Source organism: Polypterus senegalus, chromosome 14 (genome assembly GCF_016835505.1).
Source record: "Polypterus senegalus isolate Bchr_013 chromosome 14, ASM1683550v1, whole genome shotgun sequence".
In the NCBI taxonomy this organism is placed as follows: Eukaryota; Metazoa; Chordata; class Cladistia; order Polypteriformes; family Polypteridae; genus Polypterus; species Polypterus senegalus.
The window spans coordinates 143,466,946-143,526,504 of NC_053167.1; the positions used below are offsets into that span (position 1 = coordinate 143,466,946).

The window sequence follows — 59,559 nt, forward strand, 5'->3', positions numbered from 1 at the left end:
GGCAGATAATTGACAAAAGAAATATTAACCTAAGTGACTCAACAAAGAACAAAAAAGCCATGAAACAAGACTTTGAACCCCCTGGCTGACATACTATATAAAAGGAGGATTGTTGGACCTTCCCAAGTAAAGAGCAGGATGGGGTCCTAGACATCTGGCCTTTTAAAAGTCAAATGTGATTGTTGAGTGGTGTGAATAGGACTCTCATCGAATGTCTTCTCTCTGCCATACATCCTCAATAGGCATCCCAGAACTTGTACTTCTGACTAAGGTGGATGAGGCCTGCCCTGCAGTGCAAGAAAAGGTCACTGAGATCTACTGGAGCAAGTCCATTTCAGAAAAGGTATCTGGTATCTTAAAGAGTTTATTTAGGCAGCAGCCACCGTGGCAATGTGAATAGGCCAGGGAGCCCATTGTTCTTACGCCATTTCAAACTCTTTTTGTTTCTTTACAGACTCAGCTGGTCGCCGAGCTGCTGGACATTCCCATCTCTCATATCCTCCCAGTCAAAAACCACCCCCGCTCAAGGTCGGATCCCAGCATTGACATCCTGGTGCTCACAGCACTTTATCGGATGCTTCATTCTGCCGACAGCTTCTTGGAAGACTTAAATTAAAGAGCAGTTCCAGTTATATAAGAACTCACATTCTTTAGAGAAGACGGAGAGCTTTCACACCTTCTTAGCCACTGGCAGCCTCTTACAGGGACATTTTCATTTTTAATTGGGTTTCAGCCTCAGTAACTTGACTGGAGAGGTTTGTTCACAAATCCCACAATCCTTTGGGTGAAGAAACCTTGGGTGTACTCAGTTGTCTCCAGTTTCCATTACTGAAATCCAGCACAGTTTTTAAAAAATGAACTGGAAGAAATCTGCTGAATTTACTTTTCATTTTTTTTTTGTATCAGATTTGAACCACTGTTCAGGTCAGGGCTGGTCCCTGGGATTCACTTATTTTGGGGGGGATAGGTTGTAGCTACGCAAGAGCTTTTAATCGGAAAATGCAAGATTGATGGGGGAACCACAGTGAACTGAAGAATGAGTGACTAAGTCTCCATGACATTTTTTGAATGAAGACTGAAGAGAACATCCTTCATTTTTGGTTGTGCCTTTTGATTTCAGGGAGGCACCTGCTATGTTTTGAAAATTTGAAATGAAAAACTTCATTAGACGTCCTCAAGTTGATTGTCAACTTATAGCAGGATTTGCCGATCTGTTTCTGAAAAGGGATGAATGGTAACATGATGGAGTAAAGTTTTTCATCCCCTGTTATCATTTTGTATATATTGTATTACTTTGGATTGAAAGTTTCCATTGTTATTTTATTTTATTGTTTATTCTGTAATATCAGATTCTTTCAAGACACCATTGCCAAGCATTGTTGTGTAAAGTTATCATGCATGCCTTATTAAGAGCTTAGCATGCTTTTGTAAATGTCCAAACTATGGATTAAAAGCTAACTGTACAAATGTTGTTTGTAAACTCTTAATTATTTAGGTAAAGGATATTTAGGTAGCCAGGAGTTTTGTTTGGTTACTTTTTGTGCTGTGCATTTGGCCCACTGACATTGAACCTTTCTGATCCTGTGACCGCAGTGAACTCTCCTCCTTACGCCCGCTACTTGTTACTTCATTACTTCATTTTCATCTCCATTTGCATCTTAACACTAGAATTACCAGAGTCTATGAAAAAACTCATAGATCCTTCTCACCTTAAATGGCTTTGCACCTCTCCATCAGCGTCTTTTGTCTTGTAAATGTGCCGATAAGCAGCAAGCAGCCTGCTATCAAATCCCCCCACCCGCACAGTTTTCTCAGCTCAAGTCTATTCACCTGCATGTCACTTGCTTAGAGTTGTATAGAGTGAGAAGTCAAGCAAAATGACACCTTTTTTAAATACTATATCGTTATTTGGAACACTTGCATTTCATGTGTATTCCGTGTCTACAACAATGTATGTAAACATATTGTTAAAACAGAAAAGTTTTTCATGGTTTAGTAATAATTGACAAAATGTAGACATGAAGTTTATAATGTGTGAAGCCTGAATTCCAGATATCAAATTAACACTTTCACAAATGATACAAATATAACAGAACAAGTGCGCTTCTATTAAAAAATATAACTGCAGAAAAAGAACCCGCGTTAGGGTGTGACATCGACACGCATTTGCTACGACCGCTTCAGTGGCGCAACGGTATCAACTGTTGACTGGTAATCAAAACTTCACAGGGTCAACCCCTGACGAGTCCGTTTTGAGAAGTGAGCTGCTCTTATTCTTACTATTTTAGAATAAAAACACACATTTGATTCCAGTCTGTAACAGCCGGTGTAATTTATGATACTTGTAAAGGTTAGCTTTGTTTTTATTCTTATTCAGTTTTATTTTCTCAGTCGTGTTCACGACGCATTCTGCAGTCTACTTGTGACTTTACACTGTAGGAAGTAAGTAAATAACTCAAGGTAAATAACATTTGATCTGGCTTTTATGTAAGTAAAATGTAAATGTTAATGTTTTGGGCACATGCACTGTCCAGATCTAAACACTAGCATGGAGAGTCGCTCACATACTGAAGAGTCTTTAGCTGAAGGCTGAAGCTGCCATGTCTGTATTTTGTATATAAGAGCCGGATCGAATGTTATTTACTTATTTACCTTCATCTATTTACTTAGTTCGTACAATGTAAAGTCACAAGTAGACTTCAGAGCTTCCGATGTACATATACGTACAAAGTACAGCGATGGCAAAAGTGCGACGTGCATTCTTGTTCCAGTGTAGAACCGTCATCATCATCTGAGTTCACTTCTGTTATAGCGCATCTTTATGTAAAAACAGCAGTGTGAATTTGCGGGTGGGGGGTTAAAGTGGGATTGTGAACGCAACTGAGAGAATAAAAAAAAAAAAAACAAAGCTAACCTTTACAAGTACCATAAATTTACACTGGCTGTTACAGACTGGAATTAAATGTATGTTTTTATTCGAAAATTGTAAGAATACGAGCAGCTCACTTCTCAAATGGACTCATCCGGGTTCAAACCCGTGAAGCTTTGATTACCAGTCAACAGTTGATACCGTTGCACCACTGAAGCGGTCGTAGCAAATGCGTGTCGATGTCGAGCCCTAAGGCGGGTTCTTTTTCTGCAGTTATATTCTTGAAGAGAAGCACACTTGTTGTGTTATATTTGTAACTTTTGTGAAAGTGTTTCTTTGATATTTGGAATTCAGGCTTCACACATTATACACTTCATGTCTACATTTTGTCAATTAATACTAAAACATGAAAAATTTTTCTGTTTTAACGATGTGTGTACATAGATCATTGTAGACACGGAAATACACATGAAATGCATGTGTTCCAAATAACGATATAATATTTATAAAAGGTGTCATTTTGCTTGACTTCTCAGTCTATACAACTCTAAGCAAGTGACACGCAGGTAAACAGACTTGAGCTGAGAAAACTGTGTGGGGTGGGGGGAAATGATAGCAGGCTGCTGGCTGCTTATCGACACATTTACAAGACAAAAGACACTGATGGAGAGGTGCAAAGCGAATTAAGGTTGGACAGACCTGCAAGTTTTTTCGCAAGTTCTGGTAATTCTAGTGTTAAAGCTTAATTTCAAAAGCACGTCTCTACCTTAGGTGGTGTCAGCGACCGAGGGAGAATCTTTTGAGGCTCTAGTGTTTGAGGCTCGTGGTGTTATTACTTGTACAACTGATTTGAGACACTTTTGAATTATTTCATTATGCATTTATGATGTATTAGTGTGGTCTGTTGTTTATTTCCATACTGTTTTATGAAGTTTTGTATGGTTGCAGCCGTACTGATCATGATGCCCATTGTTACTCAGTCAACTTTTCCCATTTTTTATAAGTTGGAGGGGCACATTACTCAGCATCTACATTTTAGGATGAACTTCAAGTTTGTTGTGGATCTCTTAGGAGAATTATCACGGTTATGGAAATGAACTATCTGAAACCATCCGCTTTGAATTCCCATTGTAATGGGTTTGAATCCTACACCCTGTCATTGACCGTGTGGAGTCGGCTCCTTCTCTGCATGTCTCTTATCCCACACTCCCCAAGATGTGAATATTAGGTTTATCAAATCCAAATTATCCCTGTATGGGTGAATGTATTTGTATGGGTGCCCTGCACTGGACTGCCATCTTGTCCTAGCCTCTTTACTGCCTTGTTGTGCCCTCTGAAATTGGAATAAATGGGTCTGAGGATGATTTTCTGTCCAGACATTTCTAATTTTGTAAACTGATGGTAAGGCTTGACCAGTAGGTAGAAAATCAGTCAGTCAGTCAGTAATTATCCAACCCGCTATATCCTAACACAGGGTCATGGGGGTCTGCTAGATGCCAATCCCAGCCAGCTCAGGGAAGGAACAAATCCGGGCAGGGTGCCAGCCCACTGCAGGGCACACACACACCAAGCACACATAATAGGGGCAATTTAGGATCTCCAATGCCCCTAACCTGCGTGTCTTTGGACTGTGGGAGGAAACTCACGCGCAAACTCCACACAGGGAGGACCCAGGAAGTAAACCCAGGTCTCCTAACTGCGAGGCAGTAGGTAGAAAATTCCAGATGAAACTAGAAAATAGTACATTAAAAAGGGGCAAAGGAAAAGAATAGCAGAAAATGAGAGTAGTTCTACATCGTGTAGAGTGTAACTCATTCATTACAAACAAAATTTCACAACCCAAAAAATCCAAACCAAAGCAAAGTAAAAGGTATCTCATTACCTTGGAATCCTTTCTCTAAATAACTGGATTGTGACAAACGTAATATAAAGTGTTTTATCAGTGTACTTGGGCACTGGTTTCTCCGCACTGCCATCTGAAATAAATAATGTAGATGTTACTAGATTTTGCAAATCCCATTCTCACAAATAAAATTACATGAGAATGAACACAAAATGTTGATGTCACAAAAATAGCGGTAAAATTTATTAACCTAAAGAAAAATTAAATAATTGAGCAAAAGTGGGACAGAAATAGATTCCTTCTCTCTTATGTTGTTCACCTCCTCTTTCATTATTTGCCGTTATGATTCTTGTGCAGCTCTTCATTCTCATTGGCCCTCCAAGACAGCAGAGTCCAGAGGCTCCTCTCACCTAAACACAGACAGGCAGAACAGGCCATGGCCACAAAGTTTCTACGATAACCGTTAGGCCTTTACCACTCATTAGTCAGGCACCACAGGATTTTCCCAGTTTCCCTGCTAGCACAGACATTGCACACTCATTGTACAGTTAGTTTCGCCACATCTTCTTTCTCTTAACACTCTGATTTATTTATACGTATTTAACAATGTGTTGTAAGCTTTAACTATTTCATTGTTTTAGTTCTTTTGGTTTTTGTACTGCTGTTTAGATTTGTGTCTAGATCAGGGGTGGCGAACTCCAGGCCTCGAGTGCCGCAGTGGCTGCAGCTTTTCATTCTTACCATCCTTTTAATTAGTGAAAAGTTTTTGCGGCTGATAACTTCTTTTAATTAACTTGACTCAGGCTTCATAGTTGTTTCTTTTTCTTTAATTAGCAGCCAAACAATAATGAGACACAAAACAAGCCACCACATGAGCAGCTGCCCTGTGCCCATCACACAATATCTGAAATTAAAGAGAGGTGATGGTCTCGGTCAGGTTGATCTCTCAGGTCACCAACACATTTTTACATTGGTGCTCTTAGAAAGAACAGAAAAACAACAAGAGTGGCAGAATGAGAGCAGCAACAAGCCATGGAATTAAATAACGGTGTTAATTAACAGCAAGAACGGGCTTCTCATTAAGAAAGTGATTGGAGTGAAATTGGTTGGAGTTTGAAGCCCCAGTTCAGCTGCTCATCTGTCGGCTCGTTTCACATCTTATTTCTGCTTGGCGGTCATTTAATAAGGAATCAACTCAGAGGGCTGAAGTCTTCTAACAGGGCAATTAAAGTTAACTGGCAGTGAAAACTGGGCACTGATTAGGAAAAGGGTGGGAATGAAAACCTGCAGCCACTGCAACCCTCCAGGCCTGGAGTTCAACACCCCTGGTCTAGATACTGGCCTTGAATAATTTTTAGCATTTTGTGCATACTTCATTATTACGATTTTCCACTATAATGATATTTGGAATGTCCTCAATATTTTATACCAGGGGTGGGCAATGTCGGTCCTGGAGTGGCTGCAGGTTTTCATTCCAACCCAATTACTATAAATAATTAGAAACCAGTCCTTGCCGATCTCAGACCTTAATTAATTTTATGGCTTATTAGTCTTGCAATGTAAGGATCTTAAAACATAGATTTGTTCCTTTCCAAGGGTATCATCCAAATGATTTGAAGCCTAAAATATTTTTTATTAAATCAAATAGTGCAGGATGAACACACACAGATGTAAATGGAAACAAGTCAGATGGAGAACTGCTGGCTGCTTTGCCATTAACATCTTATTGGTAATAAGGAGCCATTAAAAACACTGAATGCAGCTTCTTAAGATTGAAATAAGCAATTAAGGGTGGGGAACCTTAACAAGTGAGACCACTAAAATGTCACTTCAAATGTTACTAAGAGCTTCATCATCAATAGTTGACTTCTCATTAAGAAACTGGGTTGGAACAAAAACCTGCAGCCACTGCGACCCTCCAGGACCGACACTGCCCACACGTGTTTAATACTTTACTTGCATTGTTTCATGTCGGGTCCTGTGACGGTGTGGGTCCTGCTCCATGGTCCCTCTTCTAATTTGAACTCAGCACTGTCAGTAATGTAACCGGATGAGCTGTTTAATGAGGTCAAATCACACTGGGAGCCAGGAAATGGTAAAAAAAAGGTTTTGAGTGCTTTTATTAAAAATACTCAAACAAAACTAAAACAGTGTCCATAGTTCAGTGCTCAAAGTTAAAAATATGGGAGTTGCCCTATTAGCAGGTGTAGCTGCCCTTACTTCTGTCCAGTTTCCTTCCATCCTTCCTTCCTTCCCCTGGCACCGTACAGCTACTTTACCAGACCGAGACTCGGGTTCCCCAACAGCCAGGGCACTCACGCTGAGACTCACCCTCCCAAGCCTCCTCAAATCCCGCTGACTTCTGCAGCGAGTCATTCATACTGCCGGTCACTCCTGCTCCTAGAAACCACTCAGCTGGAGTGACCACTTCCAACTGCCCCTCACTGAGTGTTGGCCACACACTTCTCCTTAGGGGCTCTCCATCCCAGCGGCCTGCATTCACCAGCGAGCCTGCTCTCTCTCTCTCGATCTCTCACTGGTTTCTATGGCCTCCTACCTTCTTCTCTTCTTCACCACCATCTTCTATTCTTTATCCTTTCTTTATTTCTCCTGTCCACACTCGCATTTCTCCTTTTTATAATGGGGACATGGCACAGGTGTGACGATTAGCAAATCTCAACATCAATTATGGACATGGCAATTCCGCACCCATGCACTTCAGTGCCCGCTCTCGTCACACTACCATGCCCCCTCCTTAATTTACCTGCTCATTGTTGAGACGTTCTTCCTTCTCAACGATCTTCTCACCAGGCCTCAAAAACAGATGAAAAATATTGGTAAGGAACTAGCGAAAAGAGAGTGACTGAAACTCTTACCATTTGTTTTGGAGAAACTGGTCCTAGATCTTCCTTCATAATTTATTCCTAACGTTCAACATTTTCTTCATGGACTGATATTACTGCACTCTATTTATGTCAATCAGGTTCAAACTACTTGTTTCCCGTCTGTCTAAACACATTTGTGATCCTGGATTCAATTCAGTGTTATGCTCTGTTATGTCACCTTCAGACTGGTCTTGGGTTGCACCCTTAATTCTCTCTTTCCTGTGCAGTTTGCGCATGACTCCTCCCACCTCTGTTTGTTGCTAAGCAACACAACTGACATTGACATGTGAGGAGAGGTGGGCCTGTGCAGGATTTTGTTTTGTGGAAGAATCTAGCTGAGATCCTACTGTCCAGTCTTTCGACCTTAATGCCCAACCATTTCATTAAAGTTCTGCATTACATTTTGGATACTTCAGCCTTTTTGGGTCTTACCTGCTTTTCCTGACTCTCATCCTGCCTGCTCACCCTGATCTGCACCGCCATGAAGATGTCTGCAGTGTGCTGGGACGTCGCTCTACTCACTGATTTCGTGGCTCGGCTTCCTCTACACTGAGGCTGATATCAGTGGCCTGAGCTAAGGAGGTAATGGCCGATCTCAAGGTGCCATTGGACAGTCGGGGTCATGTGCTGATATAGCATTTCGCCGCACCCACCACACAACAAACCTCCCAGATTGGGACCCGAGAGCAACCGTGGAACGGGTGACACCTCAGCACCAGTTGAAGAGTGTGAGGTTTTTATTACGGTGGCAACTCCCAAGTTTCCCCTGCAAGTTGGACAGCGTACTCACGATATTTTGGGTAATTATGTGTGTAGGGAGCAATCTGACTCTTAATTTCTTCCTGGTCCCTTTGGATCCAAAGCCATCCAATCATATTACATCAAGGTTTAAATTGTGTTTAGAACTGGTATTGGCTGTGTGATCCCACCAATGAAGGATGTGAATGCATACCACAAGAGCCTAGATGGGCTAATTCACAGAAAACTATAAGTGTGGTGCACATAAAGTCCACAAGGTGGCACCATTGTGAAGCTAGGGAGAGAAGTGTGACAAAAGTGGCAGAAATGAGTGTGAATTTTAGGACCAGAACTTCACTTTGAACCCTGAGCCACTTGCTTCTTCCTGATGACTTAACTTGTGAGCAAATTTATACACAGAAATATCTAAGCATTTATTTTGACAGTCAGAGTAAAATAATGTTAAAAACAGTTAAAAGTACAAATTAGTAAGTAAAGGTAATACAGTTTCTTGACAACCAAGTTAGTTAGTGCTTTGACTTTTAGTTAGATAGATAGATACTTTATTAATCCCAAGGGGAGTTGTTCCCTCAGGACCAAGATGGCTTGCTGGACTCTTTAATGGAGTCCTGTGCTTAACAAAGAGCTCCAGAGCTTTATTACTGTTACAATACATCTGGAGTAGCCAAGCTGTGCTGTTGTGTGCTCTGGGTAACTGTTGCCCCAATGGACTCCCAACTACAGCCCATACAGAAGAGAGGCGAGAAGACCACGAGACTTCAGTCACAGCCAAAGTCACCAAAATCATCAAAGAAGTTGTCAGCAAAGCGCAGCATCTGAACGACGGTGTTAAGCAGCAGAACATCAGTGTTGTCATCCAGATCCACGTCAACTGAATAATTCCGGACGGGGACCACACAGGAAATAGGAATTCCAATGCGTGCTGCAACCTCATGGATCTGCAATAGAGATGCAGTGTGTTAGTCCTCCCCAGCATAGAGCTCAGCCCTCACTTAGCCAGTCCCAACTTCTTGTCCACAGAAGTCCTCCTCTTTCTCTGTGTCAGTTATTTTTTAATCATGCCGGCTTTTTATAAATATCCTGTTAGCCTTTTTAACAGCTTCTATCCACTGTCTTAAAGTAGATAGTGACCTGCTCACTATGACTCCTACATCCTTCTCATAAATAGTGATGAATAGCAGTGTCTCTATAGTAAAGACATACTCCATCTGAAAATTCTATTTTTTAATATGTTATTTACCCCAAGTAGTTAGCAGTGATGGCTAAAAAAATCAAAATCTCATGTTTTCATACCAAATGAAGAGAAAAATGTTTATTATATAATAGACTCCAATGGTGACCAATGCTGTACAGCAACAAATGACATCAAGAACATCCATGGATAAAAGAAAAGAAAAATTCTTGTGTCACATAATCCACTTGTCAAATATCCAGTCATATGTGCAAAATTTGCAAAACGCATGCATTTTTAGTTAAAATATTGTTATACAGATATTTCTGGAAAAATCAGCACACATCTTAAACAGAAAACACATTCCTACCACACTGCACCTCTCCCATTCATTCATTGGCCAAGAGTCCTGTCTTCCACCACACTCACATCCGAAGCTTGCTATCGAAGTGCTCTTCAAGTGTTGTGTCTGCACCCCTTCTCCTCCATGGCCTGCAGGAGCTGCTTTTATAGTCAGCTTTCTCCCCCCTTGGATAGGTCATGGCCGCCTGAGGAACATGTTTCCCTCAGGTGAGAAATCCAGGGTTCTACAATATTATAACAAACAACAACCCATCCAAGCACAGACAAGAACTTCTGGCTGGGCCAATGGTAAGAGCTAATGGTATCGAATAACAGGCTTATTGGTAGGATTAAGATGGATCAGATTGTGTTCAGATCTACCTGGTTGTGCCACAGGTTTACATTTAATGCAGCGTTTCTCAACCTTTAAGTATCTGCGACCCGAGTTTTCATAACAGTTTTAATCGTACCCCCCTAACGTTTTTTGAAACCCTAATAAAATGTATTCCTATATTTTTTGCTGCTGCTGCACCGCGACAGCTTTTATTATACCTACTTAACTTTTATTGACAGTTATCGAACTCTATATTTATTTTTCTAGTATCAGAATGTAGTTTAAGTTAATTTGTTTTGGTTTCAGTAGATGTATTTTCTATATTTTCAATTTTTTCTTTTTTCACATCTTTATGCCCACTTTTTTGTTACTTCGTGCCCCACAGGTTGAGAACCACCGATTTAAGGATTAAATAAAGCAGGTCCAGCTTGATGTGTCCATAAATGAAATGTGACACATAAACATACTGAAGGAAGTTTGCCGTTGTTTCTTTCAAAGCCCCCTGGTTAAAGTCTCCCAATATTACAGCTGCACAGTCAGAATGAGTCATCTGTAGAATGTTGCTAACAGAATGATGACTATTGTCAAACTCATGCTGTCAGTTTTCATGTATTTTGGTGTTATTGGAACAAAATATGTTATCATTTTGGGGGCCAGAAAACACTTAAAATTGTTGTCGTTTAAATGAATTGTTAATTAGGTGCTGATGCTGTGAAAATTCACTTGACTGAAAAGTGTTTAAAGCAACAGATTATCTTTGTAACGCAGGGAAGGCCTGTAGATACTTAGCTTGCTTGCCTTGTTAATTTGATGTGATAATGTCTACGAGCTTCCAGACTTTAGGATTTTTTCCCCATGTGCAGTCATTTTTTAAAAATGCACATGAACGGTTTTACCTACAGGTTGACTGATCTCCTTAAGAATACTGGAAGACATATCTTCAGATTACTGCAATTTGCTTGATTTCAAGCAGCACCTCTCACTCTACAATTTCCAAATCTCTAAACACCACCATACTTGTTCTTTTAGCTGTTGGAGGATTAACAACTTCATTAGAACATTAGTATACTATAGGGTGGTCCAGATCTAAATATGCAATTTTCATTACGCTATAACTTATTACGTTTATTACATAGAAAATCACCCGAAAAATCCCGGACCATCGAGAAATGTGCGAACTGACGAAATAAAGAATCGTCTTCATTAGAAGGCTGGCGTCCTTCAACATCTGCAATAAGATGCTGCAGATGTTCTACCAGACGGTTGTGGCGCCCTCTTCTACGCGGTGGTGTGCTGGGGAGGCAGCATAAAGAAGAAGGACGCCTCACGCCTGGACAAACCGGTGAGGAAGGAAGACTCTATTGTAGGCACGGAGCTGGACAGTTTGACATCCGTGGCAGAGCGATGGGTGCTGAGCAGACTCCTGTCAATCATGGAGAATTCACTGAACAGGATCATCTCCAGACAGAGGAGCAGCTTCAGCGACAGACTGCTGTCACCATCCTGCTCCACTGACAGACTGAGGAGACCCCACACTATGCGACTCTTCAGTTCCACCCGGGGGGGTAAATGTTAACATTATACAAAGTTATTGTCTGTTATACCTTCATTGTTATCACTCTTTAATTTAATATTGTTCTTTATCAGTATGCTGCTGCTGGAGTAGGGGAATTTCCCCTTGGGATTAATAAAGTATCTATCTATCTATCTATCTATCTATCTATCTATCTATCTATCTATCTATCTATCTATCTATCTATCTATCTATCTATCTATCTATCTATCTATCTATCTATCTATCTATCTTTAGTATCTGTGCCTTCATGAAGTTGGGCTAAACCTGAATTTGTATAAATGTGAATTTGGAAAGCATGACATGCGTTACTTAGGCTATCAATTAGGAAAAGTAAAGAATCGACTAAAAGTGGATAAGATAGAAGCCATTCAGAAGAGTCCTCGAGCCTCACACTAAAAAAACAAGTGGGGTCCATTTTAGCCATGATAGGATGGAGCACAAGACTCATTCCTTAGTTTGCCTCTACTGCTGTACCATTAATAAACTCGACTACTAAGCCTGATAAAAATCCCATAGAATGGACTGAAGAATGTGAAAAATCATTTGCAACTCTTACAGCTCTTTATGTACCTGCTATAAAAACCCCTAGATTTTACCCAAAGATTTGCTCCAGGCGGATGCATCTGCAGTGGGTATTAGTTTATTTATTCTGTTCTGTTAAGAAAGACCACAACCATTCCTCACTCTGGGTTATATTGCCATCTTAATCAGCTTGTTTCTTTTGATTTTCACCTAAAATTATTAGTAAAAAAAATCAGTTTGGTTACTTTAAAGATCCCAATCCCAAACTGAAGGTCCCATCCCAGCAGCAGACTTACCTTTTGTTGAATGAATCTGCTCCGATAAACATTTGTTATGTCCTCAGCCACCACAGGGCACGCCTCATCCACCTTGGTTAGCAGCACTAGCTGGGGTACACCTGTAGAGAGAGAGAGAAAAATGAAGTGACCAGATGGACAACACAGGACCGGCCTGAGCCTAAACTGTGACAGCAGTCCTTGGTGTAAACAGCAGGTCATAAGAGCGTAAGAGAGACTGTGAAGAGAAAAGGCGATTTAGAATAAAAAAACTCATCGCTCCTATTCACCTTGATAGTCTGCAATAGCATCAAGTTGAAAGCTGAAGGTCTTGAAAAGTCCCAATGTCTACCACACTATTTGGTCAGTTATTCCATGTGTCTGTAGATATTTACGTTTGTGCAAAATTTGCCCAAAATAGGATTCGAACTGTGTGCCCATGTTTTTGTTGCCAAATGTATTTTATACAATACCAGGCCATTGGCATGATTGGCAGTGGACATTGGCACTTACTGGCCACTGATACAACTGCTAGTGGGACCCAATTGACCATTGGTCTTCACCTGTTCACTTCCTTTTGTGACCCTGTCGCTGGTTTCTAGTCCCTTTGTAGTTGGACAATGTGGACTAATGGTTATGGCATTGTATCTCAAAGCCCACACATACTGACGGCTTATCCACCAGTGACTTAATGGGTGACATTGAGTGAGTTGACCTCACTGGCCAGGAAACATGCTGGAGAAAACATTGACCTGCAAAATAGTGCAGTGGTTAGCACTGCTGTCACACCTCCTGGGATTTGGGTTAACATTCCTGCTTAGATTGGATTCCGTTCGTTTTCGAAAAGAGTGTCACGATTGGTTGACATCAATCAGTTTTTCACCCACTTATTCAAATACACAGTTGTTGATCTGGACTATCCTGGCAATGAAAGGGCAGTGTTCAAGCCCTGGATGGGGTGCCAGTCCACTGCAGGACATGCCCACATACACAAACACACACTGGGTCCATTTCATACCCTCAAAGAGCCAGCTCAGCTTGTCCTTGGACTGTGGGACAACACCAAACCACAAATTATAATATAGCAGTCCATATTTGAACTTAACTGGCTACTTTCAAACAGTCTACACTGAGGGAGATTATGTGTGCGTATCAAAAGACTGGTGGTCTGTTCTGGACTGGCCCCTTCTTCGTACCCATTGAGTTCAGTCCAGGACAGGTTTCATAAATCTACAAGTCTTTAATGGTGAACCATAGTTGTGATTTGTATGTCCCTTTAAATTAAAAGGTTTGCCGGATGAATATGTGTGAATATCATGTCACCACCACACTTTCTGCCCCATGCCTCTTTTGACAGGCATCTCCTGGTTAAACACACAAAAGTGTAAGCCTTCAATTGTTATGCAGTGTGCCCCCTACAGGTGGTACTATGGCCTTCTCCTTCCTTCCTTTGCCCAGATTGGCTGCTGTCACTTTGACTTACTCAGAAGGTTCAGTTTGCTGCGGACAGCCTGTAGCTTCTCTTCCATCCTGGCAGACATGAGCTTGACTTTGCAAGCATCAATCACAAAGGCCGCACAGTGGATTTTGTCCTTCAGCTGGACAGCCTTGATGTACCCCGGTGTGTCTGGCTGAATTGGAGCAGAGGGATTGAACTGTAGGAAAGAAAAAATGAGAAAAGCAAAAAGCTGTCAGCCCAGAGACCCCAATGATTCCTTCAATTTGGTGTGATGTGAGTGATGGACAACACAGCTGACAGTCTAGAGATGTCCATCAGCTCAGTCACTCCACTTCACTATGTTATGTGTGAAGTAATGCCCCCCTATTCCCAGACAAAAACCAAGTGGCAAAAGAAATAAGAATTTACACATCTGAAAGTTACATCATTAATGTGCTGGGCCTTACTTGGTATCGATCTGGAATGTTACCATTAACGATGCTGCAAATGTCCTCCAGGTCCATTCCTGAATTGTTTGTCTCCTCCAAGCCCATTGTGTCACATAAAATGATGGGAAGCATTTTGCCCTCACGGCCGGACTTGATAGAATATGTTCGAAACTGTGAAAAGAGAGAGACAATCTTGAGAGCCATCCCAGAAGACACTGTGGATTCACACCATGAGCCATCTCAATTCACAGATTTGCACTGTGGTAACTAGTAATGGCCTTGTTGCGGACTCACCATGAGTTATCTAAGTTTGAAGATCTTACTGTAGTAACTGCCTGTGGTGTGTTACCTAAGCGAGATCTCCATCAACTGTGCATGCAGGTACAGGGTTAGGGTGAGCTGTGAGCAATGCAAAGTGGAGCACTTTGGAGACGGCAGATGTGTTCACTCTCTCTCACTCAGTCGCCACCATACGGTGATGATTTGCCACCACAGGACACACACAAGGCGGTGCTTGATACACATTCCCTGGCCTCACCTTCTTGGTCAGGCTGGACACAGAACTCCCAGCAATTGCCTGGCTGGTCACATGACCTCGAAATGTAGAATTAATTGAATTGAAGAAGCTGGATTTTCCAGCGCCAATGGGACCAATGAGTAGAATCCGAGCTTGTGTGACAGAGTTGATTGGAGGCTTGTATGAACGAATGAAGTCCATCATTTGTGGTTTCTTCCTGTTTGAAAAAAAAACAAACCAATCTTGGTCACTTTCAGATTAAAATGCGGTTCAATTTTGTGAGACATGAGACCACTCAGCCTGGTGTCTGGAATGCCCTGGGATGTCTCAGCCAAGCCAGGCAAAGTTCATCCATTCAGTATGTTGGGGAGCACAGCCAAGGACAAGAGGACATCTTAATATGTCTTATCTGAACAGACAGATATCAGACCGGAAGGGTAAATGTTTGGCTCAGGTGAGAAAGCAGGTGACTATTCAACAAAGCATGAGACAGCTAAGCAAATAAAGCTCATCTAACAAGGAAATGGAGAATACAACCAAGAGAAGAGAACAATAGTAGGCCTAGTCTAACTTGGTACATACCAGCTGGTCTAAGTTGATCAATAAATGGAAAGCTTATCCAAAGTTCTGTTTAGCCAAATGAGACACAGTTCAGTTCAGGCAAACACCAGGTAAGTTTAAAATGATTCAGTGACAAACTAGATATCAAAAAGGATAACCTACCATGGTGGATCTAAGCCTAACTGAACAAAGTCAGCTACTTAAATGCTGGATAATTCATTCAAGGGAGGAGAACACACCTTAGACACATTAGACTAACCAGACAGGTATGAGCGAAGATAAGCTAGACAAGGGAAAGCTCCATTTTACCTAAGAGACATTTTGTGCCAGATGAGCATAGGCCAGTTCAGGTAAGCCTCAACTAAGGCTAAAACCAAGTTGGGACAGCTGAGCCTAACCAGAGATGGTCCCACTACCTAAATAATGGGCAGTCCAGTCAAAAAGAAGACAACCCACTTCTGATGGATTGGACTAACCAGTCAAGCATAAGCTAAAACAAATTAGATAAAGGGAAGAGTAAGAGATTGAGAGAGAGTTGAACTTAACATAATATGACAATATGAGATATGCCAGTCAGGTAAACCTCAGCTAAACTGATAGAAAATGTCAAATTGGACTTTGGAGATCTCAACCCAGATAGATATGAGAGACAATATAGATAGACATTGATACGTTCAAGAGAAACAGAGACTGGACAGTGTGATCTAAAGACATCATTATTATGAACATGGAGAGAAAGCTAATAAGCTTTTAGCGCAACAAATTCACAAGCAAGATGTACGCAAGCGCAATCTCGTAATCACTAAGAGAGATTACGATAAACCCCAAAGTCCTGCTCAACCAAAGCTCCCTCCTATTAGACCAGGCAATCACCAGGTAGACATGAAGCCTAGAAATGAAGTCTTAGCTAAACTTGAGACAGTTCAAAATTATGGAACAACTGAGGCTAATGGTATACAGTCCAGCTACCTAAATACTAGGCAGCCCAGACAAATTGAGGACAACACTGACATGGTACTTGAAAGTGTTAAACTAATCAGACAGACATTAGTAAACATAAAGCTCTCAACAAAATTTCGTCGCCTGCAGGCATAGATAAGAATTAACACTGTTAAGATGAATATTCTTCCTAAGCTCCTTTTTATTTCAAAACATACCAATATACATTAATAGACATTGAGTGAACTAAGACTAGCTCCACTCACTTAGAATCTGGAACCAATGTAGAAAGCATTTTAAGACGGAGAAGTGAGAACTGCCCTCCAAGAGGACACTACCATATATAGCACATCTGTCTCGACTAAAAGACATGTTCACAGCCAGATGAGCATTCAAACTGTTGGCACGCAGGCTTTAAGTCAGTGGGAAACTGATGTGTTATATTATTTAAAAGTCAAAACATCAGATACACGTTTGGCTTGCTCTCTCTCTCAGGGTGGGGTAGCCTTACCCCAAAGAGCCAAATTAGACCAAAGGCTAAAGACAAGGACAACACTACCTTGAAAGTGTTAAACTAATCAGACAGTCCAAATGGCCTTCAGATGTACCTTAGAAAAGGCTAAAGACAACGTCCAAACTTGGAACAGCTAAGCCAAACTGAACATGGTCCACTTACCTAAAAACTGGGAAGTTTAGTGAAAGAGAGGACAATGCACTATAGATTGATTGAAGTAACTGGATATGTGTGAGCTATGTCAAACTACACAAGTAAGAAAGCAAGACTTTCAGCTACTTAACACAAGGGACATGTGTCACACGAGGTCTTGGCCAGTTCAGATAAAAGTCAGTTAAGACTACCATACAACTGAAGTTGGGACAGTTTAGCCCACTAGATATGCGTCAGATCCACCTTGTTAAGCTCTAAATAAACAGAGACTGGCCAATCTGGCCTATACCTGGAGAGCTTACCCAACTGCTCAGCCATTTACGGCATATATCAGTTCAGGTAGGCATAGAAATAACTTAGACATGAACTCAATCTACCATGGAAAGTAAAAGCCTAGCATGGCCCTACTGCCTAAATACTAGACAGTTCTGTCAAACAGAGGACAACATGCTTTAGATATACTGGGCTAACTCATTGGACATTAGACAAGGGGCATCTCCACTTACCATAAGGGACATGTCAGCCAAGGCATTGGATAGTTCAGATAAACCTCAGCTAAAGATGTTAATAAGACATGCACTGTCTCAGCATCAGCACACAGCTGCAACACAACACACCAATCACCCAAGGCCAGGCAAGAAAAGTCCATCACACCTGAAGAACATATGGAGCAAGCAGCAACACCAAATCTCAGACCTAATATTGCCATTGAAGATGATGGACTAGAAATCACTAGAATTAAACTGTCTTTTTAGAACATTTTAAAACTTTATTCAGTTCAAAGAGCTAGAAAGAGGTGACTTACTCTAACCCCCACTGGACGGTCCTCCAGGGCTTCTCCAATATGTCTCCAGTTGCTGGAAAGAGAAAACACACGTCACTCATACAGAGAGCCAGACTAGTGAGCCAGTCTTAAATAGACTTCCAGAGATTTTCCACAATCTCTTATCCCATTTAAACACAAGCCTCCCTTGGCCCCTCGGTCACTTGGTACACTTACGCTCCACTCGGTACACTTCACATTCGGTCAGATTCAGATCATTCCCACACAAAGCCAGACCATCAAATGCGTAGACATCTCCTGGGTTACTGACGATGGTTGCCCCATCATTGTTCAGGAAAACCAGGTTTGTCCCAAAGTTGGGTCCGCTGTTTGCAGCATCGTAGAAAGCATTGGCCGCATTGGTCACTGCGATATGGAGTGGCTTTGTTTGTGGTTCGGCCCTCTTGAAGCTGAATAGAAAGGCCTTTTCATCAGCCAGGTACCCCCCTGTCTGGGCGTAGCTTCGGTTTATGTAGCCTCCAAAGACAAAACCTGAATTGTTGAAGCCCACAGTCAGTGTTGGTCCTTGGTTGTCACATTTGTTATGGAAAGCTGCTGCCGTGTATCCATGGACACTGGCCTTATACAAGAGGCAGAATGTCACAGGCTCAGGGAATATCTGGAGGAGCTCTAACTCTGCTTTCGACAAGCTGGAGGTCACACGGGCCATTGTTCAGGAGTGCTTAGGAGAAAAAAAAGAGAAAAGAACTCTTTAGTGACATGCCTGGAGAGAACCTAGACATCCAGCCGAACATAGGCTTAAACTTGCAGAAGACCCTATCTCTTGAGTCTACACATCTTGAGGACTCCCTGACTTCATAACACTGATGCACATTCACAGGAGGCTATGAACCCACCTTCACTTGGGTAAGTTTTAGTAGGGATATTTCTCAATAAAATCATAAGGAAAACTGACCTTTTCTATTATTTATTCTATCTATGTTTCAGCATTTCAATGGGATTCAACTCAAGCCTTTGACTAAGCCAGTGCATGTCTCCCTTTTTCTTCTTTTTAAGCCTTTCTTGGTGGATTTGCCAATGTGCTTTGGATCTTTGTCTTGTTGAAAGGTTCATTGCCAACTTTGGGACAGATTTCCTCACATTGTCCTCAAGCACGCATTGAAATAATTTTGAATTCACAGTTGACTTGATGACTACAGGCAGCCCAGGCCGAAAAGCAGCAAAGGAACCCCAACCCAAAACAGCTCTACCACAATGCTTCACAGGTGGTAGGAGGTTATTTTCCTTAAATGCTGCCTATAGTTTGCACCAAACATGTCTACTGTTACTGTATCTATCTACAACTCTATATTTAAATCATATTCCCTGTGCAAATTGTTCCAGAATGCCTGCTCTTTTTCAAACTGTCATCTTGCCTTTTCCTGGCACATTTTGCATGCAAGTCAAATTTGTCCAATCTGGTCAGACAGGTCAGGCTGGAGAGCATGCATTGGAACAGCATGTTGCTGCATCCACCACATGACGAAAAAGCACAGGATTCTGGTTGGCAAACCCCCAGACAGACATGTGGTCAAGTCCCACCCTCCAGAAATGACCATCTATCTGTCACAGTCAGTGTTACGTGGGTGTCCCCTTTGCCCTGATCCAGATGGTCGTGTCCTCAACAATAAGGATCCTGCAAGCCGGATCGGCCTCGGGGGAACCACATGGCCTCAGTGCTGTAAACTGACACTTCTTCACAATTCTGGTAATGTGCCTCATTTGGGACTCTGTGAGTTCCTTCTCATTCGACACAAAGTCAAACCAGCGTTATTCAAGGAACCTCCAAAGAGACACAGTACCAAAGGAGTTCAGTCTTCATCTCAGGTCACTGGATAGCATTCATGTCTCCCAACCATATAGCAAAACAGAAAGCAACAGGACTCTAAACATTTGGACTTTCGTCCTTTTGCAGAGATATTGAGAGAGCCACACACGCCTTTTCCAGTGACCTCATGCTTTCCCAATCCATCTTCTGACTTCACAGGAAGAGTCACCAGAGACATGAATGTCACTGCAAAGTTAAGTAAACCTCTCCACGGACAGACATACTGCTGATGGCTGTGTCCAAGAAGTCATTAAAGGCTTGGATGTTGGTTTTTATCAGGACACTCGCAAGCCCAGACACTCAGTCTCTTGAGAGCCCAGATCAGAGCCTCCATTGACTTTGCGAAGATCACAACATGGTCAGGAAAGTCAAGATCAGTGAATGTTTCTTCACCAACAGATGCCCACAGCTACTGGACCCACAACCCTGCCCAATACCCAGTACATGCAAGCATTGAACAGAGTAGGAGCAGAACAGACCCCTGACAAACTCCAGAATCAACTGGGAAAAACGTAGAGGGTCTGCCTCCACTCTGCACAGCTCTCACGGTGCCAGTGTACAGGCCAGCCATAACATTCAGCAACTTCATGTGGATCCTGTGAAATCTCAGGATTTCTCACAGGGCTGTTCAATTAACTCAGTCGAACGATTTATGAAAATTGACAAAGGATGCAAAGAAACTTGATAAGAACCATCATTTGCCCAGTCTCTTTCTAATTGTAGATGCATGCACTTTGTCTCCAACTGTTACCTGCAGATTCCATGAGGAAGATCTTGTAGTCTTCTTTTAGTACCAAATGGCCAGCTCATGGACTAAATTTGCTAGGCCGGAAAGTCTTGGGACAAATTAACAGATGTTTGAAATCTTCACTACTTGTGGTTGAGTTTCCTTACAGTGGAATAATTGAGTTCAGATAATTTGGTTATTTTTTGAAATCCCTTGCCAGACTCCAAGGCACCCACAACCTTATTTCTGCCTTAGTGAACTCTTTTGGTTTTGGCATGATGACATCACACAAATCAATAGCAAAGAGAACACCAGACTCTCGATATCACATACGATAGCCATGTCCACTTGCAGACTCCATATGGAGGTCCTAATCATTGGTACCTCATCTGGAACACCTGATTCTAATTTGATACATCTGAAGAGGTGAGAAATGTAGGGGTAAATGTTCTCTTTCCATGAGACAAATCTTCACTGTTTCCAGGAAGATCTGCTATTTGCCTGTCCAAATATGTAGAAATAGTCAACCATTTTATATAGGGAGGAATTACATTTTCACATGACTGCACATGACTGGAAGATGTTGATGACAGAAGCGTAAGAGAGGCCCAAAAGACTGTTCTGAGACCACAGCCTTTGCCAAGCCACTTATTCTGGTGGCATTTTTAAAAAGCAGTTAATGAAGCCATGTTAACTCGGGAGAAGCGGACCAACTGAGGAATGAGGCCTTGATATGGGAATTAACTGTTGGACAATTATTTGGTGCTTTCTCATTTGTATTGTAATAAGTATAATAAGTAAAATAATTAAAAATAAGTAAAATAATTCTCTGCACGTTGTGTTAATCTTGTTTAAGTTGGCTCTACAACCTTCCCCATTCACATATGGAAATGTGTCAAGCTGGTAGAGTTTAGACCTCAATCAGTAAATTTCTCTTGTTGTTTTAATGGCCAGCACACCCTACGTTTGCACCAAAAAAGAGAAGTGATCAGTGAGCTGCTTTGTATGGACTGAAGGTGCCCCTGGAGCTGAAATCCTCAACAGTTCGTCAGAATCATGGTATGGACTTGTTCGATATTTTCGTCAGTAATGGACATGGATGGGTATCCTGCTCCTTCTTTTGTAACTAACACTTGTCCGACCACTTTTGAACTTCTTAATCCATAAACACTTCACCGAGGTAAAACACTACCTCCATATTGTGCAGAGAGCCTTCTATGGATTTTGACCGCAGTACATCTTCACCCCATAAAACAACTGATTACTGTTTGCTGCTCTTCTTTGGTGTAAACAGAAAGCAGAAGTGCCATAAATACTCCTACAAAACATCAAGAGAAAATGGCTGATCAAGGCCAAAACTTTACCATTGTGACCACAGAAAATACACCATATATCCACATGTACGTGAGTAAAGCTGTACAACAAAGCCAAACAAAATTATTACAAAAGTGTAGATAATTACTAACTTACCATCATATATTAAGAACTAGCAAAATACCAACGCTTCACAGTGGAGAAGTAGTGTGTTAAAGAAGTAATGAAAAAGAAAAGGAAACATTTTAATAATAACGTAACATGATTGACAATGTAATTGTTTTGTCATTGTCATGAGTGTTGCTGGCATATATATATATATATATATATATATATATATATATATATATATATATATATATATACACACACACACACACACAAATATATATACATATACACACATATATACATATATATATATATATATATACATATAAACAAATACATATATACATAGATATATAAATATACATATATACTGTGGAGGACTGCCGGCTTCGTGCTCCGGCCCTCACCCCCAGGCCGCCAGGAGGAGCTCTCCCGACAGCAGGATCGTGCCCGCGTTCCAGCAGGGCCTCATGGACTATGTAGTGTTTTTACACAGCCCTGCTGGATACCTTGGGGACCACCGGGAGTCACTGTAGGGGGGCTCATGGGCTCTTGTGTGCCCTATAACCCGGGAGTACGTCACTGTCACGTGACGGGAAGGAACGACGTGATCCCGGGTTGAAGAAAAGGACTGTTTACCCTGAGCCTCGAAGTAATAAAGAACTATGGGCTTAATTGGACAGGAACACCTCCGGGTCAGGGGCTATAAAGGGATGATGCCTCAGTCCAGACGCTGAGCTGTGCTGGGAGGGAGAGGAGCAAAGTGTCTGGGCGAGGAGGAGTGATTAGTGTGTTGAATTTGGTTTATAATTAATGAGTAGTGTGGAAGGTGCTTGGTGCACTGTGTTAAAAGAAATAAAAGTCTTGGACTTTTACCTGGTGTCTGGAGTTGTACCTGAGGGTTCAAGGGAGCACTAGCGCCCCCTACTGCCACAATACATATATATACATACATATATATACATATATACACATATACATACTGTATATACACACATATATATACATATACATACACAAATACACATATACTGCATATATACATACATATATATACACACACATACATCCACATATATATACATACAGTATATACATATCGTATATATACATATTCAGCCACATATATACAAATATACATATACATATGCATACATATGTATATATACGTGTGTGTGTGACTATATACTGTATATATATATATATATATATATACACACACACACACACACACACACACATATATATATATATATACTGTGGTCCTGGCCGGGGCTGGAGCCTGGCCGGGACGCCCAGGAGGACCAGAGGAGGGCTTGTGCCTCCTCCAGACCGTGAGGGGGCGTCCATCCTGGTTATGTTGGAGGCCTCGGGTACAGGGCTTGGAAGCCCAACACTGTAGGGGCCCGTGGCCACCGCCAGGCGGCGCCCTGGTGCCTGAAGAACCCTGTAGCCCAGCACTTCTGCCACACCAGGAAGTGCTGGGGGGAAGACGACAGGGGACACCCGGACGGCTTCCGGGTGCACAGCCGTTCCCATTTAAGGGGCCGCCTCCTTCCAGTCAGCAGTGGATGTCGGGTGGAAGAGGACAGAGCTGGAGAGAGGATGGGAGGCGGTCGAAAGAGAGGCACAGTGATTGAGAGGCCTGGACTTTCTGGAATCGGTGCAAGAGGCACTGGGGTGTGAGTGCACGTAATTATTGTATATAATATTTGTAAATAAATAGTGTGTGGTGGAACTATGTTTGCCTGTGTCCGGGTCCCAGTTCACAATACATATATATGCATATACATATCTACATATATATATATTAGGGGTGGGACTCGAAAAATTAATCTAATTAATTAGAGGGTTTGTAATTAATTAATCTTGATTAATCGCATGTAATCACACAAGAAAATTTGTCCCAAAGCGCAAATGTTTTTTTTAATTTAAAAGGGTTTTAGTGGGCGACAGAATCAAATAATAGACATGGACATGAATATTGTAAACTGAAGCTCTTTTAATTTCTGAAAAAAAAATGCATTTAAATTGCATTTCAGTTCAAAACAGAAACAAAAATATCATCCCTGGCTAAAATTGGGCAGACTTAAAAATAAAGTGGTATTTTAAGTACTTTAAGTACATGTTCAGAATGGTATTGTCTTTAAATAATAATAACCAAAATTTCAACATAAAGTGCAGTTTTTCTTCTTAAAAAAATAAGGCAGAAACATAAAAGTTAATTTGACCAGCTTCACCTGTAAACTCTGAGTAACCTTAGCCAAAATTATTTTGTACATTGGGCTAAGACAGTGTGATCATTGAACATTTTGTAATTAGATGTAATTAAAATTACTAACGGTCATGGAAGTCCAATGATCCCCAGTAAGAGCCACAAAGTCCGCTTTCTGTGATACATCTAATTTTGCTTGCTTTCAGTGTCATAAAGTTGTTGAATTTTTCTTGAAATAGTCTTTCGGCTCGGCAGTTGTAAAGTTTGATAACCTGACGCTAACTGTAGCACATTTTCTAACCCCTATCTTCCAGCACTGTTAGTGGTCTACAGTCCAAAGCAATTCATTTTGCGACAGAATTTGTAAGTTTGCCCGATGTTGACTTACTAATTTTGGTCCTGAAGCCAGTCATTTCATCAGGTTTGGGCTGCCGACACCTTTTGTTGGTACTCGGACTCGTACTGCTAGTGCTAACAGCATACACAGTTTCTGTGCTCGCTGTAACATGTTTTGCATTTAGATGGTACCATAAGGTTGAAGTGCGTCGGTGGTATGCAAACTCTTTTTTGCACAGTTTGCACAAAAATACCGCTTTTATCAAGACTTCCGTCAGGTAGTCTTTTGAAATGAAATTTGCCTCCGATCAGTCCTAGCAACGCACTTTCTTCCGACTCTTACATTTTTGTAGCTGTGTGCATCAATGTAATTAATGTACCACGAAATTATGCATTGACAAAAGTTCCCCTTTGCTTGGAATGCAAAGTGTGATTAAATGCGTTATTTTTTTTAACGCGTTATGGAGTACATGCATCAAAGCTTCTCAGCTGTGCTTGTGCTAAGAAAAGGAAACATTTTAAAAATAACGTAACATGATTGTCAATGTAACCTTTTGTAGGGTCTGTACCTGAGACTTATTAACTGTCATCACGAAGCAGAGCCTTACTGGAAATTGGAGGCATTTGAATTGAAATGGGAGATCAGAGGGTATAACGGGATGCGAGGAATACAAACTCTCTCCCCTGAGCAACCGCCAGTGAAAATAGTTGCCTCAATTAGGTTCTTTTGCAGACACGTGACCTGAAGTCTTGTGTCATTACAAAGCCTCGGTGGCTGTAAGGTTTTCAGTAATATTATTGGTGTCCCAACCCTCAAAATTAGATTATGCTCAGTAGTGCCTGGAGGATTCAGAGTGTGGAGAAACCCTAGAGAGAGCGTGTGTATTAACTTATGGATTTTTCTATGAGTATTTGGTGGCAGCGTCAGAAAGTTGCTTCCGCAAGACCGCGTTAGCTGCATAGCTCAGCTCAGAGTGAAATGAAGTGAATGGGAGGGGAGATGCTGATGTAACTTCCCCCCCGCCTTAACTGTCAATCCCCCCACAAACACAGTCTCTCAAAATTTGCATAAGCACAGTCCTTCACCTACAATTTTAACTTAGTTAGAAAGTGATCAAAACTCTCGTTTATACCCTGCGTCCTCTCATTAAACTTGTATCCCGCAAATATCATGCTAGTCGTGGCATGACAAACGCCAGCGGCAGCCAGTCTATGAAATTAATTTAAGGAGTGTGTCTACAAACTTAATTTAAACTTACGGTTTACACTGTGCTTTGTTTCCGCAGTAGCTGCACTTATGAATATGCTTGTATGTGTCACTCGCTTGATATTCTTTTTCTGCCTTCTCAATTGTGTAAAGCGTCTTTTCTTCAGCGCTCTTTGGAGCTCTGCCTTGTTCTCTACGTACTGCGGTCACAGTCAGGTCACATGATTACGTGGGAAGCGTGATGATGCGAGACACAACTCCGCCTCCCACGGCCATCGAGCTGCAGTCTATTACAGTATATGGGTGACAAAATAGGTTCCAGTTATGACCATTATGCGTAGAATTTCGAAATGAAACCTGTCCATCTTTTGTAAATAAGCTGTAAGGAATGAGCCTGCCAAATTTCAGCCTTCTCCCTACACGGGAAGTTGGAGAATTAGTGATGAGTGAGTGAGTCAGTGAGTGAGTGAGTGAGGGCTTTGCCTTTTATTAGTATAGATTAGCTTTCTAGCTCTTCCTAATTGTATAATATGTCAAAACCAAACAGAAGAGAAATTTGGGGTTGTCTAAGATGGCACATTAACCACAATGTAGGGGCTTACATGTCTTACCCTGGGCCATGGGCACTGGTGAAATGCTGATTGGTAGAAGGTTTGATAACATGGGTTGTTCCTAGGCTGGGATGGTCCAAAGGTATGCGGCCAGAGCTCAGGAAGTGTTAGCCCCTTGTGGACTATGGCCGGCAGCTTATCCCGGCCAAGACCCCCATGCCGCCAGATGGAGCACTTCCTGGAACATGGAGATGCCCCGAATTCCAGCAGGGCATCATGGACTATGGAGTTTTAATATACAGCCCTGCAGGATAATGTCAGGGCTGCCAGGGGACGCTGCAGGAAGACACAGAGACGTGTATTTTTCATACAGCCTGGAAGTACTTACAAGTCACGAGGATGGAAGAAATAAAGTGCTTCCGGGCTGACGAAGAAAAGAAGAGTTTTGATCTGACCGGAAGTGCTAGGAGGTCACATGGACTGTGGTTTCAGAAGCACAAACTATAAAAGGACTGTGGGAAGTCCAAGACGGCGAGCTGAGCAGGGTGGAAGGGTGGCAACGTGTCTGGGAGTGGTGGAGTGTTTATTATTGTGTATTTGGTAGTAGTTAATGAGTATTGCGGAGAGGAGGGTGCTTTGTGCACTGTTGTGTATTAATAAAGTCAACATTGGGACTTTTACCTGGTGCCTGGAGTCAAGTCTGAGGGTTCAAAGGAGCGATAATGACCTAACTCTTATTCTATGTTAATTAATGTTGACTTATTTTATTTTCTTACTGTGTCTCTTATTTTTCTATTCTTCATTATGTAAAGCACTTTGAGCTACATTTTTTTGTATGAAAATGTGCTATATAAAAAAAATGTTGTTGTTGTTGATAGCACCCCCTTCAACTATAATGCCCCATAGGTCCTAGCGGCATAATAAGAAGAAGAAGGCCGACTTAAATATGGAGCCATGGCAGTTGTTGCTTGTCTCTCTCTCTCTCTTCCTATCAATAATGATCCAGACACCATTCTGGATGAAAGATCAATCAGCTCAAATGTACAAAGTAAGAATAAAAAAGTCGCCTGATATTGAGGCTCATTGGGTGTCTAGACTTCTAACAAGAAGAGGTGCTATCCATCCGGGGTGTATCTGATTTTTCTGCTTCTGCTCTTAGCACATTAAGAACCGTAGTTTAGAGAATCTTATTCATTGTTGAATAAATAAAAGAATAAGCTTTTGAATGTGCTTCTCTGCTTGCCTTGAACACTTTCTGATAAACCACTTGGGGTCTTCAGATAAATGAATCAAGGAAGTATTTTAACCATAGATGCTGTCATCCCTCGTTCATCTTGATGGAATCCACAAGTGGAGCTCAAGACTGCAGCTGCATGTTTGTGGCAGGCTGGTAAGAGGGACTTAACAGAACAGGAGTGAAAGGTTTGGGATATTCAGGTTTGGCAGATTGGACCGTGTGTCCTGGCAAGGAGAAATATCAAGGGTGCACCATGTAATCATGTGCCCCATGGTTCAGTGCTGTGTTCTCTCCTCTTCTCTCTATACACTTTCTAGTACACCGCATCATTTCATTTAATCACTGCTATACCTGCTGTTCCCTCCAAATGACCACGGCTACATGTCTCACTGATACTGCAACCTGGATGAAGGAGCATCATCTCCAGCTCAACATTGCTGTCCCAGCTCTTCCCTCTATTTAGAATTCCATCTCTTTTCAGCTTGGCTCATTATTGCTAACACCGAAAAAGTCTGCATGCAACCGTAGGGTATTAACTGGTGACCAGCTGTCCTTTACTAACCATGTTGCCATGGTCTTGGAGTCTTGCAGATTCCTCTCAGTATAATATCTGCAAGAGCAAACCGTATTTGAGGAAGTATGCAGCACCACCTGTGGCTCAGATGTTGGTCTTGTCGTGTCTGGACTACTGCAACTCTGTGCGGGCAAGCTTGTGTCACCAAGCCACTGTACTGTAGATGATTCAAAATACAGTGGCACTAATTGTGTTCAGCCACCTGAGATGGGCATATGTCACTCCTCTCTTCAAGTCACTACATTAACTTCCAGTGGTGGCACATATTTAGTTCAAGTCTTTGAAGCTTGTATACAGAGTAGTCACCTGTAAGGACTTATCCTTCTTCTCACCCTCTCAGGTCTGCTGATCAACAGCATCTGGAGATGCCCCCTTTATGTGGTGTCAAATCTCAGTCCAGACCTTTTTCATGTCTATGTCCTTGCTGGTGGAATGAATTGCCATCCTCAACCCAAAATGCTGACTCTCTCAATGTGTTAAAGGAAGTGTTTGGTGAATTTCAATCTAACTGGCAATGGCCTCGATAGATTCTTATAACTGAAGAAGTGTATCTAGCTGGCATTTTGTTCTGAACTCTTCACTTGTAGTCGCCAATCAGCTTCAGTCACACCTTACGCATTACAATTTATTTGAGAAATTTCAGTCTGGTTTTCGCACTGGTCATATTACAGAAACGGCACTAACACGGGTTGTAAATGACATTCTGATATCCTCTGATGAAGGAAACTCCACTGTAATGATGTTGTTAGACTTAAGTGCAGCGTTTGACACCATTGACCATTCGATTTTACTGCACAGGCTAGAAAACGATGTTGGGCTTATAGGCACTTAATTTATCAAATCGATTCCAATATGTACAGAAATGTGCAGACAGGACTCCATCATTACACACAGAAGTTCAATATGGTGTCCCGCAGGGCTCAGTACTCAGACCTTTACTGTTTTCACTTTACATGCTTCCACTGGGATCTCTCATTAGGAAACATCATGTTAATTTTCACTCGTATGCAGATGACACTCAGTTATACTTTTCTTTTAGATTAAATGAAGTTTCTCAGATGTTGTCTTTAATTAGTTATGTTAATGAATTAAAGGAGTGGATGGATGAGAACTACTTGTCTTTAAACACAACTAAAACAGAGATGTTAATTGTTGGAGAGAATGACGCTGATCACAATAATATCTTGTCATCATTTAACTCAGTTGGAATCCCAATTAATTTTACTAAATCAGCCCGCAATCTCAGAGTTTTCTTTAACTCTAGCAGGTCATTTAAAGTGCACATTAGAAAGTTGTCTAAATCATGTTTCTTCCGTCTTAAAAATGTTGGGAAAATTAAGGAGCTTTCTAAATAAACAGGATTCTGAGAAATTAATTCATATATTTATCTCTAGTAGGACTGACAACTGCACTGTGGTGTTTACTGGCTGTTCAAACTGTTCTTTATTCAGCCTCCAGTTAATCCAAAATGCTGCTGCAAGAATTGTTACAAGAACAAGAAAATATGAAGACATAACTCCAGTTCTTAAATCTTTACACTGGCTCCCAGTTAAGTTTAGGGCAGATTTCAAAATCCTCCTTTTAACATATAAAGCATTAAATGGCCGAGGTCCGGCTTACTTGTCTGAACTTATCATGACTTACAAACCTGAGCGCACATTAAGATCTCAAGATGCCGGACTGCTTATGATTAAAAGGATTAATAAAATAACAGTGGGAGGTCGAGCTTTTAGTTACAGGGCCCCTAAACTGTGGAGTGGTCTGCCTGCTACTTTAAGAGATGCCCCTTCGGTCTCAGCTTTTAAGACTCACTACTTCAGTTTAGCACACCCTGACTAGAGCTGCTGATTAACTGTACAGACTGCATCTCTGTTGTCAGTCATTAGCACTAGAACAGACGTAACATGGTAGTTATAATGTGTTACTGACCCTCACCTATTCTGTTTCTCTTCTCAGTACTCAAATGTGGCACTCGGCGCCACGGCCCACCTGCCAAGTTGGTTTGCCTGCTAAAGGTAAAGTCATCCCTGATGGAGGATCGCAGGAATTATGGGAAAGAGGGGTCCTTTCATCGGATTGGCTGGCCCAGCGCTGTTTCAGCTGTGGAGTGGCCATTGGGGGAGGCAGCTTGATGGCTGAGGTCTCCAGGACTCTAAAAATATCCAAATTGTATCATGTGGTATCCTCTCCTGTTAAATTCTGCTCTGTGCTTGTAATATTTCTATTGCACTATTATATTGTATTAAAGATTACTTGTGTTATGTTCTGTGTATTGTGTTGTATTAACCCCCTTTTTCTTTTTGACACCCACTGCACGCCCAACCTACCTGGTAAGGGGTCTCTCTCTGAACTGCCTTTCCTAAGGTTTCTTCCATTTTTTCCCTACAAGGTTTTTTGGGAGTTTTTCTTGTCTTCGAGAGTCGAGGCTGGGGCTGTCAAGAGGCAGGGCCTGTTAAAGCCCATTGGGGCACTTCTTGTGTGATTTTGGGCTATACAAAAATAAACTGTATTGTATTGTACTTGTGATAATCAATTTATAACCCTGTCCTGTCACACTTATTCCCAAACAGTCCCTCAGGCTGATATTACTTCATTATGCTGACCTCTTTGTAAGTTGCGTTGGAAAGAGTGTCTGCTAAGCAAAAAAATGTAACGTGTAAATGTACAGCGAGGGCCAGTCCATTACCGGTGCAGTCAGTTGACCTATTTGACCCGAGGCTCAGCACAACGCCATCAGCACAAGGGAGTTCAAAAGCCAGTCACTTTCCTGCTGACCGTTGCCCTCACGCTTTTCTGTTGTTACAAATTGGTCAGAAGTTGGTGTAGGATTCATGCAAGCCTGGGGAAAAAGAAATGGGAAGTGAGAGCTTTGATGTGTGCCACTGATTTCTGGTATTTTGGTTTGAAGCTTTTGCCTTAGAAAAAGGAAAAACTGGAGGCAACATGCCAGAAGAAAGCGATAATCTCCATCTCCACCCGTGGGCTTCAAAGTCAGCCACTTTCCTGTCTTGTTTGTTCTGTGACATCCGCTGCAGTTTGGCCAGCCAGGACTCCACACAAAGTTAATGAATGCCTAGCAGTAAAATGTCTTGCTTCATCACAGGGTGTGTGTGGTGGGAATCACCTCGGGTGTGGCTTTGTCCGACTGAAAAATGAAGGACGAGACATGGAGTTCTGAAAGTCAGATGTAGAGACGTAGAAAACGAGGGTCAGAAACCTCCAACAAAGGGGGCAACCATGTAAGGACTGAACTTGAGAGCAAATTCAGTAAAATAAAGTGCCTTGATAAAGAATTCAGGCCACATTGGTGGTTGCCACAGCCTGGCATTTTGACCAGTTTGACTAGAAATTAAATCCCCTTTTGTCACACAGTTGACCAAAAAAAGGAAGAAAATTTTAGACCATTAAAAAATTGTACTGCAGAAACTGAACAAGCATCACCTCGGTACTTCTGTCTTTCTTAACCTGCAAAATCTCAGAACACAAGTGACAACACAGCGGCAACAAGTTCAGCACTAAATGTGGTGGCACATTTTGTTCTTTCTGCCCCTTCAAGAAGGGCACCAACCCTGCAGACACAATGAAATAGTTAAAATAAATGTTAGACCTTTGTTATCCAACCTTTGTGACCCACTTTTTTCCATTTCTATTTAGTCAAATTCATTGCGATCATCAAAGCCTGACACCTTAGTGAATCACCGAGTCGATTGTCAGAGCAGATGGGGGAGTTCCAAGGTAAACTGAACATGATGGTCAAAGCTGGGAGTAGGGGACCCCCTTCGAGCAGGATTGTTATAGCGTGGAGTACAGGCCACCTTGATGAACTGAGCACCGTCGTCAAAGTGGGAGGTAGGAGACCCCCTTGGTAAATCGATCATGATCGTCAGAGCGGATGGAGGTGCCCCAGGGTAAATCTAGCATGGTTGTTACAATGGAGAGTAAGGGAAGCCCTTGGTGAATCAAACACAATATCAGAGCAGAGTGGGGGGAACCCCCTTGAGGAATTGAACATGATCATCAGAGCACTGGGGTGGACCTCCAAGGTCAATCGAGGTCGCACACACAAATGTCATTGCAGGAGGGGCATGAAGAAGGAACAACTGTGCAACTAACTTGTGACCCACCGCAAGCCACTTCACAACTCGCCAAGACCCACCATAGAAATATAACAATAACCCACCGGCGGCGGCAGCATACAACCCAATGGCTGAGAAACTCTGTGTTCGATTATACTGTAAAATACATTAAATTAAAGTCAAGGGAGGCAGCGGCCTTTTCAAAGAGATAAATGTGCGCGTATCTGGCACTCATTGTCACCGGTTTTTATTGCTTCATTTTTGCACCCCGTGTGAATCTTTTACTGACCTGTTTGAAGAACAGAAACAGTCACCAGTAAAAGGCGCATCCACTCGACCTTCCGCCCTGAACACACACACAGTTTAAAAGAATTACAAAAACTGACTCCCTACACTTATTCATTTAGACTTCCTAGGCCTTTCATTTCTATAAATTCGTTTTTTTTTTCAGATGACAAAGGCACTGTGGGAAATCTGGGTGACATAAAGAAGCAAAAAGCAATTTGTACCAACCACTCAGATTTGGATGAAAGGATTTTTGAGCACTTTTGACTAATTAGCTTGCACCTCATCAGAATGTCAGATAACGACACTGACCACTAAAAGCGGTGGCGATAAATTCCAGAATTTAGGTGTAGTCAGGGTTAGGGTGTCCCGTCAGGGTCGTGTCAAAGCAAAATATCAGGTATTAATTACTGCTAACTTCACCAAGGACTTTACTGCTGGTGGACGCTGTGCATATCACCACTTGTCTTTGTAGAACAGAAATGCTGATGTTGGGCGAGAACTTTTCAGCATATCGCATGAAGGATGTATTATTATTATTATTATTAATACTATAAACCAACTGTGGAATCATGCTAACCAATAAATTGCACATAAAACTCAATGATTTATGGCCTATTTGGCACCTCATATCACAGTTACAACAGCTGTGGATATTCGGCATGCAGCACGTTAATCCAACATTCATTTTTCTAAACACATTGAGTTGAAAATGTAGTAGTCTGTTAAGGAAGGGAAATGTTGGATGAAGTTTATTAATAGGACAATGCAATATAATCAAATAAAGAATCTGGTGGGGTGGCACAGTGGTGAAGGGATGGTGCTGCTGCCTTGCAGTAAGGAGGAACAGGATAAAGTCCCGGGTACCCCCTGCATGGAGTTCACATGCCCTCTCCGTGTCAATTCTCTGGTTTCCTCACAAAGTCCAAAGACATGCAGGTCAGGTGAACTGGTGTTGTTAAGAAGACTGGCACCTTGTCCAGGTATTGTTCCTGCCGTGCACGTGATGATTGCTAGACTAGGCTCCAGTAGCCCCACAACACAACCATGTGGATAGGAAAATGGAGAGAGTCCTACTGATTATGTAATCCCCAGGGGTGGACCCCATGGCAGTGTAAGTTATTTTGTGCCCTATAGCAGTGGTTCTCAACTTGTGGGGCGGGCCGCCCTGGGGTGAAGATGTGAAAAAAAGAAAACAGGAATCAAAAATATGAAAAAAACATCTGTTGAAACCAAAACAAATGAACTTAAACTACATTCTGATACTAGAACAATAAATATTGAGTTAGATAAATGTCGATAAAAGTTAAGTAGGTATAATAAAATATGCATTTACATTTCAAAGAAATGTTAGGGGGGCGCGATTAAAACTGTTACGAAAACTCGGGTCGCAAATACTTAAAGGTTGAGAAACGCTGGCATATAGGTGAAGTTTATAAGTGAACCAACCAACTGCCCAGTAGCTAACCCATGTAGCTGGGTTATAATCTGTGCCCTAGGAGAATGCCTAATTCGCCTTAATGGTGGTGCCGGCCCTGTGTGGACCTCTATAACTGTTATGGTGGCCCCCTTCACAACCAGCAACCAGGTCTGGGTAACCACTGTTATCTTCTTCAATGGGGCTGATCCACTACAGAGCACTAAAATTAGAAAAAAAAAATGAAACAATACATCTCAAAGTTTTTTTTTTTTGTTTTTTTTTTGTAGGAACCCCTACTCATACAGTAGACACCCCAAAATGTTAGAGTCGTTTCTGGGGCCTCTCCAGGACTAGGGTCCTGAAGCTTAAGCTTCGTTAGTTTCATAGTAGATCCACCCAGATAACACCAAGTTTTAGGGAGTGTTTGCTGTTACTTCGCTAGTTTTTTGGGACTGAAAGTGAAAGTAAAGTTTTCCCTAGGTACTTCCCCGCCACCGTTTTAACCAAAATGTCACCGATCAGCACGAGCCAAACCCGCAGACACAAACCACGCAGCCGCACCCGCGCGCATCCAGAATTTTGTGAACCGCGTGGTCCTCTTGTGTGTGCGCGCGTTTTGTGTATCGACTGCGCATGCACATGACAAGAACCCGCGGACTCATTCACAGTTGTGTCAAATGATTTATTGTACCCACATCTGTACGATCAAAAGCACACAGAGATTAAATGGCGCAGACCCTGGACAAAAATGAACGCTTCGGCAGGAAAAAAAGGAAACATCTGCGAGATCGAAAAATGTTGGGGCGGATTCTGCTACAGCGTGGCGTCACACGTTTACTGCTTGAACAAACTAGCGAGTGCACCTTCTGAACCCCCGCCCCCTGGCGTCTGCAGCTGCCTGTGCCCGACTATAAACGGGCGAAGAAGGCTGACACTCCCTCTACCGATGTACACCTGCTCGCCAGCTGTGCGTGGGTAGCCAAGGCTTCTTCACCATCAATTCCTGCATTACTACATTAGAAGTGCAGACTAAGTAGACTGTAGGGGCTGAGAGAACCAGCGGTGTCCCACCGGTGGGATCACGATTCTCAAATATCTTTCCGGAGCCATCCGTGTCACGTTCGCTCAACAGCATTCCCCAAGGCTGTCTGGGGAGATAAATAAATAAGGCCATTTTTCTAAAGGTGCTTTGGGTTTCCCCTCGCAGCTCTCCACATTTGCGCTTTTCTCCGCGTTTAAATACTGCGAAGCTCCCGCAAGTCAGTCAGATCCTTGAAAGGCCCCTGATTTCCTCCGGGAAGAAAATAACAACATGAGGAAAAAGGTGGAGTGACGAAAACAGAAATCAACTGACGAGACAGGAATGGCTGGTATGAGGGGCCAAACAGGCCAAGGCCCCTCATAGGAACGACGGGTGCGGATCTGGCGTTCAGAACACACCAGCCCTTTTGATGATTACGGTAGACCGGACAAAGAATCAACCCCGGGGACGGATTGTTTTCAGTGGTTTCTGTGTGTCCGGTGTTTTCAACACCCACGTATTTTACGACGCCTAATGAGAATGAAAAGAACTTTACCGCGATTCAGATTCCGTGTTTTTAAAGGCGGACCTTCAACGAGTCACTCATTTCTGACACATATGGACAGAGTGAGCTGAAGTCCAAAGGCTGACGATTTCATGCTTTAAAAAGTAACAACTAGCGTGCGCGAGCGAAAAGCAACTGATTGGCCACTAAATTTAACACTAAAGAGGAACAGAAAGGCGAGACTTCCGATGACGAATTGTGTTTCTGCTTTTCTAGTCTAAGTTCTCACCTGTAACTGTTCTGCTTGCAGACAGGCACGGGGACGTCGTCATTTACATATGGGCGGAGTTTAAGGGGGAGCGGGGGCATGGCCCTCCAAAGGATGCACAATGTTACTTCAGTGTATTTCCAATGAAAAGTTGTTTCATTATTATTATTATTATTATTATTATTATTATTATTATTATTTAAAAGCCACAGCTAAAGTAAATATTTTAATGATCAACAAATATGAATATTAAATCACGCCGTCCAAGCAACTGTCACTACAGGTCGCCTGTCCTTAAAACAAACTGGGAAGCATAAAATAAATGATGGATTACTTTACTGCTTCAAATTCAGCTTGAGAGGCCACTCTAAGTTGAATATTTTGTACTCAGTTCTCTTCCTCTTTTACACGTCGCATAACCGCTCCTAAAGGTGCCCTGGGCAAAGAAGAACATTTGTTTAGATAAAAATGAAAATATCTGCAAGATCGAAAAGTAAAAGCGAAGACAAAGAAAAAGCGTAGGGTTGATTCGAATCTCCCATGCACCGCGCAGTATCGCGCACTGACCGATAGGCAGAGACCCCTAAAACATTTACTGTTATCTGCATGCCAGGGCGCTGCAATGTTATTAATATCACCCGATTATACATTTTGTCACTACATCGACTGCTAGAGTATTTTAAAGATGCATGATTATCAAGCAGTGATTTAAGGTAACGCGAGCTTGTCCGAGTCTTATGCCAGAATGTGCAGCCTGGGGACAAAGAAAGCTCGATCTATCTGTACAGTCAGCAAGCGTCAGTCACACGTCACACACGGGCCACTGTAACACAATGTTTCATAAATGAAAACATCTCTTTTAGGAAGTACATACAAAGTAGAACTTCTTCAACTTTCAATTTATTAAACCCACTTATCCAAAGCAGGGAAGCTCATCAGGTTCAAGGCAGGAACAGGACGCCAACTCGTCGCAGGATGAACGCACACACACACACACACACACACACACACACACACACACACACACACACCAGGGGCCACAGGGGCATCGCCAGTCCACCAAACCTGTGCATGTAAGGGCGCTATAGTGCTATTAATATCACCCGATTATCGAGTCTGTCACTACATACAGTACATCGATTGTTAAAGTCATCCGCATACACGCACTGCCACACAGTTTCCGATTACACTCAAATGTATTTTAAGTATCTAAAAAGTAAATTCCTCTACAAACTGAAAATCGCGTGCATGTCTGACTGGATGTTTGCTTTTTCCGCATTGGTGGCCACGCCGGGTTCCTCGGTCTTCATCGACTGTTTCCGTTGCTTAGACCTTTCGGCTTACCTCGAATATGTCACCGCGCCGGCCAGCTGTTCACCCGATCCAAGTGTTTCTTCAGGGCTCGGTTCCGATACGTTTCGTATCCGTTCGAAACTCGAAGCGCTTTGAACAAATTTTTCCAGAACAAAAAAAGTTACTCCAAGTGAAAGTGAAACTCTTGTTGTGAAATTTCCGGGGCAGTCCCCTTCAGGAATTTCCCCCTGCAGTTTCTTCAGGAGCGCAGATTAGATCTTTCCTTAATGGTGTGTCCCGACTGGCAGCCACTGTCGCAGCCCCTTGTCCATTTCCATTTTGGGATTTTCCACGGTTTAAGACTTTAGTTAACAAGTAGAAACTTTTCAGATCTGCTCAGTTTGCGCCTGCACATTCCCCGTATGTGGATTAGGTGGGTGTCTGAAAATTATGGAAAATAAAAGAAAACCCCGCCCGTCGGTTTAAGGGCGGGCAGATGACGTCACTCTCCCTTGAGCAGCTTATTCAGGAGTTTCTATGTCCGCTTAGTGACACCTGTGGCGACGGGTGTTGACCATCCGTCCATCGGCTTGTCCAGAGCAGGGCAGCTGGAGCCCATCCCAGTCAGCATCGGACACAAGGCAGGAGCAGTCCCTTTTTTTAATTGCGCACGGCGTTTAACCTAACAGCAGGCATACAATGCAATATATTATTCATTTATTATTTTGGTTTCTCACAAATTAGTTTTTTTTAGGTATTGGTTTATGCAGTTCAGGTATCTTTTCAGACTGTATCACTGTAAAAAGTTGTTTTTTATTATTTTCTTATTAAATATTATTGTTATTATTTTTACAATGTAAAACTGTTCAACAGCAAGGGAATCAAGTGTAAAATGTAAAACGGCAAAGTTTCATGAACACAAAAGCACTGAAAATAAAACATGCAGACCGATATAACATTTTTGACATTTTAACGTTTAAAACATGTTCAGTTTTTGTGAAAAAATGGTAGCCACGGCACCAAAAACTACATAATTCCTTCAGAAAGGAAATTATATTACACCGTCCATTTTACTGCAGCAAGATGTTCAAAGAACAGGTGCCGTTTGTTGACCCCCATGTGCGGTTTGCGCTAATCCAACGTCACGTGGTAACCAAGAATATTTAAACAGTTACCTTCCATTAAATGACCTCAAATGATCACACGTACTGGCGTTATGTAGCTGTTTCTTAGATATTTCTTTTAATTTACGTGTACTTGAGGTAAAATATGTGGTTGTCATAGAGAGTAGGATGCAATTTTTCAGAACTTCAACATTTTCTTTCTTGGTGTTGCGATCTAAATTTGCATACAGTTGTGATATTAGCATAAGGAAACGCCCCCTTTTACCTTAGTGTCCCTCTTGATCTGCACGACTTTACACAGTTGGAGAAAAAACTTAAACTGAGTTAGCAAATTCATCCAAAACCCACACCCGAGTGCTGAAAGTTTTGTTGAGGGTATGGAAGTTGATTCTATGGTGGGCTGTTTTTAATAAAATGGCAAACCCGTAGCACATCAGTTTGCCAGATTAGAAAATTAGAAATCTATATTACTATATATATAAATGTATACATGCCCCCTACACACCCAGGCCAGTCTATTATATAAAAGTAGAGACATAAGTTAGAAATATAAAGCAAGGACTTTAATGCGTTATGAGGAAAACAAAAGTAAAATCATTTGAAAATGATTTCATAGGAGGTGGCATGGTGGCGCAGTGGGTAGCACTGCTGCCTCGCAATTAGGTTCGCTTCCCGGGTCCTCCCTGCGTGGAGTTTGCTTGTTCTCCCCGTGTCTGCGTGGGTTTCCTCCCACAGTCCAAAGACATGCAGGTTGGGTGCATTGGTGATTCTAAACTGTGTTTGGTGTGTGTGTGCCCTGTGGTGGGCTGGCACCCTGCCTGGGGTTTGTTTCCTGCCTTGTGCCCTGTGCTGGATGGGATTGGCTCCAGCAGACCCTCGTGACCCTGTGTTAGGACACAGCGGGTTGGATTAATGGATGAATGAATTATTTAATACAAGCTAAAAAAAAAATTCTGTAAAAGTGAAATCATTTGAAAATATTTATTTAATACAGACAACAGAGAAATATTATTATTATTATTATTATTTAATACAAGCAGAACTGCACAGCAGCGCAGCTGGAGAGCAAAAGAGTAAGAGTGTCGCCATCCTCAGCCAACCACAGCAACTGAACAAGCTGCAAACGGGCAGCAAACACTCGTTTCCTCGTTACATTTGGGTTATTTTCATCAAGAGAACCTGAGAAAAGAAAGCAGAATTACTCATAACGTTACAACTAAGCACCGTAAGAAGGTAGTAAAAATACATTTTTATTACGAAATTTGAAAATAAACTAAATACAGGATTAAACATTTGGGTGTACGGGACAAGGGACAAAATGATGAAATATGGGACATGTCCCGTATATAAGGGACGTCTGGCAACCCTAATCATACATCACAAAAGCAAACTTGCCTTCTCCACCAGACAAGAGCCCATTACTTCATTAAACATTGAATTCTTTTCACCTAATAAATGACTTGGCATTACATGCTTGTTATTGGTTGCTGTCATTTTCCTGATGCAGACTGTCTGCTGGTCTGTGCTTTTGACACATTTGTGATGGTTTAATGATTGGCCAATTGCTTACTGTGCATTTCAGTTTACAGTACAACCTTCACGTGTAGTTGCTGCAAACAAACAACAGTTATTTACTGGATAATATACAGCGTTAAAAAGTTAAACCATAGACCTAAAAATACTGTCACCAGTTTTGTGGTAAAATTCTGCTAACCACAGCTGCCAGGGATTTTACCATAAATGTAGCTGTTTTTCTTTTTCTTTCCTACAGTGCACATGTTGTGTCCTCTGAGGGTCTTCACTGGCTTGTCCTGCCAGATTCTGATCCAAACGATTTATGCAAAAATATCACAGACCTAGACATGTGAAACAAAGGCGACAAATGAGGAAATCTCAGGTTTGATGGGCACGAGGCTGTGGTGACGGCTGAGAGAAGAGGAGCCTATGGGAGCTTTGAGCCACTTGAGCCGATTTATACATTGCGTGATGTTTTTATTTGACTCGTGAAAGGAGCATTTATCTGGTAGACTTTTACATACAAAAATTAGGGTTATTTGTTGTAAATTGCCCTTACAGTACAATGTAGTGCCCCAAGAGAGTAGAGTCCCAAGGAGGTTAAGACATAATTCAACTCTGAATAAGTTCAATTCTTCCATCCAGCCATCCATTATCTAAATCTCCTTCATTCTGAGCAGGGCAGAAGGGGTCTATCCCAGCAAGTATAGGGCCCAAGGCACAGATGATCACCTGGACAGGGTGCCAGTCCATCGCAGGGTGAACACACACACACACACACACATCAGGGGACATTGTAGCTTCAGCAATCCACCTAACCCAGTGGTTCTCAAACTGTGGGGTGGGCCCTCCTGGGGGGCACGAAGTAACAAAAGGGGGGCGTGAAGAAGTGAAAAAAAGAAAACAAGAATCAAAATGATGATTAACACATCTATTGAAACCAAAACAAATTAACTTAAACTACATTGTGATTCTAGAAAAATAAATATAGAGTTAGATAAATGTCTATAAAAGTTAAGTAGGTGTAATAAAATATGCATCTATGATATATCATTAATTAAAAAGGAACAAATTGGTATTAGTGGGCTCCTTTCAAAAAAACGTTACGAGGAGCGATTAAAACTGTTATGAAAACTCGGGTCGCAAATACGTAAAGGTTGAGAAACGCTGACCTAACCTGTATGTGTTTGGACTCTGAGAGGGAACCTCAAGCAGACATGGAGTGAAAACATACAAACTTCATGAGGGAGGACCTGGAACAGGAACCCTGATCTCCATAGAGTGAAGCAGCACCACGTGTAGCTGTCACAAAATATGGGTGTGTATATTGTGCCAGATGCCTGGGGACCCTACACAGCCGGGACACCTGGACGGTGCACAAGAGGGACGATACCTCCCCTGAGCCACGACAGGGCAGCCGCCCGGGTGTGCTTGGGGGCCACTGGAACGGAGCTGGGAAGCTCATCCCTATGGGAGGACATGGCCACCACCCTGGATGGCAGCACTTCCACCACACCAGGAAGTGCTGCCAGAAGAGATCCCAGGGGCACCTGGAGTGCTTCTGGAGCTCTCGTGACACTTCTGCCACAGCAGGAAGTATCGTCAGACGGAGCACCTGGAGCCCATCTGGGTCATTATAAAAGGGGCCGCCTCCCTCCAGTAGACGAGCCGGAGTTGGGAGGAAGGAGACGGAGCTGGTGAGGTGGGGAGTGGAGATCAAAGAGAAGGAGAAAGAAAGAAAGAAAGAAAGAAAGAAAGAAAGAAAGAAAGAGACAAGACTGTTGGTGACAAGGCATTGTGGTGCTTAAAGTAGTAAAGGAGCGTGCGTTTGGACATTCTGGTGTCTCTCTGTCTGTGTCCGGGGGCTGGCTTTACACAATATATATACAGTGGTGTGAAAAACTATTTGCCCCCTTCCTGATTTCTTATTCTTTTGCATGTTTGTCACACAAAATGTTTCTGATCATCAAACACATTTAACCATTAGTCAAATATAACACAAGTAAACACAAAATGCAGTTTTTAAATGATGGTTTTATTATTTAGGGAGAAAAAATCCAAACCTACATGGCCCTGTGTGAAAAAGTAATTGCCCCCTTGTTCAAAAATCACCTACCTGTGGTGTATCACACCTGAGTTCAATTTCCTGATTACTGCCACGCCTTTTCAATCAAGAAATCACTTCAATAGGAGCTGCCTGACACAGGGAAGTAGACCAAAAGCACCTCAAAAGCTAGACATCATGCCAAGATCCAAAGAAATTCAGGAACAAATAAGAACAGAAGTAATTGAGATCTATCAGTCTGGTAAAGGTTATAAAGCCATTTCTAAAGCTTTGGGACTCCAGCGAACCACAGTGAGAGCCATTATCCACAAATGGCAAAAACATGGAACAGTGGTGAACCTTCCCAGGAGTGGCCGGCAGGCCGACCAAAATGACCCCAAGAGCGAGAGCGACTCATCCGAGAGGTCACAAAAGACCCCAGGACAACGTCTAAAGAACTGCAGGCCTCACTTGCCTCAATTCAGGTCAGTGTTCACAACTCCACCATAAGAAAGAGACTGGCCTGCAAAAACGGCCTGCATGGCAGATTTCCAAGACGCAAACCACTGTTAAGCAAAAAGAACATTAGGGCTCGTCTCAATTTGGCTAAGAAACATCTCAATGATTGCCAAGACTTTTGGGAAAATACCTTGTGGACTGATGAGACAAAAGTTGAACTTTTTGGAGGCAAATGTCCCGTTACATCTGGCGTAAAAGGAACACAGCATTTCAGAAAAAGAACATCATACCAACAGTAAAATATGGTGGTGGTAGTGTGATGGTCTGGGGTTGTTTTGCTGCTTCAGGACCTGGAAGGCTTGCTGTGATAGATGGAACCATGAATTCTACTGTCTACCAAAAAATCCTGAAGGAGAATGTCCGGCCATCTGTTCGTCAACTCAAGCTGAAGCGATCTTGGGTGCTGCAACAGGACAATGACCCAAAACACACCAGCAAATCCACCTCTGAATGGCTGAAGAAAAACAAAATGAAGACTTTGGAGTGGCCTAGTCAAAGTCCTGACCTGAATCCAATTGAGATGCTATGGCATGACCTTAAAAAGGCAGTTCATGCTAGAAAATCCTCAAATAAAGCTGAATTACAACAATTCTGCAAAGATGAGTGGGCCAAAATTCCTCCAGAGCGCTGTAAAAGACTCATTGCAAGTTATCGCAAACGCTTGATTGTAATTATTGCTGCTAAGGGTGGCCCAACCAGTTATTAGGTTCAGGGGGCAATTACTTTTTCACACAGGGCCATGTAGGTTTGGATTTATTTTCTCCCTAAATAATAAAAACCATCATTTAAAAACTGCATTTTGTGTTTACTTGTGTTATATTTGACTAATGGTTAAATGTGTTTGATGATCAGAAACATTTTGTGTGACAAACATGCAAAAGAATAAGAAATCGGGAAGGGGGCAAATAGTTTTTCACACCACTGTATATATATGTAAATCTGATGTTTGAATTGGTAAAATATATTTTGTAAATTATAATGCATATCATAATAGTTGTGGTGCATTCTTATTTTTGATAATATTTTCTTTTCTAATTGTAATTTTATTTATTTTTGATTTCAATATATTTGTACATAAGTATACAAAGCTGGTCTGAATGGAAAGGCGCTGTGGTCACGCGATAAGGTTCATTGGTGGAGTGGAAATGCACACAGTGGACGCTGAGCCAAAGAAAGGTGTTTGTTTTAATAAGATAGACATGAGTGCAGGACCAGAGAGACTGTAATAAAGACTCCCGAATTTCTGCTCAGAAGGCGCACACGTTTTTCACTGTAGCTGCTGCTGAAGGTTTTCTCCTGGTACAGATGAGACGACGCTCTGACTGGTGTTTGAGAGCTATAAAAAAAGAGAGAAAGAGCAAATAAATACTCTTCAAAACTCTTCCTTTAATCATCCAACACTGAAGTTTTGAACAGACTGGGATTCTTTAAGAAAAGAGAGTGGTAACAAAGATGGACGAACCTTCTTGTGTTAAGGTGAAGACAGGGTTCCTCTCCTGGATTCTGTTTAAAGTGTTTCTTTTTTATTTTGTGTTTTTTTCATTATTTATTTATTTTTTTTTTGTTATCATTATTTTTTATAATATTGATTTGTTTAATTTTTATTTGTCTTATTATGTAATATCTGTTAGTTTTTACTCTATTTAGTTATTATGCACTTTCTATGTGGGGTCTTCTGTCCTCTGATGTTCTCCATATTTTGTGGATACTTGAGGGCCGCAGTGGCTGCAGGTTTTTGTTCCAGCCACTTTCTCAATTAATAACCAGCTACTGCTTTTTAATTGTAATTGACTTGCCTGTTAAGACTCAGACCTCTTAATTGTTTCTTTTTTTTTGTGTCTTCCTTGGTCCGACATAAAACCTAGGAAGTTAAGCCTCACTTCAATTAAGTCAGAGCTGGGAGAACGGAAAGCAGCACTCAACTGGAGGAGAAGGAGGAAGAATTGATTTATATACCGTAGCGTATTTATTGGGTATTGTTGTACTTTAGAACATTAGAACACTCTAGACGAGAACAGGCCATTCAGCCCAACAAAGCTTGCCAGTGCTGTCCACTTATTTCTTCCAAGAAAACATCAAGTTGACTTTTGAAAGTCTCTAATGTCTTACTGTCTACCACACTATTTGGTAGCTTATTCCAAGGGTCTATCATTCTTTGTGTATTGTAGCTGATAACTGCTGTAAAGATTGTGAAAAGGTGCTTTAGTAGAATCAATATTCATTGTTTTATTCATACAATGTCTGCTGTGTTACTGTGTCTGTGGTTTGGGACTTTCTGGCGCCCCCTTGTGGTTACTATATATATTTTTCTAAATTATCCCGGTTTCACGGTATTTGACGGTATTTTTTTCCCCACGCATGAGTGGATGTTAACCACATTTTTCACTGCAATTACTGGCTAAGAATAACCTATTTCACTGTCAAGAGTATTGTACAAAAAAAAAAAAAAAAATTTTAAGTAAGTATTAATACAGTTTTGCATTGCCCCATAAAGTGATAGTTTTCAAGGGTGTGGCACTAATGGAGAGAAGGTATCACATTACATGACAAATGCAGTCAAAATATGGAACCTTTTTATTGAACAAATTTTGCAAAAACAAACTCTAATTTTGACAACATATTTTCAACCATACAAAGAGGCATTTAGACTTAGTAAAATATCCAGAAGTGCTTGTCAAAAATTGTATTGCACCGAATATGTCTTAGAAAAGGAATAAATAGTAAATACTTTTTGTAAACCAACTACACTTTCTGTTAATGTTAACAATCTCTGTCCACTGACACGTTAAAGTGACTTTTTAAACAACTTTATCATCATTAAACTGCCTAATATTTAAATGAATAAATAATAACAATAAAATAAATAATAGTATTATTACTGATAGTTGCACTATTACTTCAAGACTTCAAGCCCAGGTGCATTCACCAAATTAAAATAAAATAAAACAACATCTTTACCAACTGAACCATCATTTAGGCAAACTGCATTAATATGGACCTTGCTTCAAGCTAAGCTATACTGGGAAAAAAAAAAACAAACAAACTATATGCCGAGAACAAAGTCAACATTTCCACTTTATTCTCGCCGTTTATGTTGAGATTAAAGTCAACATTTCCACTTTATTCTCGCCGTTTATGTTGAGATTAAAGTCAACATTTCCACTTTATTCTCATAGTTTACTTCATAATTAAAGTAGAATGTCGTAAACTAAATTTCTTCCTAAAATCAATGTTTAATCAATTACTTAATTTACCCCGTCATAAACTAATGCAGCACATTAAATGCTTTGTGTTACGTTCCCCAACCCAGTGGTTAATCATTACGCTTTGTGATAAAGGCGCTATATAGCGCCTGACCCGGCACAGACCACGCAGAGGCACGTGTTCACACTCAAGGATCTTTTATTTTGTTTCTTCAGCCGTGTGACACGTCTTCCCCGTGCCACACAGCCCAAACACAGTCCCAAGCACAAAACCCAAACACAACCAAACACTTTCCTGCTCCACCACTCCTCCCAGGCCACCTCGTCCTCTTCCTCCCGATTCTGGCCTCGATTGCTGGGAGGCAGGCCCTTTTATACCCCACCTGGAAGTGATCCAGGTGCCTGACCAGCTGGTCTTAATTGCACCTCCGGGTGGGGCTGATAAACCGTCCAGTGTGGTGGCTGGTTCTCTGCAGCACCCCCTAGCGGCCACCCCATCTCCCAACCGGGCTGCTGCGGTGGACTCCATGTCCCATGGAGCCACGGGGGAGATTGAGGAGGAATCCACTGCCAGGGAGACTGCCCCCAAGCGCCCCGGGGAAGGTATTGCAATGTCCATGATGGCTCCCCCAGGACGTATGCGGCAGAGGCATCCCGGCCGGGCATGGGACCCGGCTGTCCATCACAGCTTCTTAAACTGACTTCCTCCGCACTAAGAGAAGACAGCAATCACCACACAGAATCCATTCACTTCATGATATTCCTGCTTTCTGAAATTTAGAATGCTAAGATACATACTTGATATCATTTTCATGATGAAATGCATTAAAGCAGGTATTACACATGCACGGTAGTGAGGCGGTAGTGCTGCTCCCTCGCAGTAAGGGGTCCACAGGTGTATGTTCAGTGTAGAGAACTTTATGGCAGGTGTGACGAGGCTCCAAAAAACTGCATGTATGAATAGCTATCGCACAGGTTTAACTTAAATATTGTGCAAATGTTGGGTTTCTGATCTGCTGGTCGGAGACACAAACACAGAATTCAATGCTTGTTCTTCTGAGCGGGCTCTCTTTATTGCATGCATGCTGTTTCTATCTGACGTACCAAAACCCCAGTTCCTTTTTCCTTCCTTCCTTTTTCTTTCACCACATAACCAATCACCACACGACAAACGTCTTTGTGAAATTAAAACTAGTTATAAACGGAGTGTTCAGAACTTTAAAAATATCTTCGTTATACATGTTTAATTATGCCGTCCATTCAGAGTTGCGCCCATCGCTGAACGAGTCGCCAGCACATCGCAGGATGAATACAAGCGAAACATACACTAGCAGAGTCAATATAGCACAACAAAACCACACAACCTACATGACTTGGAAAGGAAACTGAAGCACGCTGAGTAAACCCGCTAGAAAAACATGCAAATGCAAGGCAGGCACGCTGCCGTGCCCCCATATGATTAATGCACACTTTAATGCATTTCACCATGAAAATTATACGAGTATTAAGTATTTATCTTAGCATTCGAAATGTTCAGAGAGCAGGAAGATCATGAAGTGAATGTGTTCTGTGCGGCGATCGCTGCCGGCGCCTCCTCTTAGTGCAAGAAGAAGTCAGTTTAAGAATCAATAGCATTTAATGTGCTATATAACTTAGAACGGGGTTTGAGAAAATCTAGTAAATTCAATTTTACGATGAAGTTTAGTTTACGATGGTCTACTTTAATGACAAATTACGAGAATAAAGTCAACATGTCGTCACACTATTACACAGTACCCAGGTACATTACACTGCATTGAAAACAAATAAAACAAATACAACATGGCTTGCAGTATTATCCAGTAGTATAGAAACAGTATTTACACATCTGACCTTTTAAAACTAAAGTTATCTCCAGGCAACGGACGTGACTCCTTTTTTTTGGCAAAAGTTCTTCTGTTCATCATGTTCAACTTTACTCTTAGTTCAGTTTCGGAATGCTCTCTGTCCATTTTCACCACGCGGTGCTACCGCTCACTATTTGGTGGTGTAGCAGTGAAAAAGAGCCCTAGTGCAATAAAGCTGTGTTTAGCGGTGTAGCAGTGAAAAAGGTCCCCCACTTGAACAGTTTCCCGCTGCGCCACGTTCCGAACGTCGTTTAGGCAATTTAAACCGGTGTTGCGGTATAAGAAAAATCCATATCATAAAAAAAATAAAAAACGGTTTTCGGTATGAACCGGTATACCGCCCAGCACTAATATATATATATATATCCATCCATCCAGCTTCTAACCCACTGAATCCAAATACAGGGTCACGGGGGTCTGCTGGAGCCAATCCCAGCCAACACAGGGCACAAGGCAGGAACCAATCCTGGGCAGGGTGCCAACCCACCGCAGTATATATATATATATGTATATATATATATATATATATACACTAGGACAGCATTTTTTCACTTAAGAAACATAGCAAAAGTTAGACCTCTTATATCATTAAAAGATGCTGAGAAATTAATTCACACTTTTGTTTTCAGTCGAATAGATTACTGTAACGCACTCCTCTCAGGACTACCAAAAAAGACATAAATTGATTACAACGAGTGCAGAATGCAGCTGCTAGAATCCTAACTGGGAAAAGAAAATCCCAGATCTCTCCAGTTTTGATGTCACTACACTGGTTACCTGTGTCATTCAGGATTGACTTTAAAATTCTGCTCCATCTTATATATCGGAATGCCTGACACCTTATATTCCAAATCGTAACCTTAGATCTTCAAATGAGTGTCTCCTTAGATTTCCAAAAGCTAAACTTAAAAGAAGTGGTGAGGCGGGCAGGCGGCCTTCTGCTGTTATGCACCCAAAATCTGGAGTAGCCTGCCAATAGGAATTCGCCAGGCTGATACAGTAGAGCAGTTTAAAACACTGCTGAAAACACATTACTGTAACATGGCCTTCTCATAACTTCACTTTAACTTAATCCTGATACTCTGTATGTTCAATTCTTCATAATAACTATTCATAGTGGCTCCAAAATCCATACTGACCCCAACTCTCTCTTCTGTTTCTTTTTCCGGTTTCTTTGTGGTGGCGGCCTGCGCCACCACCAACCTACTCAAAGCATCCTGATGCACCAACATTAATGGACTGAAAGCCAGAAGTCTACATGACCATCATCATCAAGTCCTTCCATGAAAACCCTAAATACAAAGAGGACTGTTTCATTTATGTTAGGTAGATTGCCCAGAGGGGACTGGGCGATCTCGTGGTCTGGAACCCCAACAGATTTTATTTTTTTCTCCAGCCTTTGGAGTTTTTTTTTTTTGTTGTTTCTGTCCACCCTGGCCATCGGACCTTACTCTTATTCTATGTTAATTAATGCTGACTTATGTTTATCTTTTATTGTGTCTTCTATTTTTCTATTCATTTTGTAAAGCACTTTGAGCTACATTTTTTGTATGAATATGTGCTATATAAATAAATGTTGATTGATTGATTGATATAAATATGTTAACGGGTGGCCACAGCCACTACCTGGCCGGGAAACCAACAGAGTGGAAGGAGCAGTGCAGAGGGCATTGGTTAGGCACTAGGACACTAGGGGGCAGCCCTGGGCAGCTGTGGCACCACAGATTTCTGTAGAGCAAGTCGGGAGCTGGACTTTGGTGAATCCCTGTTCCCTGAGGAAGAAGATGACAAAACCTGAGGCGGATGGACTGACGGTAAGGAAGGGACTGAGCATTGGTGTGTTGGTGCTGGTGATCTGTGCACACTGTAAATAAACTGGGTGTTGAGTTTGAACCTGTGTCCTGCCCATGTGTGTCCGGGTCAGGGCGGCTGTAGTGTATATTGTAAGTGCCCTAAAGGATGGACTTGCACTCTTACTGGGATGAAGGGCAATTCCTATGGGATGCCATAATGGATGGACACCAAATATATGGAGGCGCCACCTGGCCATTATTCTTCTTGGTTATCCCAGTCAGGGTGGAAGATTAATGGATAGACTGGAGGAGGTTGTCTGTCAAGAGCAATTCCTTCTCTAGTACAATAGAAGGCAGTGCTTCTCAGTCATGGCCCCAGTATGGATTCCTGCAGGGATCCAAAATATTTGTAGTCCTGAAGGACAACCCTGTCTAGGTCCTTGAGCGCCACCACAGGGTGCTGCAGGGAGAAGAACTTCCTCTTTCATAGGTCATCTTTAGGGTCTGAATCTGCTTCCACTATTCAGTGCTATGGCATTGGAAGTACTCCCGGGTCCGACATAAAAGAAGCTGCTTGACCTCATCCAGGTGAGTTAGAGTGAGGTGGAAGAAGGACAAAGCTTGTGTGGAGGAGTGGAAGGAGAGAAAGATGAAACAATAAGGAGAAGTGTTTTTGGGACTTTCAAAGCCTTTTGTGAGGTACAGTATTTGTATAAATAAACCTCTTATTTTGAACCATGGACTTGTGGTAGTGGATGTACTGGTCACAATATATACTGTACATATTGTCACGTGCAAGCACATGGGAGACAGTTTCAGGGCTTTGGTGAAGGTAGTTCTCCGCTGTTCCAGTAGATGGTGCTGTATAATAACATTCAGTCTTTTCCTCCCTTTGCAGACTGGAAAATTGTCACTTCCCCACCACCAATGTCACTTCCAGTGTCTGAGCACCATATGACCATCTTGGGCAGTCACAATAGAACTCTGATCTGAGAAGACTTGATTTTGTGTTTTAACGCTCTCTATTTTGAATTTAAAACATTTTCAGTTATACATAGTTTGCCCACGGGTGCCCTGAAACTCTTGACACTCCCTGTTATATATCTGCCATCAGGGCATTCTGGGTGTCTACCCAGGGTCCCATGATGGCAGGGGGCCTTTTCACCAATTAAGTGGCGGACTCTGGGCACCTATATGACCAAAGGGAATCACACACCGGGCTCATTGAAATAATGTAGACTGCAAATGCTGAAATAGCCAATGGGAAAAATATTGATAAAACAATCAAGTCTCTATATGCCAAATGCAAGAGTGGGAAATAATGGGCAGAATTTTAAACAACCAAGTGTCCATATGCTGCATTTTCGAGGAAAATGATTGAATATTACATATTTGTGAGTGGCATAAGTATGTGAACCTCACGGATGATCAGTTAGTTTGAAGGTAAAATTCGAGTCGGGTGTTTTCAATCAATGGGATGCCAATCAGGTGTGAGTGGGCACCCTGTGTTATTTAAAGAACAGGATCTATCAAAGTCTGCTCTTCACAACACGTTTGTTGAAGTGTATCATGGCACAAACAAAGGAGATTTCTGAGGACCTCACAAAAAGAGTTGTTGATGCTCATGAGGCTGTTAAAGGTTACCAAACCATCTCTAAAGAGTTTGGACTCCACCAATCCACAGTCAGACAGATACAAGTGTACAAATGGAGGAAATTCAAGACCATTGCTACCCTCCCCAGGAGTGGTCGACCAACAAAGATCACTCCAAAAGCAAGGCACACGTGTAATAGTCGGCGAGGTCACAAAGGACCCCAACTGAAGGCCTCTCACACATTGGCTAATGTTCATGTTCATGAGTCCACCATCAGGAGAACACTGAACAACAATGGTGTGCATGGCAGGGTTGCAAAAAAACCATCACTGCTCGTCTGCAGTTTGCTAAAGATCACGTGGACAAACCAGAAGGCTATTGAAGAATGTTTTGTGGACAGATGAGACCAAAATAGAACTTTTTGGTTTAAATGAAATGCGTTATGTTTGGAGAAAGGAAAACACTACATTCCAGCATAAGAACCTTATCTCATCTGTGAAACATGGTGGTGGTAGTATCATGGTTTGGGCCTGTTTTGCTCTGGGCCAGGGCGGCTTGCCTTCATTGATGGTACAATGAAATCTGAATTATATCAGCGAATTCTAAAGGAAAATATCAGGACATCTATCCATGAATCTCAAGAGAAGGTGGGTCATGCAGCAAGACAACGACCCTAAGCACACAAGTCGTTCTACCAAAGAATGGTTAAAGAAGAAGAAAGTGAATGTTCTGGAATGACCAAGTCAAAGTCCTGACCTTAATCCAATCGAAATGTTGTGAAGGACCTGAAGAGAGCAGTTCATGTGAGGAAACCCACCAACATCCCAGAGTTGAAGCTGTTCTGTATGGAGGAATGGGCGAAAATCCCTCCAAGCCGGTGTGCAGGAATGAGCAGAAGTTACGGGAAACGTTTAGTTGAAGTTATTGGGGGGTCACAGCAGATACTGAGAGCAAAGGTTCACATACTTTTGCCACTCACAAATATGTAATATTCGATCATTTTCCTTAATAAATAAAATGACCAAGTATAATATTTTGTCTCATTTGTTTAACAGGTTTCTCTTTATCTACTTTTAGGACTTGAGTGAAAATCTGATGATGTTTGAGGTCATATTTATACAGAAATATAGAAAATTCTAAGGGGTTCAGAAACTTTCAAGCACAACTGTATTATTATTATTATTGAGTTAAGTGAAAATCTAAATAAGGAGTTGATAATGAAGCCATTGAAGCAGGCAAGGACACTAAAATACATTTGATTAATGTCTGTTACCAAGAGGAATGATGAAAAGCAGGCTTTGTGCTCAGAAAACAGCTGACTAAGGTGCCCTAAAATACTAGATTTCAAAAAAACACTAAAAGCATTGAGAAGTCTTAATGACAGTCCTTTATTATTTGTAGGGACCAGTGAACAATAATAACGCAGCCACAGCGGATGCACAAACCAGAGTGTGTCTTCGTGCCGATCCTAAGCCCGGATAAATGGGGAGGGTTACATCAGGAAGGGCATCCGGTGTAAAATTTAGCCAAATCAATAGGCGGACAACAATACAAATTTCCATACCGGATCAGTCGAGCCCCGGGTTAACAATGACCGCCATCTATCTATCTATCCGCTATCTATCTATCCAATTACATCTCGCCTGAAGAAGGGGACCGAGTTGCCTCCAAAGCTGCATATTGTAATCTTTTCAGTTAGCCAATAAAAGGTGTCATTTTGCTTGACTTCTCTCTACATTCATAATGGCTAACACAGTACAACGCCCTAGTATTATCTATCTATCTATCCAAGAAACAGATCAAATTAATATTAACTTGGCCATTTTAAAATTTTTAAATAAAGTCTGGGCAATAAAATTTGTTAAGTTAAAACTTTATGTGTAAAAAATTGAAAACAAATATTTTAGGTTACTGTTGGCGTCTGTTGTGAGGATTGAAAATCAAAGGGGCAGTCAGCTCCAGAAGATTATGTGCTGTCTAAGAATGGCAGTGAGCTGAAATGCAGCTTGATAGGAGTCCCTCGTCCAGCAGATGGCGCTGGGTAGTTGTTTTGTCTTGGTAGAGTATTATATTCCTCTGCTTTCCCCTTTTGTATTATTAATATGTAGCCTTTGTCAGAAAGCCTCATATCTCCCAGACTTACCACCGTTTATAAGGTATTGTGCTTTATAATTTCTCCCCATCCTCCCTTCTACATCACCATAACCTCAGGCAATTAGGTGTACTAAAAGACAAGCAGGAGTTAAAGTTACACTTTAAATAATGTTTTATTGATAATATTCATAACTAATAACAATATGCAAAGTACATTTGAATATTGGCAACCATACAGCCTGATAAATGCTGATGTGTAGTTTCAGGCAGCACACAGACTTGTTAGTTACTGTAAATGTCTCTAGTTAAGTCCTCATTTGTGGTCAGCTTTCTTAGAACAGGCTGCATGCCCGTCTCAATATGGCTGCCAAGCTGTGCTCTTCATTGTGTTGTCCATTTCAGTTCATGGTGTGAGATGTTCTTTCATCACTTGGTCAGAGAGGGACAGGGTGAGGTAAAGCAAGCAGATTTATAGGTTTTCTGTCCAAACCCTACAGCCAATAGGGCATCATGATACTTAAAGGCTTCTGATACAAGCCAATTCCAAACAGCCATACTTCAGACCAATGGGGGGATAGGACAGAACATCTTCACACCCGCCACCCCCCCAAAACCATATGTTAAGGTAAAGCTTGGGAGTTAAGCAGTCAGGCTTTCCTGTGTGGGTTGACTGGGAGTCCTGCAGAGAATCACTGGTCAAACTGGTTTGAGGCACGTCCCCCAACCCTGTTGTAAAATTACAAAGAGACTCATTCCTAAAAAGGGTAGGGGGATCTTAAACCATCAAACCATTGCTGTTCTTATCAATAATATAACACGAATATTACATTGCTTTGTCTAAGTTACAAATAAAGACATACAAAATATTTATCATCTTGTATGCAAAATTTCACGTCACAACAGTAGCAATGTTTCATGATGTATGACCCACTGCAGCTTATTACGATGGCCTGGCTGCTGATGTTTCCCTGCCTTTTTTAAACGTGGTCTATGGCTGCTGCCGATTAACGAGGTGTTTTTCTTCAGAGACTGAACTGACTTCTCACGACTTTACTGTTTCTGTTGTATTAGACTGCTGATGTAGGACTTCTTAGTAGGAGGATATGGAACACCTTTTTTCAGAAGGCAGCTAATGCTTGTTATTCCATAAATTGCATTTCTGCATATAATTGTAGAGGTGAAAGTTTTTCAAAATGCTGTGCAATCTGAATGGAGCAATAAAAAAAAAAACTTGAGAATTTCCGTGGACGTGCTGGTAAAATGAGAGTACCTGTTTGACTGGATTTTTAATTAAAGAAGCTTAAACCAACTGTATCACGTCTAAATATACACACGATTCTTGCTGGGAATCCAGAATTATTCAAATCTGACACACCCTGTTTCCTCATATTCATCTGCCCTTGGCATTTGACATGAAAAGTAAACCAGCAGAGCAGGTGGATGGGTTCTGTGTTCATTTTTTATACAGCGGCATTTGACATGAAAGTTGTGGAGTGGCCAAACCAGAAAGTTTTTCTGTATATGGGTAGACTTCACGAATGTTAACAAGAACTCACCTAACTAGTATGGCTCTGCCTTTGTTGCTACTGACAAGTGAAACATGCAAGTTCAAGCACATTTCACATCACATAAAATCAATGAAACAGTGAGATGCTGGTCCCTGGTGTGTGTCTCGAATGATACCCTCTGACATTGGCATCTTTCGACAAATTGCACAATAGATAAATAAAGTGAGGGCGTCGCAGCCACCACCCTTGTAAGGAAAATTGATGAACTGCCTAAATTGAAATACAATACAATACAATACAACCGTACAGTTTATTACGGACACTTGGTGAGGCGGGCTCGGATTTTTTCCAGACGGACGCCGGACACAGGCCTGGGCGCCGTGCTGAGCCAAAGCGTCGATGGTGTGGAGCACCCCATCATGTTCCTGAGCGGAAACTGTTGGACGGGAGACCAGGTATGCTGCGGTGGAGAGGGAGGCTCTGGCGATTAAATGGGCGATTACTCAGCTGAGGTACTACCTGTTGGGCCGGAATTCACCCTTGTCACGGACCATGCACCCTACAGTGGATGGCCCTCCACAAGGAGTCGAATCCGCGGGTCACCCGGTGGTTTCTTGACCTGCAGCCGTACAAGTTTTGCCGTTCATCGCCGGGCGCTCCACGCCAACGCTGATGCTCTTTCTCGGGTTCACGACCTCTCGGTTAGGTATAGCCCAAAATCACACACGGGTGGCTGGAAGTGCATCTTTCGACAAATTGCACAATAGATAAATAAAGTGAGGGCGTCGCAGCCACCACCCTTGTAAGGAAAATTGATGAACTGCCTAAATTGAAATACAATACAATACAATACAATACAGTTTATTTTTGTATAGCCCAAAATCACACAGGAAGTGCCGCAATGGGCTTTAACAGGCCCTGTCTTTGACAGCCCCCAGCCTTGACTCTCTGAGAAGACAAGGAAAACTCCCAATAAAACCTTGTAGGGAAAATGGAAGAAACCTCGGGAAAGGCAGTTCAAAGAGAGACCCCTTTCCAGGTAGGTTCGGCGTGCAGTGGGTGTCAAAAGTAGGGGGTCAATACAATACAATATACAGAGCTTTACCTCAAGATTAGAAACAAAAGACTTTGTGGTGAAAAGGGACAACCACAATAACACAGACAGAGCATGCAGATGACAAACATGGCATGACTTGAACTTTACACCGCAAATCTGGCAGCAGAGCTAACTACCATGTAAGCCAGGTGTCTGTTGGCCAGCATGAGAGCAGGAAACGATCAGAAAAACGAATTTTCTACATACAGACCTGTCGATTCTGCATCAGAATTCTGCAATTCTTTGTAATAGGATGGGACTGCTGGGTCCTTTTTCACCAAGTAGATGGAGTTCCTTGTTGGCTTTTTCAAATTCTGCGGAGTCCTCCTCAGCAGTGGGTGAAAATCAAGATGCAGCTTAATGACTTACGCTAAATGTCTTCCTGATATCAATTTTTCTTCTTTTTCTTCTTCTTATTTCAGACTAGCCATTCCCCACGGCTCCACACAAGTAGTCATGAAACAGAACAGTGAGGAGGGAGGACCCTGTTTCTGTTCATGAAACAGAACAGTGGGGACCCGAATCCCCACTCCTGATGTCACACTTCCACCTCCTCTCGGCCAGCAGCCTCTGTCTCAGATTAGCACTAATATATCGGACCTGCAAGCAAACTTTGATTCTTAGCGTGATGAGAGAAGTCGCAAAATCAACCAGAATGTTCAAGCAAATTTTAGGAAAAAACCCAATCTAAATCCATTAAGTAGTTCTCTTATGAAGAGCTGGCAGATACACAGACAGACAGACGTTGGATTTTATATAGAGAGATTACTGTGACTACCTTTAAGGCAGCAAATGGCACTGGACCTTTGATACTTTTTTGCTGTCATGTGCTGCATGACTTTGACTGGAAGAAGCTCAAATGTCAAATTAAATTTTAAAATGGGTGATAACCTTCAAGCCCCATTGCTCAGCTTAAAAGTTCAGGTTGGATACCCAGACACACAGAGCCAAATGTATAGAGAACACTGTGAGGATTCTGGTTTTTGATTTCTGCAGTGTTTTCAGTGCTATCCAGCCATCCCTGTTAAGGGGTAAACTCAGAGATATGCAGGTGGATGAGCCTGTGGTGGTCCTGGTAATGGTGGACTATCTGTCATGCAGACCGCAGTTTGTGAGACTCACTGCAACACCAAGAAAGAGTCCTGGTTCCTTTTCTCGTCACACTATAAACCTCTAACTAGAAATATAACACCAGCTCAGGTCACTTAGAGAAATTCTCAGATCATTCAGTAAAATGGATGAGACAGAGGGGAGAGGCCGCCTGCCAATCACCTCCAGGAACTGACCTTCAGTCGATAAATCTGGAGGGTCTCCCATAGTTCCAGGTGGTTCATTTCGAATGCCCTTGGGAGTGAGGGGTGTATCTTTGTGTAGTTCTGTTCTTTTGGAATCCTTTTGGATATTTTTGACCTTATTGCTCGATTATCAACCTTTCTTCGTGTGTCTGTATTGAGACTTGTTCGCTTGAATTGCCATTTGTGTTAAAGCAACTCCTTTGTGTCTTTTATGAGCCTATGGAGCTTTACTCTTGTGACAGAGAATTTTTATATTTATTTTATTATTATTTTAAGATTTAAGACATGTTTTTACAAGCTGGTGATCTGCCTCTCCTTCTGGACGTGTTTTTGTAACTAATATACTTTGGGACTCGTACTTCATGACCTCTTTATACCATCACAACTTTGACATTAGGTGGTGCGCAGTTTTGTTTCTCCATACTTAGCAACTGTAAAAATATTAACATGGAAAGACACCTTCATGCATAATAAAATGACTTCAGAGGTGAATGGAAATGAAAGAATTGAATTCTCCATAGAAATAAACTTAGACATGCATTCCTTGACTGGAAAAAGCTCAAACCAGGACTGCAAAAGTGTGATTACATTTTAAAATGGGTGATAACCATCAAGCCCCATTGCTCAGCTTGAAAGTTCAGGCTGGACACCTACAGACACACAGAGCTAAATGTACAGAGAACACTGTGAGGATTCTGCTTTTTGATTTCTCACGTGTTTTCAGTGCCATCCAGCCATCCCTGTTAAGGGGTTAACTCAGAGATAAGCAGGTTGATGAGCCTGTGGTGTCCTGGACGATGGACTTTCTGTCAGGCAGATGGTAGTCTGTGATACTCAAGATCTGTGTGAGCCACACTGGAGCACCACAAGGAACAGTCCAGATGCTGCACATCTTCTCCCTGACATGCCGACACTGAGGACTTTCTTCAGGCTTTGACTTCAGATTCACACAGGGATGGTTTGAGCTGAGTGTGAAGAGGTCAGGATGAGGATGAGGATCAGCACCTCCAAGTCTGAGGTTATAGTTCTTAAAAGACGTGGTGGCCTCTCCAGGATGGGGATGAGGTGTTGCTTCAAATGCAGGACTTTAAGTATCTCGCCATTATGTGAGGGAAGAAGGGAGCAGGAGATTAATAAATAGAATGGAGCAGCATCCACAGTCATGCAGACTTCATAACAGAGATGATGAAGAGAGCAGAGATAAAAGGCAAAGATTTTGATTTACCAGTCAATCTACATTCCTGACCTCACCTATGCTCATGAGCCTTGAGTAATAACTGAAAAAACTAGATTGTAGATACAAGCGGCCGAGATGAGCTTCCTTTCTTCACACGGTGTCTGGATTCAGCCTTGGAGACAGAGAGAGCAGACATTTGGGAGGAGCTCAAAGAAGAGCTGCTGCTCCTTTACATCGAAAGAAGGCAGTTGAGGTGGTCCGTGATTCTCATTAAGATACCTCTTGGATTCCTACCTGAGGGGGTGTTGCAGGCATGTCCAACCAGGAGAAGACCTCTGGGCTGACCAAGGATACGTTGAAACAGTTATATCTAATGGCTGACTTGGGAATGCCTCAGAATCTCCCCCCCCAAATGATTTGGAGGAGGAAAAAGGGGTGATGGGCGTCGTTACTCAGACTGCTGCCCCTGCAACAAGGACTTAGATAAGCTGCAGAAAATGATGGATGTTCTACAAATTGTTCTTTGCTGCAAAATTACTTCTAGTTCTACAAATCTTACATTTAATTTCACAGTACAATTTCACCAGAGTTTAATAGGCTTAGAAGCACTAGATGCTAAATGACACTTAAACATACATGACTGTCTGCCAAAAATAAGGACACGGCAAAAGAAATGAAAAGGGAAAGCCTACAAGAGCAATCCTCAGAACGTACACCAAGCCAATCCAATACACGAAACTCAACACAGAAGCACAATGTCAATGGAAAGCAAACAATGAGTAGACTGCTAGCTCTTAGACAGCACTGGGGGAGATTTCTCCAGCTGCAGAACTGGGGGTCCTGCCCTCTTTGGGTTCAGCATATAGAGAACAAAGTAAACAGAAGAAAAGACTAATACATTTATAATTAACCAAATCCATAAAACTAATTCAAAAACAATGAAATACACATGCAAAGAGAAACAAAAAATGAAACCAACAAATAAACTAAATAAGTGAAAAAACAAGAAACTTGAAGCCAAGGTAAAACCCTGGCTTCCAACATAACAGTAAGGGCTCGTTTATACTTCACACTCAGAACGCATACGCGCACGCATCATGGCTGCCACGTGTTCCCAGCGTTCATTTGACGCGTCCTCTGAGCAGGTCCTCTGAAATTAACGTGACGCGTGCGCAAGTTGCAGTACCTGCAAAAAGTCGGGGGGCAGAGTGTGATAAAAGTCTCTGTTTAGTATCTACATGTGACAGAAAGCTGCTTTGAGGATCCTACAGGATCGATGTGCGCGCTTCGATGTTTGATGAATGGTTCAATGTGGTGAAGCAAAATGCCGACATACAGATGCATCTTTTATATTCAAGCGTTGCATATTCCCGATTGTAATGACACGATACATTTTAAAAGTCTCACGTACCATCTTTTGTGCCGTCTTTTTTCCTGTGGCTTCCTCCGGACCTGACAGCAGCGACACACAGCAATAGATCACCGCACAGAACACATCACAGTTAAGATATTCCAACTCTCTGCACATTTAGAACCCTAAGATTTATACTTGATATCACTTTCATGATGAAATGCATTAAAGTATGTATGTTACATTTTACAGATAAATTGTTAATTTCGTTTAAATAATGAATACTCTTAATAATTACACGCATCAGGTGACACGGTGGCGGAGTGGTAACGCTGGTGTCTCGCAGAGAGTCACGACGCTGGTATTCCCTGCCCAGAGGGGACTGATCAGGCGGTCTCATGGTCTGGAATCCCTACAGATTT

General features: G+C 42.0%; 2 protein-coding genes across 3 annotated transcripts in view; one reads left to right on the forward strand and one right to left on the reverse strand.

The window, feature by feature from the left end:
• LOC120515063 (interferon-induced protein 44-like) overlaps positions 1 to 1,468 on the forward strand; it is a 31,661-nt gene extending 30,193 nt beyond the window's left edge. For both annotated transcript variants that reach the window (XM_039735780.1, XM_039735781.1), the window contains exons 8-9: positions 243 to 343; positions 455 to 1,468. In XM_039735780.1, the coding sequence (XP_039591714.1) occupies positions 243 to 343; positions 455 to 616 (263 nt within the window). In that variant the 3' untranslated portion in view covers positions 617 to 1,468. The remainder of the gene's footprint in view (positions 1 to 242; positions 344 to 454) is intronic.
• Positions 1,469 to 8,744: 7,276 nt separating this feature from the next.
• On the reverse strand, positions 8,745 to 37,319 carry LOC120514687 (interferon-induced protein 44-like). Its single transcript, XM_039735185.1, has 8 exons — positions 36,990 to 37,319; positions 18,148 to 18,652; positions 17,953 to 18,004; positions 15,002 to 15,197; positions 14,482 to 14,634; positions 14,060 to 14,231; positions 12,598 to 12,698; positions 8,745 to 9,294 (listed from the first exon to the last, which is right to left on the reverse strand). Exons 2-8 carry the CDS (start codon positions 18,638 to 18,640, stop codon positions 9,115 to 9,117), a joined length of 1,347 nt encoding a protein of 448 aa, XP_039591119.1. The 5' UTR covers positions 18,641 to 18,652; positions 36,990 to 37,319; the 3' UTR covers positions 8,745 to 9,114.
• Between the last annotated feature and the right edge of the window lie 22,240 nt (positions 37,320 to 59,559).

Excerpts from the sequence above, each read along its gene's own strand:
- LOC120514687 (XM_039735185.1), bottom strand. The coding sequence starts at position 18,640 with ATGGCCCGTGTGACCTCCAGCTTGTCGAAAGCAGAGTTAGAGCTCCTC. Across the intron at positions 18,005-18,147 it reads TGAAGTGTACCGAGTGGAGC|CAACTGGAGACATATTGGAG; the intron begins GTAAGTGTACCA and ends TTCTCTTTCCAG. Across the intron at positions 12,699-14,059 it reads CAGCAAACTGAACCTTCTGA|GTGTACCCCAGCTAGTGCTG; the intron begins GTAAGTCAAAGT and ends CTCTCTCTACAG.